At 45.5% G+C, this 60948-nt stretch overlaps 2 protein-coding genes across 2 annotated transcripts in view; both read left to right on the forward strand.

Annotated features, from left to right (window-relative positions):
• The window catches only part of pou2f2a (POU class 2 homeobox 2a), a 52107-nt gene extending 49721 nt beyond the window's left edge, over positions 1-2386 (forward strand). Inside the window, 2 exon segments of the mRNA XM_070984685.1 lie at positions 1-14; positions 1711-2386. The exon segment at positions 1-14 is cut by the window's left edge and continues 60 nt beyond it. Coding sequence (XP_070840786.1) covers positions 1-14; positions 1711-2072 — 376 coding nt within the window. The 3' untranslated portion in view covers positions 2073-2386.
• A 22737-nt stretch (positions 2387-25123) lies between these two features.
• On the forward strand, positions 25124-60419 carry erf (Ets2 repressor factor). Its single transcript, XM_070985051.1, has 5 exons — positions 25124-25828; positions 45668-45902; positions 51826-51938; positions 54634-55520; positions 55642-60419. Exons 1-5 carry the CDS (start codon positions 25807-25809, stop codon positions 56281-56283), a joined length of 1899 nt encoding a protein of 632 aa, XP_070841152.1. The 5' UTR covers positions 25124-25806; the 3' UTR covers positions 56284-60419.
• Positions 60420-60948: the final 529 nt, after the last annotated feature.

Raw genomic sequence — 60948 nt, forward strand, 5'->3', positions numbered from 1 at the left:
GGCTACCATGCAAGGTGTGTGTGTGTGTGTGTGTGTGTGTGTGTGTGTGTGTGTGTGTGTGTGTGTGTGTGTCGGCGCATGCAGGCCGTCCCCTCCAGTCCAGCCAGTCTTTCTAAAGACCACTTCCCATTTCACTCTTCATCCATTCTGTCCAAAATGAATTCCTTGCAGCCACACTCCTCCTCCTCCTCCTCCTCCTCCTCCTCCTCCTCCTCCTCCTCCTCCTCCTCTTCATCCTCCTCGGCGCAAACTTCTTGAATCGCCCAGTATGGTGAAAGATTCAATTTGATTCTCGTACAATAGGCCGCTATTATCACAAAGTCACAACAGCCCCTTATGGCAAAGCTTAGGAGGCCGAGTCAGCTTACAGTAAACAGTTGAACAGGCTCAATCCCCTCCCTCTCAGTATCAGGCCTGTTGGCTAAATAACCTGTTTCCACTCAAAATTCCCTTTTTTCAAAGAGATGATCTGCCGCCAAATCAATTAAGCATCACAAATAAGGTCCGTGGAGCTCGGCTTTGAATCCGTCATGTGGTCCATCTCCCTATAGCGCCAATTCAGACCTTCTTCTTTTCTCCGGCTCCGTCCGCCATGGTTCAGGGTCGGCCTCCTTCGGGCCATGTGTTGATGAGGAGGATACAGTCTGTTATGGAAACTGCAGCTCTGGCACTGCCGGCTCTGATGGAGTTACAGGCCGAAGGAGAGAAGAAAGAGGGGCCTCGGCTAAAAGAGGGGGCTGAAACGAAGCGTTGATGTGAAAGGATTTCCGCTCTGAACCCCTCACGGGCCACACGCACTGTCGGTGTTTACACTCGTGGCGCTGTGACGGATGAAAGCAGCGGCTGGAATTCAGACGTCGGCAGGTTATTCTGCCATGTTTGCTGCAGTTTTAGGGTATTATTCCTCATTACAGTGTAATCTAACGACGCCACAGCCCTGAAATACGACTTATAATATCTACAGTCAAGCTTTAAGGTCACCACTTGTTTTTCTATGAGCACTACGCCCCCTACTGGTCACTTCCACCCATTTTCACAAGCGTCCGACTCGTGCGTGGTCATGTAGAGTTTGCTGGTTGTGTGCATGTGTTGTAAACAATCATCTCCATCTTCCTCCTCGCTGAGTGTTCATCACCTCATGATGTAAATGTCTGAACTTGAAGATGCCGTGTGTGCAGCAGTGCTTCTCCCCGGCTGCCAGCTGGTGCACCGTAAACCTCAGTAAACCCAGAAATCAATGTTCCAGTGCGTGTGCTGGAATATTGATTTTTTTTTTTTTTTTTTGGTTTACTGTAAATAGACACACTCAATCCTGAAGGGTCAGTTCACCCAAATTACAAAAAAAAAACATATTTTCTTACTCGTAGTGATTTGTGTTCATGCAGATTTCTGCCTCCAGCCCAGAACAACGAAACTGAGCTTAGTCTGAGTTAGTCTGAGTGTGAACTGATCCTTTAATCTTTCATGAGTTTCTCTCAGTACAGCAGGTAAGACAGTGTCCATGAAGTGTCTTCACCCTGCAGTCTGTCCTCATCATCTTCATCACCGCCGTCCAGGTTTTAAATGTTTGCAGTTGCCGATGTGATGCGTTCACTGACGTCTTTTTCTTTCTGTCTTTTCTACATTTATCCTCACCCTCTGTTTTCTCTGTCCCTCCACCTTCTCCTTTCACGCTCCCACCCTCCTCTTCCTCTCTTCCGTCCTCACCAGCCCTGGCGGCCAGCGGCGGTCAGCTGCCCATCTCCAGCCTCGAGGGGGCAGCAGGTCACATGCTTCTGGGTGGACCCGGGGGTCCCCCGTCCCTCCGCCCGTCCCTCTTCCTCAACCGCCCCACCCTCCTTCCCATGGTGACCGGCTCCATGGCGACAGCTTCCACGCCTGCCATAGGATTGGTCAGCGGCGGGGGCGGCCCAAGGCCCGCCTTCTCCCAGTCTCCGCCCCCAGGCACCAGCGACCTCATGAGCCCGACCTCGTGCCCTGAGGAGTCCGTGTCTCCTTGTTCAAGCCCCGCCTCTTTCTGCTCCTTCAGCGAAGCCTCGCCACCACCCCTGGGAGGGGCCATGGCCGAGTGACCCCCCACCGACAGCCAAAGTATCCTATCAGAGGAGGACGAGGAGGAGGAAGAGGAGGAAGCAGAGCGTTCAAGGAGCTTTAAAAATCTAAATTTACAACCTCGCCTTTCAACCAAAGCCATCTCTCTGTCTGATCCAACTCTGATCCGTCTCTCTTTCTCCGCCTCCCCACTGAAGTCTTCTGAAGCCAAAAATATACACGGACGGATGAGGGGAGGAGGCGAGGAGAGAGGGAGGGTGGAGAGGATAGAGAGAACTGCCGAACGGAGGGGGGAAATTTGAAACCAAATAATGATCTACAGCTGGAGAGGTGGCATTGAGGAGTGTTTCTGCTCGGCGTCGGGAAACGAGCGCCGCGCTTTTATCGGCTGGAGAAAAAATAAACTCGCTGAGGGCAGGGATGAGAAGAGAAACTGTGTGTGAGAGACGGGAGGCAGAAACAAAAAGACTTGTTTAACGAGCTCGGAAGGTCGTGTAGTCGCAACCAAATGTAAAAAAGAAAAGATGCTAGAAGAGAAACACACACTGACAAAGATGAAAACCAAAATCTCCAAATACCAAAAACTGAAAACCAAAAAAGACAAAAAAACAACAAACGGAGAGAAAAGCTTTAGTTCAAAAAGACTTTTGCATCCTGATCTGTCCAGGATCCGTTCAGTACTCATCCCATTCGGTCCATTTCAGTCAGGATTCCCATCGCTCTCATCTCCACTTTACAAAACATCTATTTTTCTATTATTTTGTATTCATCGCTTTTTCTGCTATTTCTTGCCAAATATGTGAGTTTAATGTTTTACAGCTGACCCCACATGCAGGATATCTACCTCTTTACAGCTTTACAGTGAGCCGACCATACGTTACAACAGACGGTGTTTGTTTTAAGCAGCCTGGAGTGGCAGACGGGTGGGGTTTACTACTACAGCATCAGGTGAGATGCCAATCCATACACACTGTAGTGTAAAAATATCTTTGCGGTGAATGCCTGAGCTCTCTGGTGTTCATTAAATCCCACCAGGAGGCAAAGCCCACTCCTCTGCAGGTAAAGAGGACCACACGTGTTGGAAAATCCCTTTTGGCCCAAGTCAATTGGTTGTTTAGCTGTTAATGTAAGTTTACAAGATCCACAGTGATTTTTTTTTTTTTTTTTTTGCATCGTTTTCGGTTCAAAAAGAACGTTTTATCAGGATTTTCATTCCCGTCGTCATCTTCATCATCAGTATTCTCATCATTATCTGTAATGTTCAAACCGAGTTATACCCACTAAACAGTGCCCACACTGCCTTCAGAGAGGATGTACACACACGCTACGGGCAGATGTGGACAGTCTTGGGATTTTTTCAGCTTTATTTGCCATCTTTTATTTATTGCCACCCCGTACACACTCATCCCATCATCATGTCATCTTCCAGACTGCTCATCTACCACCAGACAGTCACTCTTGGATACCAAAGCATCGCCTCTGGCAGCGTTGTCTCTGGATTCGCCCGGGAGACGAGTGTCCAGACAAAACCTCAGCAGTGTCAAAGGAAAACACACACACACGCGCGCACACACACACACACACGCACACACACACACACACACACACTACAACCATAAGAAATAGTCCAAACCAAAAAAAAAAGAACAAAAGATGGAGGTGAAGCACCGGCGTTCCCCTTACTGCCCCCAAACCCCTGCCCTCCATCCCTCCCCCCATCTGCCCCTCTCCTTTGTCTCCAAAGATCAGATCAAAGGGCCAAAAGAAAAAGAGGAGAAGAAGAAGAGGAGAAGAAGAAGAGGGAGAAGCGGTCAGGAGCGGAGGAGCCAAAGGTGTGAAAGCTGCAGGGGGAAAGCAAGAAGAAGAAAGAGGAAGAGGAGCAGGAGGAGGTGCGCTCGAAGCGGCGGACCGAAAAACCAAAAAGTAACCCAAAACCAAAAGCTACTACTACTGCTACTAGTTATGTACTGTATGAGTGACTGAACCGTAACTAAACCAAATACAAACAAAGAGGGGGAGGACGAGGGGAGAAACGGGGGAGGGGGGTGAGGCCCTGTCTGTCCGTCCGTCTTTAGCTGTGATTGCTGTTCTTGTATCGACAGACAGAACGGTTCCCTCCCGCCCTCTGCCAGCGACCTCGGCTTTGTTCTCACTTTCTTTTTCCTGGATGGATAAAATATGGAATAACCTCAACAAACTGACTTTGAGAATATATATATTTTTGTTTTTGCTTTCCATAGTGTGTCTGTTAATGATGTATGGATTTGTCTCATTGCTTTCTACTTATTATGCTGTGGGAAGGAGGGGGGGTGGGGCGGGGGCGGCCAGGCGAGGCGAGGCGAGGCGGTGGGTCCCGGCGACGTGTCACCTACCTTCATATCTTCTTGTCTCTTCGGTTGTGCTCTGGGTTTTTAATCTTCGTTTCTGGTTGGAAATAGCTGTGAAAATGTAGCTTCCAAGACAAAAAAAGAAAAAAGGGTTTTTTTAGTTGATTCATGATGTTGTGAAAAAGCCAAAACTGAAAACCAAAAGCTAAACTTTTTAGACGTACGACCATACCAAATAGAACAACCAAACCAATGCACAAAGTGTGCGCGTGGCTCAGCCGGTGTGTGTGTGTGAGTGTGTGTGAGTGTGTGTGTGTGTGTGTGTGCGTGTGTATGAAGGTAATTCTCTTGCGTACAAACCAAACACCACTCGAAGCTTTAAAGCAGAACTGGTCGTTTTCAGCCCGGACTCGTCTTCACAGGCTTAAAAACATGCTTGAGGTTGGTGATCAGTCACCTGATCATCACATCAGGAGCCTGTCCATCAGCCGCCGCCTGACGGCTGATCCGGACAGCGGAGCGGCGTCGACCGATCCCTCTGATGGAGGACGGAGACGAGGCCCGGGTTGAAAACAGAGTTCAGCTTTAACAGAACAGGCGCTGAAGGCAACCGGTGATAAAGACGATATGGGGAGGGGAGCGGGGGGCGCTGACTGCGACGATTGAAGGCTGTTAACGTCCACTTTTAGAGGGAATGTATCCATTAGCTCTTCTAGGTTTTTGTAGGGGAAATAATCTATGTTGAACCGCTCTTACTTGTTGCTGATGTATAAAAAGGCTGGGACTATTATCCTTTGATGATGACGACCGAAGACGATGTCTTGATTTAAGAACCAAAAGCTTTAAAACTCTTTATCTCTCACGGGCTCTTTGTTGAAAAAAGTATTTGTATTTATTGTATGAGGGAGGTGTGTGCTTTTTCGGGGATGGGGAAAACGGTCCGTTTGTATTTTATGAACTTCTTTGTCTCACCTTGTTTATTTATTGATTCTTTATTTATGTATTTATTGGATTCTATTTATGTCTTTCTGGATCTTTGTACTAGTTTTTCAGGGGTTGTTGTGAGGCTTGTATCTGCAGAGAGGGGTGTTCTTGAGATCAAGACAAGAAGAGAAGATGCCAAACGAATGTTCCAAAGCAAAACCAAACCTAAAGACTGTTGTAACCTGAGACGGAGAGAGAAGGTGGCGGGAAACCGTGACGGAGGAAACGGCTGTTTGTAAGCCAGCTGACGTAGAACCGCGAGTGTGTCACTCTTTCAGAGTCTGTGACGTTTACTTCCCATAACGCTGATTTCAACAGAAGCTCTTAGGTTCGTCATTATGATCAGACGTAGCATGGAGAGCAGCTTTCATCCATGTTGGCGGGTTGCTCCAGCTCTGCTAAAGGTTAAAAAGGTTCAAACATCACTGAATTAAAACAGGTCACTCCACACAAACTAGCTCTTCAGTAGAGATATTTCCACCCACAGACTGCCAAGTAGCTTTTACGTAGCTAACAGAGCTAATGTTGGCTTGCTGGTATAAGACTTGTTTAAAAGACAAAGCTGACCTGAAAATTGATCAAAATGCTATAAGAAGTTATAGAAACTGGAAGATTTTCAGTTACATTTGACAAGAATAACACCTCGCCATGTTAATCCCGTCAGGCTAAATGACTAGCTAAGCAGCGTTGGTGACATTAGCATAACATAATCAATGAAGTATTTCTGATTCTGCACTGAATATGAATACAAACTATTTCTTTATGTGTGCAGAAATAAAACCCAGAAATGTACAAAGATTAGTAGTTAAGTTCAGTATACAGCTCGCCTACAGACGCTTAACTGTTATTTTTGGCCTTCATAGCTAATGATGCTAACAGTGACGTCCTGATTAGACAGATGTGTCCTCACAGCACGTCTCTAAAGTCTTTATCAGCCTGCGAAAGTCTTCACAACTGAAATGTTTCTCTTTTTGTGGTACAACTTGACTTGATGGATCGCTGAACTACAACTAGCTTGTAGTTTCGAAGAACTTTGGACTTAATGCGTGAAGTTAGTGCTAAAGTAGCGCACGCAACCAAGTCCAGGTGGACTGTGTGCCCTCAGTTATGGGACAGTAAACTAATCTGACCATGAAATACTGTTCATACACACTCCAAACTGGTCAAACTGGTCAGCGGCAGACGCCTTTCCCAGCTGCGTCCAGTGGATTTCCTCCGTTCACGTCTCAGCCTCTTTTCTCTGGAGAAGCTTTCTGATTCCCTCCGTCCCGCGTCAGGACGAGGGCTTTGACTCATACCTCTGATACTACTGAAAAACCAAATATACATTCAAGCTTTAATGACGAAAAAAAGAAAAAAAAACACGTGACTTGTCTGAACTCAGGAGCGAGGGATGTGAAACTGGCCCTAGTGAGTTAGTTTGACGACGAAGAAACAAAGATGTTCATTAGCGGTGGCGCTAACCTACAGATCGCAGCGCCACGTTGGCTCACGTCACTGTGTGGAGGTCGGTGCAGCGCCGAGGGCGTGGCTGTGTTTCGTAGAGAGGAAGGTGTGTGTGTATTCATCGCTGCTGTCGGAGGAGAACATCTGAACTCCAGCTTCTGTTTAACACACGTGCTCATTTATGTTTCCTCGACCCGCGGGCTGTTCAGAAATCCACCGCGGAGCCTCAAAACTGCCCGGACGTCAGAAAAAAACTCCAGAAAATCCAAATGAATTTTTCTGTTTCGTGCCCTCCGACAGCAGTGCGGCTCTGCCTGGATGTGTGCCTGTGTAGTCCGACTCGGCTGTGGCGGACAGAGAATAAAACCAAAGTTAAAACCGCCACAGCGAGACGCTACACTACAAACACAACACACACACACTCACAGTCGTTCCATGTGTATATAAGCATTCAGGATTCTTGTTCGGGACTGTAACTGCTCAAATTAAAGGTGTCAGCGCCTGTGGTTAATAGAAAAACACTGTCGAATAAGAGCACTTCAGGCCTTGACGGTTTTCTACTGTAGTTCTTCTGTGGCTGTGAATGTTAATTTTACTACTATGCTCAACTTTCCAAGTCACCGTGACGTAAGAGACTCTTTTTTTGGCCTTGAGAACACAAAAAGTAATACCTAATAACGGAGGGAACAAAAAGGAGAGAACAACGTCAGCCGATATCGTTTGCCCCGTGACACCTTTCATTTATTTAGGAGAAATTTAAAAGAAGCGTTTTCCTTTCTATTTTTTCTACAATGCAGCTTAAATCCAAAGGTTAAGAGGACAGCAAAGATAGATTTTACTGCTAAAGGAAAAACCTCAATAGTGAAAACCAAAGAGCTCCACTGTATCTTCTCACCTTGATTTCTTTTCTCCGCATTGTACGACGCCCGCGTTTTTACGAAGGCTGTAGACTCTAAAAGGATTCTTTAATATAGCCGAATGATGGTGACGGTGGAGATGAACTTAAAAGATGAGACAAACACTGCTCTGTAAGCTTTAGTATCTGTTTTTTGGGTCCTTTTTTCTGTTTTGAAGTACGCTTACAATACGCCGTTCTTTGACCTCGAGGCTCTCTCTGTCTGAGTTGATTCTATAACCTGATTCTGTTGGAAACGTTTGGGTTTGAAACTGTTCTCTACTGTCCCTTAACTCATCGCTATCTGTGTGCCTGTTGTTTTGGGGGCCAGGGAAACGGGGACAAAACAAACCTGTAAGTGTTAGGAATAAAGTGCGAATTTAGACCAAAGTCATCTCCCGTGTCTTTGTCCTGTTTTCGTTTATGTTTGTGCTGCATTCAAGAACGACAATGTGTAAACGTAAAGTACGTTAGTGGATTAGAAAATATAATTTAAGCTCAGAAAAGTACACTTTAACTGTTTCTGCTTAAAGTATGTTTGTCATAAACTTTTAAAAAGTCTGTAATCAACGTCGTTGGAGTCACCTGAGACCAGGTGTGAATGACGGCTGTGGAGTTGTCATGAGGGCATTTAAGGACGGTGTTGGAGATGGAGCGTCGGTGTTGCTGTAAACCTCCTCATCTGATGAGAGATGGTTTCTCTACTTGTACATCCCAGCCTCCCTCTCTTTGAAGCCGTCTGTCCTCCCTGTCCAAAACACATTTGCCATTTTGACTTTATGAGGCGATAATGTGTCAACTTTGTGTTTCTGCTGCCCCCAAGTGGCTAAAAATACTTAAATAACCACTATGAATTTCTGAAATTGGCGCTCTCAGAGAAACAGTGAATACTTGTAATTTTGCAGCATTTTGGCAAGAAAATAGTCAAACTTCAGAGAATTCAGAGGCACGTACTCAGAGAAGAACAAGCTGCTGTGTCTAAAACACTGAGGTGGACACAGAAGCTAAACCTTCAAAATATTTCCTATTAAATGGAAACTTTTAATAGTTTCTCTCCATGAGTGCTACAATAGTTTCTTTTCAGTGCCCAGACTCTATTTCAAAACATTCAATTAGACCAAATATTTTGTATTTTACCTGCAGAGTCGATATTTTCACACGATTTGAGTCGAGTGGAAGCTGAAACGTGTCGGCGTCTGTTGATGATGGACGTGCTCAGTGTACACGATTAATGAAGTTAGATCTTATCTTCCATTAAAACGATGAGACAGTCGAGCTCAGCCAGCAGAACGAGGTCAAACATCTAAACATTCATTCAATCCTGAATCTCCTCGTGCGTCTTCTTCTTTTCCTCCTTCCTTCCCTTCTGCAGCTTCTCACTTCGTTCCTCACAGTTCGGCTTTGTCGAGAGTTGCTGACTTTGCACACATGTACTTTTTCACATTCTTGCAGTTCCACGTGTTGAGGGGGGGCCATCAGGGAGGGAAACCCCTGAATCATTCAGGGGGCCCGGAGCTGGACAGGAGCCCTGAAACCTGTCGGGGATTATGGATATTTAATGTGTCAGTGTGTTGTTGAGCTCGGAGGTCTTCTGCCCAGAACCACCGCCGTCCCCCACGCTGCAGCAGCTGGGGCTTTCACTGTTTTTGTTGTTGTTTAGGGAGAGAAGATCGAACTTGTTTTCTTTCCAGAAACTACATCTCCTCAGCCAGTTTCTCCATGCCCCCTCCTCCTCCTCCTCCTCCTCTCCTTCGCCTCCTCATGAGTTGGATCCAGTGTGGTTAGCAGCTTTGTAATGTCACAGATCAGCCAAACCAAAATCCCCACGGCTCCTGCCATCGACGGTAAATCACACCAGTGCATCCACACACAGTCCAGATAGCTTCGAGGTAAAGATGGGAACTATTTCTCAGTTCCCTCTCCAGCAGAATGACTGGGCGCTGAGGCCCGAGGTCAGGTCTGTTGGTTCGTGGTCGCCCATTTGCAGCAGTAACATAGTAACCTGGAAAACGCCTGATGTCTGGTCTCGTGTTTATATTTCAGCTCACGCTGTCATTTCATTCCTAATATGACGGCTTTTCTTTTTATCTGCTCCCTCTCTCAGCGGCCGTAAACCTCAGACGTTTCACACAGTTTTTAGTCTGACTGTGTCGCAGTCGTGTGTGAAACGCTGTCTGCCATCGGCTGCCAGCTGTGGTGAAAGAAAGGGCCGATATGAGGCTTCTGTGAGAACTGATGATGTGAGGTTTTGACATCCAGCCGCCTCCCTCGCGAACTCATCTCATGAAATAATGATGCTGCTAGTGGTCCTGGGTGGTTCAGATCTGGGTGGCCTGGTCTGTGTGTGTGTGTGTGTGTGTGTGTGTGTGTGTGTGTGTGTGTGTGTGTGTGTGTGTGTGTGTGTGTGTGTGTGTGTGTGTGTGTGTGTGTGTGTGTGTGTGTGTGTGTGTGTGTGTGTGTGTGTGTGTGTGTGTGTTTCCAGGCAGTCCCGGCCTCTCTTCTGGGAACTAACATGTTGTAACCCACAGGTCCCTCAGGAGCAGCTTCGCCTGCTGCAAGCGAGAAACTCGGTGGGTCTGTAAAGCTCACAGAGCTAACTGCGTCTTCACCCTCTCATGCTCTGTAACCATGAATGAACCTCTGTGTTTGCACCTTCACACACTCTGCATGCCAGATGCGAATGAGGCAAATGTTTGGGAACCAAAGCGAGATGCCAGGTGTGAAGCAGCCGTGAAATCGGCAGCTTCAGTCAGACCACAGCGTCGACGCTGCAGGCCGGCGAGTGACGCAGAGACGACGGTAACTTGTTTCCTGATGTTGAGGATTCAGTTTAAGTCATGTGTCATCACATGTCAGCCAGAAACTTCAACAACTTTATGTTTTTGTGTTTTTTTTACTCCTAAAAGAGTACACAAAACTAAAATGATGAAATGAAAAACAACAACAACAACAAAATAGTGCTTTTATTTTTTTCAGCAAATAGATTTTGTTTTGTTTTCATAAAATCTTCCAAATTTTCTTCATTTTATTGGGGTTTATGTAATTTTTTCATATAGAGTTAAAGTTAACATTGATACAGATGGTTATTACCATCTTTCCAAAAACAACAAAATGAAATATTTTATTCTACATTGACCCTTACAGTTAGTTACAAGTCATAATAGAATTTGTCTTAATTTCCATTTCATCATTAATTTTTTGAGACTTCATGGCGTCTGTTTTAGACCAGCTGTGATGTTTTCTTTAAGTGTCATGAAGGATATTCAGTCCTGAATGAACTCCTCTCTGAAACGTGTCCTCTGTGGGAGGACGCTGCCGTATCTCAGTGTCCACTAGATGGCGCCCAGTCACTTCAAAAAGATCCTGAGGACTCCTGCGTCTCATGGACTTCAACGGGAACATGAAGAGGTTCCTTGTTGGTCTTTTTCAGCAAACTTACTCATCATTTTACTTAAGTGACCACGTAGAGCAGCAGAAACTAAGTTCTGAGCATATTTTTGTCTCAGTTTCTAATCATTTATGTGAATTCCCTCCAAACTCCACAGAGATGCATGTGAGACACAGTATCTGCCTGAAGAAGAGCCTGACACACATTTTTAAGTGCAGTATTTCCTTTGCTGTGCCGTCTGGGCCTGTTTTCCCTCCGTCTCATTCGAGTTTTGGAGTATAAATGAAGACGTAAATGAAATTAAGGAATACATGGAAAACTCGGTGAGAAGCCCGACGTACCGCAGAGACAATGGGAGGGTTGTTCCTTTCGCAGCAGGATTTCGGGACATTGCCAAGGCTCAGACAAACAAGCTATCTAATGTCAGGATTTGAAAACCATACATGTTTTAGCATGTTATCGTGTTACAGTCAGAAAAACAAAATCGCTCTCCATCTTCACCTGAAAGCTGAAAAAGCTAAAAAATAAAAAACAAACAAAAAAACACCCCTGAATGAAGTCCTTCTACCACGTTTCTGAAATGCTCTCCTCCAATCCAAGCAGCTCGTCAGCCTCTCAGAACTGCTGTTGAGTGTTTTACTGCCTCACTCTTTGTCAGTTTTTGATTAAAAGCATTCGTTCTTTTCCTTATTTGTTCATTTTAGTCAGTTTTTATATTTCACTTCAGCTGAAGGTCTTAACCCATCAGCAGCGGTGGAGGGAAGTACTCAGATTCTTCTTTACTGAAGCAAAGTACAAACACCACGCTGTGAAAGTACAAGTAAAAGCATTCAAATCATCATGTGAGTGTAAACAGTAGAGAATATCCAATGATGTACTAAATATACTCTCATGTATTTCAGTACTCGTGGTTCAGGTGGTGCTGATTTTGATTTTGTACGTATGATTAAATTAAATGATGGATTAGCAGAACTCAGAACCCCTTCAGACGTCTTGTTTTGTGCGTCTAAACATCAAAATTAATACATTTACGGTCATTTGAGACAAAGAACATCAGCACATTGTCGCACTGGTCGCTGAGCTGACTAATCAGCTCATTGATTACATGTATAAAATCTTAATTTATAAAGTAACTCGTCAGATAAAAGTGAACGTATACTTCTGTCTGACATGTAGTGAGGTAGAAGTATAACGTTTCAGGAAATTGAAATACCTCACTTGGTACTTCAGCACAGCACTGGAGTAAATGTACTCAGAGCGCGGTGGCCAATCAGAGCAGAGACTCGTTAAGCCGTCATCTACGCTGACTGTCAGCAGACTCTCGTCTGCTCGAACAAACAGAAATGAGTTTTTCCTTGTTTTGAGCTGGAGACTCACGTCGGAGCAGTTTGCTTGTTCTGTTGCGTTTTGCATGTAAATTGTGTCTCCACAGTTAAACTGTCTCTGCTGTCAAACCGGCACAAACGTGTCACACTGGTTTGAGTCATTTTCAGTAGATTTGAAAATTACTGTACAGCTTCCACAGAAAAGCCTCCGTGAGTCTGAGCTCTTGATTTGTTCTTATTTGTTTAGTTAGTGATGATATTTGCGGTGCTTCGTTTGGTGCTCTGACGGTTAGTGACTCCTCGGGACGTGTCTGGATGTTGACTCACATGCATAAAAAAGTAAAAATGTACTCCAGCTATTTAAAGTAGTGGTTCTGCACCACTGTCACTCATTCTGTCATTATGTCTGGTGTTATTCATCGTTAACACTGACGCCGCAATGTGTCCGCAGCATTTCACAGTTGCAGCTGGTCGAGGTGCCTACGGATAGGGCCCCTCCAGAGGGTCACGTCATAAATCTGAGGGGCCAAAGATGAAACCGTCTGAGAAGTTCAGAGGACAAATGTCTCACTGAACTGCTTATAGACCCTGTTGTTATAGCGCCAGAGGTCACAAAGGTCGGGTTAAAAGGTGAACTTTTAATGATGCATTATGATTTAACGTGTGTGTTTTTTAACGTAAAATCAGAAAAACATCTACAGCTGTCAACTTGGAAATTGAAATACTCCATTAAAGTACCTCAAAGTTGTACTTCAGTGCAGTATTTAAATGTTCTGAGCTACTTTCCGGCCCTGTCGGGGTGTACAGCTCAGTGTGGGAGCAGACTGGTTTGGTTAAAGTGTCAGGAGCTGCAGGATGATGCAGAATGATGCAGAAAGCGGTAAATTCCTGCTTCCTCTGCCTCCGTCTGAGCGCCTGTGGGCCTCCCGCTCGGGGTTTCCCCTCCTGACTGTCAGGATGGATGGATTTGCTGTGGACGGGCCTCCTTCCTGCCTCAGCTTGAGAGCACATGGCCGCACGCCTAAAATGTAAATGCACGAGCCAACGCGACACCACATCTGCTTCTGACGTTCGACTGTCTCTCTGAGGTTCTGTGATCCAGACACCTCCAGACACAACGTCCCCTGGAAACCGCCGTGATGCACACAGTCGCGCCGTAGCTATAGAAACACAACCGTGCGCCCGGGCCGTGTGGTAGGTGGCCGGCTGCTTGCGGTGGGCTGGATGGCTGGCTGATCGCCGCGGCCCTGGTGTGATGTCTGTTGCCATCGCGCTCTCGTCCCCAGCCAAAAAAGAGCGGGACTCTGGCGCACCGCTGAGCCTATAGGCCGCTCCCCGCCCAGCCAGCCCCACCGACCCAGCCAAACCTACACAAACACGGTGCCAGCCAATCTCAACCCAGCTCAGACAAACTCAGCCTCAATCCAAACCCGTCCAAGCGTAACTGTGTGCAGCCAAGCCCACCGCACTCCACCCTGCCCTAACCCAGCATTTGATATTTAATACTGGAGACATCATTCAGCCAGCGCGCTCCTCCAGAGCGACTGGTGACTGCAAACAGTGGAAGAAATCAGCCTAATGGTGGGTGGCAGGCTCGCCCTGTGGGCAGGGGAACGTCTTGCCACTAAAAGGTCAAAGACTTGATCTCATATCGACAGCTGATTTGTCTGTCACTCTGCTGTCAAAGTGTTTTCGCAAGACAATAAACCACCACCCGCTCGGTCTCGGTCGCTTTGGATAAGAGCTGCAGCCGGGAGCCAAAACCACAAGTTTAACAGAAGCGTAAAAGGCAAATAATTCAAATAGAAATAAGTAGAAAATGATGGAGAGGTTTTGTCTTTGAGGGGAAAACTAAGCAGCCAAACCTTCTCTGTGATGCAATTTTTCAGTTTTTATTTGAGGTCGTGGGACAGAACGTGTCCTGACTGCGGGACAGGCCGACAAAACAGGGTTCAAAAACATCTTCAACTGTTTTTATGCAAACAGAGACGGAAAAAAAAAAGAATCTGAGTCAGAGCCGCTTTAATCCCTCAGCGCAGTGACTATAATTTGTCTCTGAGACACGCAGGTAGAGACAAGTGTTGACATGCAGCAGGGCCTCACATGCAAGTATAGAACAAGACAGCAGACTATACATGTCAGTCCAAATATATACATTACATTCAAACAGTTAAGACACGGAGGACAGGAGGAAAGACGGCTGCTGAATGTCGGATCTGGACAGAGCGACGATGAAGAAGAGGAAGCATAGAGTGTGTGAGGAGAGGTCAGTGCAGGAAACCTGGCTCTGAACAGAGAGCTTGAATCGAGCTGAGAGCGGCGACCAGTAACACACTCCTGCGTCTGCAGCTTTGCATCCAAGCCACAGACTTTTAGATCAACACTCAACCAAATCTGAGCGGCTGCTGAGTATTTTCATTGGCCCGTCACTGAGTTAGTGCTACGTACGCCTCCGTATCTGCCATCAACAGACAGTCAAATCACATGAATGAAGTTCTGTGAGATGCTGGAGGGCAGAGAGCCTGTTAGCATCACTGCTAATGTGGGCTAGCAGCATTCCTGGGCATTAGCTTAAAACTGTGGAGACGTGTTGGACTGTTAGATGATCTAAGGTCGGATGGACTAACGTTAGCATGCAGCCACTTCCTGGCTGGTTACAGGATATGATGGAAAGGTGTAAATGAATTCTGGAAAATCAAGACACAGTAAAACACACTGGATGGAATCAAGCTTGTAATGTCTCTTGAACGGTGAACTGCAACAATTAGCATGATGGACGGGAACATGGCCGCCGTGTGGATGTGGTTTCGACTGAGGAAGCCTTTTGGTGCCTGATGAAGATTTCAGCGTCTGCCCGCTACTCTTCCTCTGACGACCCAGCTGTCTCTCCAGGACTGACAGAGAGAGAAAGCTGAAGTTTCTGTGCTTTCACTCTGAGTCAAAGCTCGTCCGCAGAAAGTCAGTTTGCTGCCAAATCAGCAGACAAAAGTACAATTCATCCTCGATGTCCCTCACAAAATAAACGTCCACAGAGCTTAGAAATCATAGGAAAAAACCTGGAGAATCATCTGTTTTGTGCAGTTATTTTTCTCTGTGTTTAGCACCTTTAAAACTGTCCTGACCCCGAGTCTGATCGAGCTCTGTGTTAATTTAACACAGTATGAAATATAACGCTGCCAGGAACTCAAACAGAAGACGAATGACAACATTTAGTGATGATCGCTCCAAATATTATTATAGAACAGTTCAAGGTTGTAAAAAATAGTGTTTTTCATTATTTATACACACAAATACAGCAGAGAAATGTAAGAAATTACAGTCTAGTTACATCTTTTTGTGCCTTTTTCACTGGATATCTGATTTGAATTTTACTCACAAGTTTGCGTTTGATTGTTGGGAAATTTTCCTGTGCTCACACATTTATTGGCTGCACCTTTATACGTGTAATAACTGATTTTTGGCCACCTGGTGCATTATCACCTTTTGAGCTGATACGGTGAACTTGTTCACAAACAGCTGCATATTGACATCAAGCAGATGCTGATATACGTTAGCATTCCTGTGATGTCGTGTTTGTGGCCTCCCAGTGACTGTGAATCCAACATTCACTCTGCTTTTAGCTCCCTTTTTGGTCTCCACCAACTCCTGAGATAAAAGCTTGGTGTTTAGCCGCTACATGCTGCGCTATGTTTACCGGTTAGTCGCTAATTCTGCCATTTGGCACCGGACAGGTAGCACAGACTGGTTGAATGAGGTGTTGAGAAGTTTCTGGAGACCAAAATGAGCTAAAGAGCTATATCCATCAGGCGGCCAAGAGCTAGCCTGCTAACACAGCTGAATGTTAAAGTGGGCTATTGTTTGCTAACACATTAGCCTCAGCAACTTTTCAGAACTGTGTGTCTTAATTTTTCTGCTTCGTAGCTAAGCAGCTTTATTTGCTGTACGTGCCCACCTGATCGACCTCAGAGAGTTCAAGCACGTTCCACAGGACCCTGCAGAAAGTAACTCTGGGAAATGCTGGCGATCACTTAGTAAAGTTGACCTACAGGCAGCAGATTGGGGGAACGTGACTGAATGCAGCCTTAATACACAAGCTTGCGGCCTTCCCTTGACTTACAGGCAGTGTTTCTATATCGGCGGCGTTGACGGAGCAGTCTGGGTATTTGGGGACTGTGTGATGGGAGGAAGCGGCGCATGGTGCCAAGAGGAATAGGAAGAGGGAGTTCCTCCAGAGATAGACAGAGGAGACTGTTAACACATAGACACTGAGCTCGATATAGACCCACACCGTTCCACACATACCTCGCGCTCACTCTGACTGTCTGACTCTCTAATCCCCCCTCCGCTCTCTCTGCCTCACTTTTTCTGCGTTTCCTCCTCTTTCTCCGTCGGCCCCCTCTCCTCCTCTCTCCGCCTGGCTTCTCTCCTCCACTGATTCCTCTCGTCTGTGTCGGGTTTCCCTTACTCATGTTCTTCTTCTTCTCTCTCTCCGTTACAGACTTGGCACGAGGCCGCAAATAGGTCAAATATAACTCTGGCATTCCTCTCTGCAGTCCCTCTTCCTCCTCGAGGACTGAATGTGCCCCCATCTCTCTCCACATTAAAGCTTTATTGAATGTGACTCTGCCATCTCGCTACTTGCACCTAATTAAATGCTCACTTTTTTCAAGTTCCCACCACTTGGCCACACGGCGAGCGTTTGAGGATCTCCAGCGCGATGCATTATGCAGAGCAGTAATTGGCGGCGGATCATTAGTGATAAAACTATGGAGTGAGTACAAAACATTCAAGAGCTTATCTGTCTGCCAATCAGGAGGAGAGTGCTTATAGGAAAGATTCCTGAGCACAAAGTAAGTTTAAAGCATTCATCCCTGATTTCAAGTGCACTCTTGTTTTAAAGTACTTCCACATGTACATGAAATTAAGACAAAATGCATCCACACTTGCATTTTCAAGCCGTTTTGTAGACACTGACAACGGGAAGAAGACTAATGGGTAAATATCCTCCTTTTCTGTCAGCAAACAGCACCGAGCATCACAGCAAACATCTGCCGAGGAGCGAGACAGACGGCTCTGTCCCCTCCTGCTCTCTGTGGTCGCAGATATGACCTAATGTCAGCATCTGCGCCGTGTGATGAGTGATTCACCTCGGGGTGGCGCCATGAATTTTGACATTGATGTTTGCAGGTCGATTCTTGATTTTAACAAACCGCCACAGATGATCAACTCAGGATGACTGATCATCTTATCACATGAGATGCTTGTCTATTGATCACTGCGCTTCAGTAGTCACACACTTCTTGGCCTGACTGTATGCAGATGGAGTTTCGAGGGGGCCGTCCTCCCCGAAATTCAAATGAGCCTGAAATGTCCCCTGTGACCTCCTGTAGCCTAATAACAAGCTGATGGAAAGAGCTCAGCCACCCCTCTTTCTTTCCTCTATACATTTGTTTTCCTTTTCAGAACCCCGCTCTCTCCTCCCCCTCAACCTCCCCCTCTTCAGACCTCTCTTGTCTTTCTCGCTTCTCTCTTCTCCTCCTCCTCCTCCTCCTCCTCCCCCGTTTCTTCCATGGCCTCATCCTCCTCTCTTTCCTCCATTTTTGTCCTCTCTCTCCTCCTCGACGCAAGAGCGTGTTAATCCCATTACACATGTGTGAATACCAGCTGGAGGAGAGCGGGAGCGAGAGACAGACAGAAAACAGAGGGAGAGAGGAGAGGGGGAGGAGAGGGGGAGGCAGAGGGGGAGAAGGGAACAGAGAGTGTTTGTGTCCGAGTGTGACTGACTGCATGCTCGACTCTGTCTGCTGGATGCAAAATCCCCTAATATAATGCACCGAGGTTTACAGTAACATCATGTAATGCATTATGACGAGGTGTAATGAAGGAGTGTTTCAGTTTTCAGACTTCACACCGACCCGAGAAAGAGTAGTATTTGTTTTGTCGAGGGCAGAGAGTCCTATTAGACACTTACAAGCTATTAAAAACTACAAATATTTATTTTTTGGACAAATGTTTAAGTGGCACAGTTGAGTAATGTTTAAAAAGTGAAACCCACAGAGCTTTATTTCAGGTTCAGCGGTGACTCCTGCACGACTAAAAATACCCCAAATGTCAGGATGAATTCGGAGAAAACGTGTTTAAAGAATAATATTTTGGCCCGCTTAAAAGCCTTTTCTGGGGCTTTGAACTGCATCTCACAGCCTCCATCAGCAGGCTGGACTTGGCTCAGTTGTACAAACACTAAGTAAATCCCTAGAAAAAGCTCATAAGTGCACCTCGAGTGAAAATGATCTCGTCCCAAGGTGAAGAATTATTTTCACAAAGTTGAGTTTTAATGTTTCACTCAGTGTAAACGCCACATAGCTGCACCCGCAGGCTGGAACAGCTTAATACAGATAAACGCAGGACATTTTATCTGCATGCACCGTCTCTGTTCACCTGATTTAAGTGCCTCCTTTTTACCTTTTGTGTGCTCCCTCCTCATGTTTTCAAGCTAAAACACATAAAGCACAGGCAGCTCAGCAAGGCCACGAGGAAAAACTCTTGTTGGATATGAGAAGCAGTTCTTTCCGCTCACATCCTGACTCAAAGGGTTTCCGACGTTGGATCACTGAAGTGTGATTAACATGTATTTGTGTCCCTTTTTGAGATGTTTGGGAAGATCCTTCAGATCCATTAGTTCAGTAAAAGTAGAATCAGAAACTGCTTTATTGGCCAAGTATGTGCATATAGAAGGAATCTGACACTGGTTTAAACACGGCAATTAATCAATGAACAAAAAGGACGAGAACAGACTGAACAGGAAGTTCAGTAGTGCAAAAAATATGAAAGAAATGTACAATCTGCATGTTGACAACAGTGTAAAAATACTCAGTAAAAGCCCTGCATTCAAAAAATAGAATATTAATTAGTTTATATATATATATATGATTATTACTGTATTGTTGATGCATCCATGCAGGGTGGAGATGATTTGAGCTGCTTTATATGTCATTTAACACTTTTTGTGAGTCCATCATGTTTTCCATGTAAATTATTTTACAGTAAAGTGACAGTAAAAAGACGACATTATATGCCTCTGAAGTGTAAAGAGTGTAAACTGGCTTAAAAGACTCAAGTACAAGTACCTTAAAGTTGTGCTTGAGTACAGTACTTGAGTCACGTTTTCCACCTCTGAAAACAGTCAAATAAAACAGTCAAATTGTTTAACCTCAGCCTGGATTTGGACTGGATTTGGATTTTCACTGTTCAAGCGCCCGGGATGTTTAACAGAGGGCGTCTCGAGCTGTTTAAAATGACATGTTCCATGTTTTAGCGGCTTGTTTTGGTTCCGACACGGCCCGGCTCCTCTTTGTGATTCAGAGCCAGTTGCTGGGATGTCGGGGAGGCGATGAGGCCGCGAGCTAGACGGTGCAGACAGGCCCAATGTGGCTCCTGAGGAGTTCAAGCGCCAAGAAAATAAACAAGCCTTTTGATCACAAAGGGCCCATTCACTCTCTCTCTGCCTCACTCTTTCTTTCTCTCTCTCCCCCTCCCCCTCCACTTATCCCTGATAGTTTCTCCTCAGCTCTCCTCTCCTGACCTCCGTTTTTTATCCCCCTTCCTTCTTTTAAAACCCCTCCACGTGTGTCTCTTCCCTCCGTTTTCAACTTTCTATTCCATCTAACCTCCACGTCCAAGTCTGTCCCCCTGCTTTGAAAGACAAGAGCAGCAGGGAGACAGACGTCCACAGACAGACAGACAGACAGACAGACAGACAGACAGACAGACAGACAGACAGACATCATCTGACCGGCCAGGGGGCAGACAGACAGACACAGAGACAGACAGAAACACAGACAAGGGCCTCCTTATTCCACAAACATACGGTCATGGTGCAGAGCGAAGGAACACAACATGGAAAATGTCTTCATCGCTCCGTCTCCGGCACGAAACACGAACAGAGACTCAGGAGAAAACTTTCCCCTCCGGCCACTCAGACATTTTCTGCTGTCACAAACACACCAGCTGCCTACATTTGACTCGACTACTGAGCGTGTGTGTGTGTTTTCTTATGCGTAGAGATGGAGCTGGTGTGAAAAGGCCTCTCCCGTTGCAGCTTTGACTGAGTGCCGCTCACTCTGGGTGTGGCTCGGTCACCATTTGCCCCCTCGGGCCTATTTTCCATTTTAAAAACATGCCACATTTCCTCGGATAGAAAACACCTCAAAACAAAGATGGAGCTTTTTGGTTGGGGCTTTGCTGATGGGGGAAAAACCGAAGATGAGCCTTAACTTGAGCCACATCGCAAAGCATGCATTTTGAATTCTGTCTGAATTTCATGCTTTATTTGCAATATAAAGGTACATTTCAGTGTTTTCTGGCCACACAAAATGAACCAAATGTGGGTCAATAAAGCACCAGGGCAATAATGGGTTAACTTCACTCAGTATTAGTGAGAAGAAGCCACTTAAAGAAATAGATTATTCTGGATTTTTATGGTACTGTTGGGTTGTTTAACCAACATATGGTCTGGTCGTGACATGCTATAATCTGCTCTAGCTCTTTAAAAGCTTATGTCACCATTTGTTACTGATTATAACTCCAGTATATACACATACACACAACCAAGCTAAGCTAAAACTTAAGTGTAAAATAAAACTAAAACCGCCCTCTGAATTGGGTAAACTCAGCCTGGTATTACTGACAGTCATTTCCACTGTGCAGTGACATTATCACCAAATTCCCCCCCGATCAGATGTGTTCAAACACCCTCATTCACCTTGTATTTCTTCATCATTTACCAATCAGTGGTGATTGATTGCTCCTGTTTACTGATTGCGGTCATTAGCACCTCAGTAATGAACTGATAGTGACTCTGGTGATCAATTAGTCCCAATCACTCCACCGGTTCACACATATGCAGCCGTCAGATCTCCCGCTGAGCTTTTGTTGCCTTTGCTTTCACATGCAGTCGCTGCTGGCATCCCCCCTCCTGGCCCGTCGTTACAGCAGACCCTCGCTCTGCGGCCCTCCTGCTCCACCAACAAACCATTACCCACTGCGGCGTTTCAGAGCTGGCTTCTCGACACGGAGCCGAGCCGGCGCAGACGCAGCTCTGGCTAAAGCTGTCGAGTCGTGAGTGAAGAAATTGGCTTAAAAAGCAGGAATTCACTGAAAGTTATTCAGCACAATGTTTCACCCTCATCACACGTTGCAGGACGAAGTCTTCCTGTGAAGCATAAGGCTTTCTGCTTAGGGTGACATTTTTCCCAAATCTGTGTTTTGTTGTTTTGGAATTGTCTTGTTTTGCAAACAAACACCTTGCAGTGCAGAGAGAACAGTGACCTGAAACTGATACAGAAGCCAAATCAAAAAGTACAGATTATTTTCAGTCTGAGTCAGACACAGTACAGTAGTTGCATAAGACATTCATTAGACACATTTTCCCTTTTGTTCGTGAACAGTGACATAGAGCCTGGTGATTATAGAGCCAATATTAATGAATATTAATGCTTAAACAGTGCTTTAGACTGAATTTAAGGCACCATTGAAGAAAATCCACTTTTTGGCAACAACGGAAACAATAAGCAGCCACTTCTAGATTAGGCAGACCTTTTATATAAAGTACAGAATCAGGTTTAATCCAGATTTGTGTCACAATGCTAATTCTCTAGATTATTTTGACCTAAACCTTTGAACAGTGACACTTTCAAACATCCGGCATCAACCAGCAGGCCTTACAGAGCGCTTCGAGCTGTTTTAGCTTTACTGAAGAGTTCTGATGATTGGCCACTTAGTCCCATCTTAATCCCACTTAATCCCATCTCTTAAATACATTTGAGAAGACTCAGAGGTTTTCAGATGAGTGTGTGCCAGAGGACGTACATCTGACTCTCAGGGCTTCAGACGGCTGACCAGCACATTCAAGAACTGACCTGTTTAAAAACGACTCTTTTTTTAAATGAGGTTTGATGAGAAAGTGTATTTTGACTCAGGTCTCGAGCCTAACAAAATCAGCAACTTGCATTATACTGTTAATCCCTCATCTTTTCCCTGTAAACTGGCTGGTTTCTCACAGATGCAGAGCAGAGTGATCAGGCATGATGCAAACTGGAAACATCCTTCTTTTTATCTCACAAACACGTCGTAGTCTCTGATGGCGTCATGCTGAGCAGATGAAGCCCAACAGGACCCTTCATGCTTCGTGTCCTCCAGGTGTTTGTCTTGACATGTCCTCAGGTGGAGCAAAAGGTCAGCAGCAGAGCAGAGAGGCTGGAAAAGTGACAACCCCACAAATGCATGAGCACTGGAGCTGAGACAAACAGTCTGCAGGCCTTTTGGACAGCACACCAGTTACTAATAACATTAACGATGAGTCCAGTGAGCCAGCATGCACGACCACATGATCAAATGATGAATTGAACAGTTTAGGAAGTACACTTGTTGGATGCTGGAGCCAGCAGCCAGCTAGCGTAGCTTAGCACAGAAACTGGAAACAAGGGGAAACAGCTAGCTTCCCTCTGCCGACCAGCACAAGCACATCATCAGGACGTCATATGAAATGAGATGCTACATTTTAGTTGGTGAGCTTCAGGCGATTTTAAAGAGCCAGGCTAGCAGTTTCCACCTGCTTCCAGTCTTTAAGCTAAGCTAAGCTAAGCAGCTGATGGCTGTGGCCTTGAATTAAACAGGCAGACAAATAATCAACAGATTAATAAATCATGAATACACACACACACACACACACACACACACACACACACACACACACACACTGGTGGACATGCTTGTAGGAAGAGAGGGACATCTGACGCTTTGTGGTGAAGGTGTAACGAAGCATCATATGGAGGCGAGCCGGAGGTGGAGGAGACCTTGGGTAAAGAGAGGAGGAAGTTAGGTAGGCGAGGAGTAAAGAAGAACTTGAGGAGCACTGGGAGGAGAGGAAAGAGGTGTAGGTGATGAAGAGAGTAGATGATGAAGTTAGAACAGTGAGGAGGATGAAGGGCCCATGCAGAGCAGAGGAGGAGGAGGAGGAGGAGGAGTGTAATGTATGGGGTAATGTAAGGAGGAGGAGGTTGGAGGTTTTTCGGTGGTGTTTTCTGTTGTATTGTTGACAGTATTGTGTGTGTGTGTGTGTGTGTGTGTGTGTGTGTGACAGTCGCATGAAATACTTCACCCACCTGCTGGCCTTCACCTCCCACATACTGCCACTCCACGTAAATGAGCAGAGCAGAGGAGGGATGGAGGGAGAAAACAGAGGGATGACTGATTGGGTGGAAAAAAAGGAGGAGGAAAGGAGCTACCTTCAGTCCACACACTTGTTCTCTCCACTTCATTTCCTTCCCTCCGCTCTTCAGCTCCCTGCTCTCCAGTTCAGGCTCTTGAGTAATTACTGCTCCTTTCTTTCAACTCCCTCTCTCCCCGCTGCCTCCTCGGAGCTGATGCAAAGGCTGGAGGGCCCTTCATTAGAAAGGAGCTGTGTGCGTGTGTGCGTGCGTGTGAGCCCATAATGCTAATAAGCGCCTGATAGGCTCCAGGCGATGTCTTCCTATAATTACAGTCTATGTAAATTTCAGTGTCTCACCGGCCACCGTCCATCCCCGCGGGACAACCTGTTGACTGGCCTTTCCCGCCGTCCCCGTGTCTGAGTGACGGATGGCGGCTCGCTGGCGCAGTTTGCAGGTAAACACGGTGCCTCTCATCACCCGCGGCGGTGACGGGTCTCCACAGCAACGCCGTGACGCGCTAACCGGGAGCGAGCGGGGCGACAAACTGGAGGCAGCGGCGGCGGCAGCGGCGGCCAGCAGCCAGCGACTGGTCCTCATCGAAGATCGTCTATTAAAAGGATGAGTCACTCAAACCAAAACAAAACAATTCATTGTTTCATTATCATTTATTGAACTGATTGGTCGTTACTGCCAGCATCAATGTTTGCACTAGTTCACAAACATCAAACTATCTGAAATGATGGTGGATTATTAAAATTAAGTTAATCAGTGGTCATTTTTAAAGCAGTAGCTGGTTCCAGTGACTGAATAGTCTTTGGTTTTCTTCATCTTGTCTAACTGCCTAAAAGCTGTTTCAAAGCTCTCTCTACACTGCGGGAATAAAAGTCTGTTGGCTGGACATATTCATATGTGAATGGTTCAAGTCTGTAAGTACTGGAAGCAAATAAAATACACATCATATGTTTGTTTTTAAGTGCAGGATGTAAACTTGCCCTTTGATTGCTAAAACCCCCAAATTATCTGGGAAATAAAAAACATGATCAAAAACCCTCACTCATCACAAATGGAAATATACACACAAAAAAAATTTGTTTCATGTGCAATTCAATCCAAAAGCCTATATTTGTTTTTTTTTTTGTTTTTTTTTAAGTCTTATTGTTTATTTCGTACCGAATTTGAATAAAATGGCTCTACACAGTAAAGTTACAATAAACGTGAACAGAAATATTGTATCTCAGTTGTGCTTGTTTTGTAAATATGCATAATTAAGTGTACATGGGTTACTATAAGTTTATGATTCTAATAGAATTATTAAATAGTAGCAATAATCTTTTCATCTTTGTACACTGTCTGATTTTGTTTTACTCCTTAAAGTTCTTGCCAGCTCACAGTTGGACTGAAAGGAAAACTAATCTTCTGGACACATAGACGATCTTTGGCAACAAGTGGGCGTTCAGTTCCTCTCCCCCTCCCTCCCTCCGTGGGTCAGCGTGGGCGGCCCCGTGTGGCAGGAGGAGAGCGAAACACGACACCCCGACAGAGAAAGGGGGGGTTGAGAGAACACGAAGTGAGTGAGTGGAAAAAGAAAAAGTCCGTGTCGGAGAAAGAGACGCAGAGAAAGGACAGAGTTGGCTTTGGCTTTTGTGTTCCTTTCAGAGGCGCCGCTGTTTTGACTGTCGGCGAGGATGATGATGTGGAGGAGGAATCGACCATGCGACATGGTTGCAACAAACGGGAAGAAAATTTAGACCCGTCGCATTCCGTTGCTCCAGCACCGACCAACGGCAGCACGACTCCTTCAAACTTCGACCTGCGCCATTCAGACCCGGGCGACTGGATTTCCCCCCAGAGGCTCGGGGCAACTTTTCGCATCAGAAGCCCCGTACTTAAAAACAAATATACCGGCACAAAAGTTTTCGAGCAAACGCCGATGTGTCGAGATACAGCACAGAAGACTAGGTGAAGTTAGCGGAGGGTTTTTTTTTACTTAAAAAGTCGAGCTCCCAATCGGGGCAGGTTCTTTCTAACGAGCCACTTGTGAGAACAACACCGGAGGAAGGAGTGGGGTGTCACTGCTAACTTCGCTAGCTAACTTGGCTAAAGGCTAGCTAACCACAGTGCAAAGTTACCAGTCGACGGGGAAAGTGACTGAAGCGGCACGCCGACGACGACAACGAAGATGAAAACCCCGGGAGAGTCGGGTAAGTCGACGGCCACACTTATTAAAGAAACTTTTCGGGCGCCGCTGTTGTTCTCTAGATGAAAACAACAGCGCGTAGCGGCGGTGGCTAGCTGGTTAGCACGCTAACAAACTCTCCGCTCCAGGGAAAGTGTGACAAAATTATGGCGCTAGGGTGGATCCATCCGAGTCGCTTGTTATTGTTTCAGCTAACCAAAAAAGTGAATCCCACTCACGACCACGTTGTTTTTCCACCTACAGTGGATCGATGGAACCAATAAGGGGTGTTTTTAACTTATTTCCACGGTATTTTTCTTAACATGAATGTGTGAAGCTAGCTGCTATGCTGGGCGATTTACAGTGGGAGCAGTAACTTAGCTTAATTTACCGGGTCAGTGGTAAAGAGTCAGGGTCAGGGCCAAAGTGCGCTGACCCCGACTGCGATAGCTTCGCATTTGAGATCGCCTCGATGCCTCAGCACAGGACGAGCTAAATTTAGTGGAACAAAAGCTTAATTTGCCTTTAATCAACACCACATGTAACAGCTAATGGGTGACTCCTCAGAGCCTTGAGAGTGCACCCACCGCCCACCACACTCCTTAAACCTGAAGAACAAAGGCAGGGAAAGGTCTTTTTAATTCATACTGCAGGGACATAACTTACAGAGAAGTGCAAGAAAAACGGCTAATTTGAGAAGAGAGACCAGGCATCTAGAGATGTATGGCTTGCATAGATTACTTTTCTGAATCAAGTGTGTTGAGTAGGGTTTAAGCCCAGTGAAACGTAAAGCTCACCCACATATATTTATTTAAAGGAAATGACTCCACAGTATCTTTTCATATTGTTGCTGTGTACATTTCATTTGTATGATTTGGGGATTACTTTTCCATTCGTCACCACGTCACAGCCTGCAGTGAAAGGTAGAAAATGGACTGAGGATCCAGGTGATTGGATTGGATCAGGAACGTAATGAACTGCTGTTGCAGTTGATAAGTTCGGTTGTCGCAGAGGTTATCAGACAAAGATAAAATGAAATCAGGAAACATAGTTCCCCTTCCCCTAAGTCCCCTTAGTTTACACAGTTAGCCTCCTGTGAGTGAAGCCATTTGACCTTTGACACACACGTTCATTGGATTTGGGTTTTATCAAGGGAGTTCACGGCTTTATAGATTTCAACCCAGATTTCTTTGATGATACAATTTCATTGTTATTGAATTGATAATGAGTTTCCACCCATAACTCATGATTTCTCCTCCTTTATGCATTTCGGCTCTCCTCGGCTCAGTTTCGTCCTGTATGGTAATCTTGGGCCGGCGAAAATCCAGAGCCCATAATGGATGTTTAAGTGGGGAATGCCACACCGCAACACAACCTCGTAATTAGAGATACTGTGTGTCTTTCAGATCTCTGTGCTGCCTCAGATAACTTTTTATATCTCAAAACAATTATGAGAAAACTCAACTTTTTTTCCCAGAGTTGGGCCTTTGGCCGTGTGTTCTGAGGCCATGTGGGTGTGTAAACATCTTATTCTGGTGGGAAATACAGCGCTGAAATGCTCGTAACCAAAGTTAGCTGTCAGATCTTTTGCTGATGCATTTCTTTTTGTTTTCAGGGTGCTCATTGGTGGCATAGCCCCAAAGTGCTTGAGTCATGAAACAAAACTTTGTGATCTTGAACACAGAGCTCATCACGCAGAAGATGCTTTGCAGGTATCGGGCAGCCAAGTCAAAGTTCTTGACTGTGGTGAATAGTTGGATTATTTTTGTTTCATGTGGTCAGATCATAACCTTTGCAAATAAAATTTCAGGATATTCTCAATATGCAAAAGTGGTAATTTAAGCACCACTCAGACTAACGTGTCATTGTGGCCTATTTCAGGCGTCTGAGCATTGTTTTCTCATGGCTTCCATTATCCAGAGGACCAGATTAGCAAGGGTATGCTGCACTTCCTTTTAGTTTTAAAAGTAGACAGCCTTGTTTTAGCCCTGTCCCATGCAGCAAGACAGCTCCTTTTGTCTATTTATAATGTACCTTCTGGTTTTGTGACGCTGTTCATCTTACAAACAGCTTAAATGAGCTTTTTAATGAAAGTCAGCTTGAATTGTTAGTTTTCAGTAGTTCCTGTTTTTTAGCCTTTATGATATGATTCATGCCAACTTCCCTTGTTACTTTCTTACAATGGTCACAACTCTAAAAGAAGTTGTGTAGCATTTGCAGTCACATCAGTAGGATGTGGGTCATTCTTACATTTTTGTATTTAGACTCATGCTAATGAAAAGGATCAAAGGGCCCCATTGAGTAACACTGATCTGTATCCACATTAGTTTATGCGTGGAGCTACACAGACCCTTTGTCTGTCCCTTTTGCATTTCCCTTGGTGCTGGAGCGTGTTGACCACTTTATGTATATATGGGTCACCCTCCGCTCTCTTCCTATCAGGAAGTCAGCAGTCTGGCCCCACCAGCTCCAATTTTCCACTTGTGTTACTCCTTATATCAACACAGGGCCACATGCGAGACGTCACAGCTGTAGACGGCCCAGACCGACGAGCCGGCACGCTTTGTTGCACTCTGTATGTGTGTGTGAGTGTGTGTGGAGTGAAAGGAGCCATACATGAGCAATTAGCTGGTGTTAAGTCTGGTAAGGGCTGGGCTGCTGTTTATGACTCTAAGCGTATTTATGTGTTTGTGGGTGTAAATGTGTGTGCACGCGCCATGCACACGCGCCTGCACGTGTGCACCCATATGTCTGTCACTGTGTGGCTCTACCTGACATTGATGTGGTCACAACAAAGTGAGTGTTTGACTTTTACCAGCGAGACCAAATTGCCCTTGAGGAAGACCATTTGGTCGCGGGCAGTTGCCTCAGCCTATTGTAATTACAGGAAGAACAACTAGACGTCTTTATACAGATTCAAATAGCTCTAATAACACTGGTTAGACCAAAGCTAATGAACCGAGGGCTCATTTTGTTAAGTAAAAAGACGCTGTTAGTTTCCTTTGGGAAGGACTCTGTTGTGTCACTGTCTCACCATTATACTGAATTATGCTGTTGGCACCAGCAGCACAATTACACTACAAGTTGAGACCAAGTTGTTTGTCTTAGGGAAACTTTCAGGGTAGGTGCTGGCGACTTAAGTGTACAGCGATGTGATTGTGCAGTCTCTGTGTTTTAGGGGTGATGCTGAGGCGTCATGTGCTGCTAGCCGGCTGCAGTTTGTGTAGTGTTTATGTCACTTGACATTAAAGAGGAATGGACGATTAGTTATAGTTACTTGTATTTTGTACTGATGTGCCTTACAGTGTGCAGGTCAAATATTTTTTATTTGTGGAAAAGCAAGTATATATCATTTGTGACAGTAACAGTCAGTCCATAAACATGAGAGCACAGGCCAGGGTCACGTCTCTCCAACAGGTAATGCATCATGACAGAATGCATTTAGGAGGAAAATGCCACAACCAAAAAGCTCTGAATGCCAATGTTGCTCACAGGATGTACCCTTTCCCTGGTTTTCCTCCCATTATGTGGTTACTGTGAGTGATCAGTCAGTGCAAAGGTTGACCCGATCACATTCCTGATTACAACTGAGCCGAGCCCGGGCAAGCAGACCCTGGAAAAAGTACTGCCGTGTGACGTCAGCATTTCTCTGGTGTGTTGTCAAGTGGCGACCCAGGTCAGTGTTGCTATGATCATCTCTCGATGTTACGGCAGCTCTCTTTTCCTGGAAGTGTGTGTGTACAGTGGCTTTAGTGACCCACACAAAGCTGAGAGAATAGACAACAGGTTGCACGAGCTGGGACATGCAGGCCAAACAAACACTGGGGCCTCACGCACAGGAAAGCCTGACAATCAGCCCGAGAGTTGAGTGTTGAGAGACACCAGCGCTTGCAAGTTTTATTTAGGGTTTAAGATGCTCAAGATCCCATTTGTGAATTGCTGTAATTGCGTCAGAGTTGCATTGTTAGCTGTTCTTCAAAAAGTGGTTTCAGTTTGGTGCTTTTGTTTTTTAGGATTTTGGATTTTTCCTGTCTCAACTGAGCTGATATGTGGTACACAGAAGTATTATGAAATCTGTATGCTCCAGTGTTTTAAAACAGACGTTGCTTTATGTCAGAGAGAAAATTTAGAAGAACCTGTTTGTTATTGTTGTGCAGCAGCTCAGATATAGACCATAAGGAATCATTAATTTGTAATGTTGCAATACACTAGTTATTTTGGATCATGTGGTAATTTTCATTTTTATACACACTGTACATCTACCTGACTCATACTGCAATTAGTCATCTCCTGCATTTCCCAGGATGACTTTTAACAATGCCCAAAGACAGCTGTGGGCTGTACATGCAGGTGGAAAAGCAATAACAATAGAGAAACCTTTTTCTGCTGGAGAATAAATGGGTGTTACACCCCTTACTCTAATTGGAATACATCTTGGGGCTGTACTGTATTATGGTCTATTGAGACTACTGTTGGAGCAGAAATTGTTCTCTCTGGCTCTTCGATGATGAATTTCTCTCTCTGTGGTTGTTGAACATCTGTATAAAGTGTTGGGTTTAGAGAGAAGCCCTTGCTCCTTGATAGAGAGGCTGACACCAAAGCCTGACAGCTATGTTGATATTTTAGGTGGAGGAATTGTATTTTATTGTGGGTTCACATTGTCAACATGTATACAAAAGGAGGACACACCACCAATAGCTGTTTTATGACTAATTAGACTATTTGAAGCTACATATTTCATGTGAAATGGTGTGGACATTGTGAAGCCAAGGTGTTCCTAAGCACTATCTTTCTGTGTAATTTCATGAGGAGGATTTCAGTTTTGGAGCTCTCAAAAAGCAGAAATGCAGGCCTGGCTTAGACAGAGTGCTGGTTACCTCCTTATCTGCGCACTGTCATTTGTAAAGGACAGACAGCGCCGCATTTTAGTCCAAAGAATGTCCTCACCAGCTCAGACGTGTTCGCAAACCTCTGCCTGCTCGGTATCTGAGAGTATTTATGATTGAGTGAATCTGTGTTGGCTCTGTGACCGTCGACCCCCAGTAGGGCAGATGAAAGGACAGAGCAGGCCAAGTGGAACCAGCGGCTCGCTTCACCGAGCAGATAAAGAAGGTTCTGCAGCAGGACAGATATCTCTCAAACACCTGACAGGATACCAGGTTTCCGGCTTCAGTGTTGTTCTTGAATCTTTTTAGTGACGCAGTGATGAACAAAGCTCAGCCCTGAACCATCTGCCCATCAGACTAATGGATTTATCGAGCTGGCCTTCTACGTGAAGCTTGCAAAGCCTTTGTTCATCAAAAATGCAGACTGTTTTTTTTTTTACACTGTTTGCCCTTGGAGCTCTTTTGGAGGTTTTTGAACCAAACCAAGGCTGAGAGAGACAGAAGGTGGAGAGGTAGGTTTGTGCTTTGTCTGGCTGTTTTGGCTGGAGTCATCCTCACTGACAGAGGTGTGGAGAGTTGTACTGGGTGTTATGGCTGCCATCCGTGGTACGATGCCCTGGTTGGTTTGGCGTCATTTATGGCCAGGTGGATGGGGCTCGGCCTTCACCGACACGTGAGTCGGCCTCCTGCTCCCTGAGGAAAGGATAAGGGGGCAGACTAGGTGTGGTCCTGTGTGGTTCTGTATAATACTGCCCACATTACCGCTGCCACTTCTAAAGTAGTTATGACCAAGATGCTGTCAGAGCAAAAATATCCACCAAATTCCATATGTTTCGAGGTAGTCTGTTTTAGCAAAGAGGAGTGCTTCGAGGTAGCCTGCCAGGGTATGTTCTGGCAATAAGAGAGACCTACAGGAGGTGGCAACATCTAGGTTATAATGTTTTTACAATGAAATGGGAGCATTGACACACTAAAATGCGACTCTGGCGTTCGTTGGCAATGAGTTGCTGCACTGGTGGAAAGTCTTCCGTAAGAAAAAAAAGTCAGTTGATTTAGAAACCAGTAAAATGCTGCAAAATAAGTTGGATTCACTTTTTTCAAAGGAGGCCACCGTAAGAGCCACTGAGCAGGAACCCATGCCAACAGGTTGCAGAGAGAAAAAGAGCACAGTTTGGGTTTTGTGGTTGTTTGGACTGGGTTGATCCAGCCCAGACTTTCCCTGCCTTTACACTTGTTGGCTTTGCACCTGCATTTTTATCCCACAGTGCTTGATTGAAAATTTGAAATGTCTCGCTTTAAGAAATGCCAAGCAGATTTTTATCCATACTCTCACAAATAGGAATCTTGGTACTCATCTAAATATTCGTTTCTTCAAACCACACTCTGCTGGATAGGTTGCTACCTAAAGCTTCATGAAAAGGCAGGAGAAATTCAAGCTAAGGGCATAATTGAAACCAAACTGTTGGAATATACTGCTTTTAAACCTCCAGAGACATTTTGTACAAGTGTGTCAGTGTCTTGAAGTTCAGTGTGGTTCAAAAGTAAGGACTGCCCACGCACCCTGGGACAGTAAAATTTCTAATTTTATTTAACGGGGCCAACACTGAGTCATGCTACATATGTTTTACATATGTTTGCCTGGTCTCCTCTGAATGTACCTTTGGTGTGTTTAATTCACTGACTCTGTAATCAGGCTAAACGATTGAAGAAGAGCGGTAAATACAGCTAGCCTCCTGCTGAAGGAACCCGATTTGTCGGTCATGCGCAAAAAAGGTCTTGAAGGGAGTTTTTAGAAGAATGCATGTGCATGACAAGTGGCTGCAGACTTCAGATTGAAAGGAAAGATCATTATGCGTAAAAGCGTCCTTGTATCCAAAGTCATTAAATCCAGAGCCAGCACACATTTCAGCTGGCGCTGAGCAGGGGCTGAAAGGAATATGTCTGATATTAAAGGGGACTGTTTCCTCCAGCTGATTTTAAGTGATTTTGACGTACGACAGAACGAGTCAGATCATTTTTACGACACTGGGAGTTTACTTCAACACTCACTTCTTATTATCAGAGGAGGCGCCTATTTCTCACCTGCAGGTTGGCGTACCAGGTATTAGCGGTCGACCGATTCATCTACACAGATAGGACGTTTCAGAAACAGCAGGACAACTGAAAACTGACACAATCAGCTTTTTCCAGCTCCAAACTATCAATAATATATCGGCCTTCCAGCATCCTCTATCAGCTGTGTATTAAACCTCCCATCAGATCTGTGCCACCTGAAGATGCTGTGTGCTCATTGCAGATTTCTTGCAGCAGTGTTTCGATGCACAGCCTGAAAATAGAGATGAATGATGTAATGCTTTGAGTAAATGAAGTCAGAGAGAGCCGGGGAAGGTTTTGCTGACTTTACTGGAAGTTGACATCTTGTTTTGGACACTCAGATTTAAGAAAACCTGCCTGGGTCTGTGAGGGAAAACGGCGAGTGGAGAAAGCGGTGTATGTTCCAGCCGTTGGTCTGTTGGGAACACTGGTTTTTCCTTTCTGTCTTTTATGGCCCTCACAGCTTGTCCTGTTACTCTGTGGCTCTGTGTGTGTGGTGTGTGTTTATGTTTGATGTTATTCTGTGTGTGTTTCATACCTAAAATACATGAAGCCTGTGTTAGCTAAAGGCTAACTGCCTAAGAAAAAATTTCACTAAATTGCACGCAGGCTGAACACACACTCACACCATCTGTCTTTCTCACACACATCTTTGGAGAACCCTTTTCTCCCCATAACAAAAATATACACTGCATTTTCTCCGCGTTGAGCTCAAACGCACACACGCAGAGTATAGCCAACAGGCTGCAGCACATGTCTCACCTCCAGGCAGATCAAAGAAGAAATGGGGGGGGGGGGGGAGGATGTGAGGACCTGGAGACGCTGTGGGGTTTGCAGGTTACAGTGTGATGGCAAAGTCTGTTTCAACCATCCTGCCATGTAACATTGTTGACCAGTTGTAGGTGAATGTGAGTTTGGTGGAACCTGATCCAGCCGCCGCAGTCCAAAACCAGTTGGTCCAAAACCACCATTTTCCCAACCAAAGATTTCAAATTTCATTTAATTTATTCACACCACCAGTAGACAGAGATGCAGACAATCATGAAAACAAGACGGAGCTCTGATGATGTGCATTGAATTTATGCGCGTACAAGATTAAGGTGAATTGTCACGAGATACAGAACGAAGTCCACAACAGGTAAATGCTCTTCTACTGCTCATAATAACTTATAGCAGAATGGTTACAGGAATGTAGGGTTTGAGTTTGTCTTGTTAGTCTCTTCAAAGGTAGGCCATAAATTACATCAGCGATAAGAATGGCACCATTTGATCAGGTCAGCACCATCAGTCAGCCATAAAGATAAGATTCCTTGTCTTCTTTATCAGCTCTGGCATACGTTCTTCATCATTACAGCAACTTAAAGCTGAATAAAAATCATCTTAAAGGTTTTAAAATGTTGGCTTAAGTGGGTCCTGTACGGAGCAGTTGATGCGGAGGTGGACTCGGACCTGGAGAGGTGCGAGTTCACTTCCAGGGCACTGCTGTTCAGGCTGCTGAGCTATGGCAACCCGTCACTCCACATCGCTGCACATCAATCGCATGTATGGGTTTCTGTTTGTGCGTGTGTGTGATGAAGTACTGATCACAGTGTGAAGATGAATTTCCCCTGAGGGGGATTAATAAAGGAATTCTTCTTCTTCTTCTTCTTATAGATATTTGCTTGAATGATTAGATGAACGAGCCAATTAAAACAAGTGATCTGAATGAGAAGGAATGCTGAATCATTAACACTGAAAGAGAATATTTCTTAACATGTTGAATTTATTAAGTAGAAGGCGCTGCCCTCCTTCGTTTGTTAGCCCACGAGAAGTAGATTTGCGACCCGTTCGCTGTCCCTGATGGCTGTTTGAGTCAGTGGCAGTGACGAATGACTCTGTCTTTATTGAAATGTGAAAGTCGCTGCAGTCCCTCAGACACTCACTCACTCACTCATCTCGCCCGCTCACAACATGCACACTTTATTAGGGGGCCTGGACCCCCCACATGCCATGAAAATGGGTGATGTCTGTCTTGCATTACCACACACACACACACACACACACACACAGACACACTCTTTTAATTTTCTCACTACAGCTAGCGAGTGTGGCATGCTCATTTGGGCTGCCATCTCCCTGCGGTGACGCCGTCGTGCCTCTGTCTTTAATGTTTTTACACAGGGAGCGAGCCACTCAGTCTAGAGACTGGAGGATCCAGCTTTAATGCAATAGACTGAGGAATTAAGACTGCGGCGGCTCTGCCAATGAGGAAAGGCTGACTAACGCACCCAGACATCACACATGTAGAAAAAGTCCCTTGCTGGCTGTTTTGCATTTTAATAATTTCACTCATCCAGATCGAATTACTGTCACTGTTGTGCTATAAGCTACAAGTGGTAAACTAACAACACCATGAGCCAATATTGAAGAGCGGCCGCTCAGAACCGCAGCGCTCTGGCAGTAATGACAAATATTCATGTTCGAGTTGAGAGAAAAATGTAGTTTCTTTGTACTCAGTGACAGCCTTCAACACTACAGAGCTAAGAGTTTGGAATTTATACAAGGTGTAACTGACGGCTGATGTTCAACAACAGTCTGCTCGGGTTTCTTTCAGTTCGACTCTCCAACAGTTCCCACAGAGAGCGAGGAAAAGGAAGTTACTGGGACATTTATTTTAATATCAGACATAATTAACAGTATTAGTTGACCAATAATGAAAGTATTGACCAATCTGCATTAAATACAATTTCTTCATCGATATCTTTATAGACTCTCCTAACGTGGGGCCACACGTTAGCCTACACGTCAGTGACAGATACAGATTTTAAATCAGCATATAAGGAAAAAGTTTGGATCGGTGTGTTGTGACTCTCCATACTGTAGTTCAGTTACTGCTGATTCTGTCGGCTTTCAGTACTTGACACCCGCTGTCTGTCCATCAGCCCTGAAAAAGGTTGTTGTCCTCTGTAGCTCTTGAAATTTCTCCTTTTATCCCCGTTCAAGGGCATTGAGGGTTTAAGGATAGAGCGCGTCATGTTTTACAAATGTATGACTTTGGACAATACAGTATAAATGAAATTGACTTCTAGCCAAGAGTGTTAATCACTTCACAAATATGCACATTCCTGTCTGATATTTGCTCTTGACAAACTCCGATTCTAATATGCTGCTGGTTTCACGACTTCAGCGTGTTAAGATGCGATTAAAACTTAAAAGAAAGGATTGGTTTGTTAATTCTTCACTCCCTCCTTGTTTGTTCACATCACAGTCACATCCCTGAACTGAACCTCTAGCATTGTCGCGCTCGTCGTCCCACTAGTTGTAATCAGCAGTGGAGCCTCTTTGTCTGTGTGGAAAGATGCTGAAAGGAAAGCGGCATTATGGGAAAGAGGGAGAGGGAGGCAAGAGGAGGAGATGAAATTTGATTGGCAGGGAGTACGAGAATGAGTCACTCACCCAGCTCCCTGGATGTGGAGCTACAGGCCTATTCTGGGCTGCGGTGACACGTGTATGTGTGTATGTATGTGGTTGCGTGCACGTACGCATGCACACGAGTGTGTACTTGGCTCAATCCAACATCTGAAGTCACCAAACTTTATGTGTGTGTGTGCATGTACGTGCATGCGTGCGTGCGTGTGTGTGTGTGTGTTGGAGGAAAATGAAAGTAGTCTGGTGACCAAACCACAACACAGAAGCCAGATTTAAACGCAGATATTTATCTTCTCTCCCTCCCGCTCTGAAGTCCCCTCCGCTACACCACCACCCTGTAAATCACTCTCTTCTCCATAGTGGCGTCTATCAGCTTCTGACAACTTCACTTATAAGTTGTGTTTGTGTGGCTTATTGCCGGTTGACAGTCAGGATAACAGCCTGGTATCAAGTTTGTCTATGGATCACTGGATTCAGAACATGTCCGTCAGACAGTGTTTTCTCATTATTTACAGTGATGCCGGACAGTACCGGACAGTTTATCCGATTAGGCCATTTAGTCCCCATTGAAAAGAGCCATTGAGATTAATTTAATCTGTTTGCTGTGGTGAAAAGTGAAAACTGGGACGGAGAGCGGCCATCCATCGGTCCCCGGCCTCGGCAGTCTGCATGTCGAAGTATGCTCAAGGAAGATACTGAACCCCAAAATGCTGTGCCATCAGCGTGTGTGAATGCTCGTAAGCAGGTGGTTTAGCTGCAGTGCGAATGTGTGTGAAAACGGGTGAATGCAGATTTTGAGTGGTCATCAGATGAGAAAAGCACTATATAATACAGTCCATGTACTTTGGTTCATGGTTACGTTTCCTCTTCCTCTTCCTCCAGAAACAAGGGCTTCAATATCTTCCTCAATGACGCTATGATGACGTCATTAATCGACAAAGCCGCTTCCAGACTGCGGAGCTGGCTGGTTTGTTGGGCTTAACGTTGGTTGACTTCACATGGCGTCAGCACGCCTTATTTCCTGTGGACAGACAGTGTGTCATAGAAATGTACAAATCAGGCGTGTGTTTGTGTGTGCACATGCATCAGTGCGCGTCTGCATAGAGACAATAGAGCCAAATCTCACTCTCTCCTGGCTTTATTTGTGTTAGGGTTACACACTCTCACACATTTGTGCGCGCGCACACACACACACACACACACACACACACACACACACACACACACACACACACACACACATTCTGTCCTGACAATAGGAAGCAAGCTTGAAATCTGCAGCGAGGCAGTCAGGTAGCCAGGAGCTCGTTACAGCTGAATGTTTTATAAGGTTGTCATTTTCTGGAGGGAGAGCATGCTCAGGCGGGTTTGAGAGCACGTGTACATGCCTGTATGTGTTCTTCTTCCTCACTGGTGCTGCAGATTAAGGAGATAAAAGTTTGAGCTCGGAGATCATCGCTGACGTGATTGTTTGTTTTGTTTCCCATCAACACAGCGGTGAAGATCCTTTCTTGCCTGCTTTCCTGCATTTAATCTGCCTTTTTGTCTTCCCTTTGTGGCCATCAGTGCTTTAATTAGATGCCTTAATGAGATCGAAAGGTGCACCCATTAAATGATACGGGCAAGTGACCGCAGTAACATTATTCTGACATCCTTGATGCTGCTGTATAACCATGGGAGCCCTGCTGAATGCAGCAGGAGCTTCCCCTCATGTTGCAGCATAATAAGTGAGTCTCTGCACACACACATAGAGACACACACACACCAAGCCAGGGTGGGCTGAATCACAGCCTTGGCCGCCTCCTAGGTGCTGCAGAGTTCTCCAGGACGTGACAGGTTTCTGTCTGGCGAGTTTCGGGCGGCCGCTGTGTCACAGATTAGAGTGACTTAGCTGTCTCAGTTGTAGCAGAGTTGGTTTATACACTTAAAGGCTTCGCTTTACAATCCCAGGCTTACTGCTGTGGCAAACGGTCAAACCCCCCGACTTTCTACTGTGTCTTAGCTCTTCTCTGCAGACTTGGAAACGCAACAGCGCAGTTGTCTGTGCTCTGAAACCGCTCATCCCAAATGGCGAGGCTTTGTTTCGTTTGGATTGCTCACAGTCTACGGGAAGCTTCGTTCACGTCGCGAGCTGTTTGGAAGATAGTCGGATAAAAGCTGCGTCGTCCCCAGGAGGCCAGTGATTTAAGCCATTATGTGACTTCACCGATGGCCACTTAAGGCTTCAGTGGCAAAAAGTAGCGTTCCCAGCACAAATTTAAGTCATTAAGTACAAACTCTCTCCTGGAAGATCATCTCGTAGAAGACATTTGAAGACTTTGGCCATTAAAACTCAACACACTTGACCCCCGCAGAGCGAATCCTGCGTCCACTCTTAAAATGATCATATTTAATCTTGATCATGCTTTCATGTACTGTTGGTATTTGAGCAGCTTGTCCTCTGGTCTCTGTCCTTATTCACTTCTGAGACCCTACATTGAAAACACTCATTGAACTCCTCTTGTTTCCATTATTTTTCTGCCGTTCTCTCTTTCTGTGAAGCTTTCTCTTTTCTCAGAGCGCTCGCTCAGTGTCTTTAGTCCTTGTTTGGGAAATGAGCATGTGGCACAAATTTGACCCTACATCTCTTCATCTCTATCTTTTTTTTTTTTTAGCAGACTCTTATTTCTGTCTGTATTTCTGCCTTTATCTCTCACCCCGACTCCCCTCCGTCCTCTCCCAGCCTGTCTCTGTCGGTCTGATCATCCGTCTGTCTGTAAGCCTTATGTAATGGAGGGATCATGTGAGGAGCGAGGTGAGGGTTCACGGCATGCACCTGCGGATGGCCATCCTCCTTTCCCTTTGATCTCTGCTGGATTCTGTTTCTTTCTTTCCTTCTTCACCTCCCTTCCACTTTTCTTCCTCCTCCCCTTCTGTACCTTTCCACCTGATTTCCTCCTCGTCCCGTCTGTTCCTCTGACTCCTCCCTGGCTTTAAGCCACTGGCTCCTGGAATCTAAACTCCATCCTTTAAGGGTAATTATGAGATCAGCTCAATGAGGAGCAGAAGGTTTTTAAACAGTAGTTTGAGGCTCAGGACTCCTCAATAAAGCAGCATTAGATTGTCTGTTGTGATCTCACTGTTGTAGACGGGTAGTTTACACAGCGAGACAAAAATGGAAACCCAGACAACCAAGTCTACACGTTCATCATCTTGATTTAAAATTGACCTTCATGAAAAAAATCACGGGTTAAGATTTTAATTTTGAGTTCTTACACAAGTTTTACATTTAAGTGTTCAAGCGAAGTTGGAAGCATTTCAGTTTTTTCCATCTGCTGTTTTATTTGTGTATTTTCCTCCAGAATTTGACTTTCTCACATGCCAGTGCTATTTATGCCCAACAGAGATTCCCCTTTTCCTGCTCTGTACCAATTTATTTCCTGCCTTTATGTGTTGTCCTGATCCCATCCGTGATAAACCCCGTCCAGATTTCAGTAGTCAGCCAGCCCCCGGCCGTTTAGCCTGGCCTGTTGCCTCTATGCGTTGCTCTCCATGCCCCTGAATCATTACCCTGCAGACAGACACACACCGACCTTTCCAATGGCTAAATATGGAGCCACCAAAGAATGGGAGGAAGGGAGGGAAAAATAAACGGGGGGATAGATGGATAGATGGAACAGTGTGTTAAAGAAACTTGCTGTGAGGAGAGCAAGAGACGTAGAAAAGGAGGCCATTCGTGTTTAGTCTCAGCGGCTGCAGGCGTTCTGGACAATACCCCAATGATGGCTATCGGTTATTATGAGCACTATTCCAACTGTGGTGACGTCAGAGTCCCTAAGAAAAGCAGACCTGCGTGTTAAACCCCCTCTCCCACTGGCTGCGGCTGCCCAGATCCTATGTTTCTCTTGGAAAGGACAACACAGGTGGCTTGGGACTGCAGGCTAATAGTAAATGAGTTTTTCTACCCTGTACTTTGCTATATATAGAATCCAATGAGGCCTGAAATGGTGTGTTTCACCTCTGCCTGACAATCAAAAATTCTTCCTGTCTGGAGTAGAGCTTGCCAGATAACACAAAGGGCTTTGTGTTCATTTATCTACTTTTGTCAGTTTTCCCTGACTAGTAGCTGTGAATCCACACCTCTTGTGCTATAGACCGATTTGATGTAACTGCAGTCTGCTGAAGCGCTGCCACTTTTACATGTTTGCATCATGTTGACTCTGAATCATTTTTTCTTGAAAACAGCTGGTGGACTGCCAAAACATTCACAGGTAAATCTTACATGTGCAAGTACATGGTCATAGACAGATTTGACAGTAATCCTTTGGCTTGCAGGGCATCGTGTACGTGAATACACATAACGCTACACCTCTATAATGTGTAGAAGCAAGTAGCTACAGAAACCCATAAGATCTACAGATTTCATGTAAAAAAACATCTTTGCTGCAGGAGAGCTTCTGCCTTATGTGTCAGAAATTGTCCATAGGCAGTGAGCTGCTTGCAGTGTAAACATATATGAAATTTAGGCTTAGCTAGACTGGTTTCCCTTCCTCTTCGCCTCAGGCCTGCGATTGCCAAACACTGTAGGTTTCTTCAAGTTATGATAGTTTGTATGCAGCAGCAAAGTTTGTTCAGTCTGACTGCTCTTTTGCCGTCCTTGTCCCGCTCCCGCCCTCTCTTGCTTTCCGTCTCAGCCTCCTCCTCTCTGTTAATCCCTGTTTTTACTCACATTACATTAACCGCCAGCTGTAGCAGATGCACCTCCAACTGGACCGTCGGCTGTGCATCTGTCACAGTGCCACGCCGTCAGCTGTGCCGTCTGATTGTCCCTATCTGTTTCTCTTGCTATCAACGTGTGAATAATTTCAGAAGACCATGACTGTGAGTGAGCTTTCAGGCTCAGGCTGATGCGAGTGGTGGTGAAAACCTGCTCCTCCAGCGCTTACACGACGGGGCAACGTTTCCGCTGCAAACACTGTGGCAGCACATCTGACGCTGCAGCGAGAGGTCTCTGCTGGTCAGGCAGCCCCAGACGGATCACACCCTTACGCTGTAGCTCTTGACCTGTGCCCAAAACCAAAAGTCTTTTGGCAACTTTCTGTAATTGAATCACATTTTGTCGTCTGTCGTGACTCCTCCATGTATTTTTAGAGCTAAAAGCTTTTGTTGCTAAGAGACAGTGTGTCTTAGGAGAGGCTGAGCAAGGGAGGGACAGAATGAAAGAGAAAGGAAAGGAAGACAGAAAGAGACGGCAGCGGTGTTGAGGGGGAGAAAGGCGGAATCTGTGAAAGCCGAACAGTGAACGAACAAGCTATGAGTCAGCAGGGACATCTGCAGCGCACACACACACACACACACACACACACACACACACACACACACACACACACACACACACACACACACACACACACACATGCAGTGGGCATGGTTGCTATTCCTGTGTTCTTTGTCTGTGTGCTCTGCGCACCCACGCATGAACCCACTTAACTCTCCCCGCTAACCTGTGTTGTGCGTCTGTGTGCTTCGTGTGTGAGATATTAGCTCGCCCACTTTGATTTAATCCGCTCCCGCTGTGAGTGTACATGTGCACACGAGTGTTTCTCTGCACCCCATCATACAGCAGCGTGGTGTGTCTGTGTCACAACGCCTAACCTGTCCCCGCTGACAAGAGCCTTCCTGTCTGCTCTATGAATCATATGCTTGTACCCCATTAGTAATCTGCCTTCAGATGGCTATTATCAACTACCACAGGCAGCTTGTCTGTCTTCTGGCTCACTCCCGGAGCGCCATAGGAGATCAGATAGCAGCATGTGGTTTATTAGTCATCAGGAACTGGTCTGTTTTTCAGGATATCTTCTTTTTTTGTTCCTTAATATGACTTTTGTAAGATTTTATGAGTGTGTTGAGAAGCGCTTGGTTGTGAAAGAGACGCCATATTTGCAGATCTGGAGAGTGAGCATTGCACACCGCTTTCTTTTTTCTGTTTTCTGATTGTCAGTGTAAAGTCTGTTTCTGATAAATTCCTGCGGTCGCAGAAGATCTTAAAATACGCAGCAGATATATTTAACACAAAGAGGCACGCCACTCCTTAATGGTCGCCTTTGTCACTTCGATTTCAGATGCACAGATATCTCAGTGTGCAGACGAGCATAATTTCTCCATTGTAGCTCATCGAAAGACACACACACTTTTTGTTTAGAAAATGCATTGGCAATCACAATTTTAGTTACTTAATTCCCTCATATGAAGAGTTGGGTCAATCAGACCTAACATCAGAAAGTGCCTCCTGCTCCAGGCTTTTTGGATATTTGTATGTATCTCTAAAATATTACCATGAATTGCAAGTGATCAGTGAATGAAAGCATCAGTGTTTTTCATCGGAGAATTGTGAAAAATGGAATGAAAGTTGAGGAAAGAAAGGATGCAACTCGGCTCAGCTGGAATTCTTGCAAAAGTTGGTGTCTGTTGGACAGTAAAACGTCACAGCTTGAATCTCTTAATTCTATCCTAAAGGGAGAAGCAGATTGCAGTTGCTCAACTCGCGTGTTTCTCCATTGTTCAGCCAGATGTTGATCGCAGGGGAGCTCGCAGCGATGTCAGAGGCGATGTGTCTGTGCAATACTTGGAGTTAGGCTGCTTGCTAACTTTAAACTCCTCTGACAACACGGACAGATTGTCATGCTCTGCAAACATGACTGCTGTACATTCGAAACTTGTGTTGAGGTCTTCGAGCGAATCAGAAAACCTCACTTTGAATTAAAAAATGTCACTATCCGCTTGTGCACAGACAGGCAAAGATGAACGCCTCTGCAGAGCGGAGATGTTTTGAAGGTATGGCAGCGGATGGAGCTGAGGTTGAAAAACACCACAATCTTATGATCGACTTTATGAATGAAGGTTAGAAACTTTGAACTATTTGGTGCAGCTCTGACAAAAACCACTCAGATATCCGCCTGCAGTCACTTGAGTTGTACTTGGCATGTTTTTCTAGTGTGGCAGCGCTGCAGTGCAAACACTGTGTTACATAGGAAAGTACATTTTTGTGGCTGTTTCCGTATGAGTGGCACTCTTATAGGTCTTAATGTACAAATTGTCATTTGTTGTGATAAGATTTTCCAACTTACTGTCAGTATTTCTATTACATCTGCCACTGCTTCCTCTTCCTCTATAGATTAATGATGTTTGCAGACACGTAGCTGCACTTTGCACACCTGATATCGGACTTTGGTTTCACCGTCTTTTTCCATGACTCTCTTTGACTCGGCTTACACCTGCTATTAAAGCGCGATCTGCATCTAGATAAAGGAAAGCACGTGTTATCCAGGCAGGCTGTGAGTAGGATTTGATTGAACATACCAACACATCGTGATTGAAACCAGCAGCTTGGCTGTTTGTAAATGCAGCTCATAACAGTTCAGTGACTTTTCTTTTCTTTTCGGAGAAGGCACCATCCATGTAGTTAGGTATGCCGTGACTCACTGTGGAGTTTGTCATCTACTCACCTTCACAAAAAGACAGCTAGGATCCGTTTCCACCAGCTGTTGCTCCCACTGTGAAGGAGTCACCGAGCATTCAAAGCAGCTATGAACACCGTTGACCTGGTGGCAGTTGTGTTGCTTCTGGCTAAAAAAAAAAAAAAAGTTGTAAAAACACCCTGCGTTGGAAAGTAAATATCAGGTACAGCGTATGATTTTTTATAAACTGACACCTGCCATTTTGGTTTAGTTTACTTTAGCTTTCCCTACCTATTCTTAAATGAGTTTAATCCCAATAAGCACACAGTGCAGACAGTGAGAGTATGTATTGTGTAAATGGAAAAGTCATAATTGAGTTAATTACCATCTGGGCACCATATCTACTTTTTACTTTACCTTTGGGATTTAGTTGCCAGGTGTGTCTTCTTTTTTCAGCCCTTTTACAACTTTTACAACCCTCTTTTTTCAGTTTTTATGTTGTGCTATCGGTTTTTCATCTGTTCTTTTGTTCTTTGTACGGTTGTTTTCGTGTGTTGTCTGCTTTTATGGAGCTGCCCCAAGGCGGTTTTCTATCAAATGTTGACAAGGCAATAAAGTGCTGAAAAAATGAAATAATTCCCCCGTTTCATATGTCAGATCAGTGAGCCTGTACGCAGATGCATTAGATGGCGTTTTGGGATCTGATCGCTGACAGCATGGTGCAGCTTTCCTTGCATTGTGTGCCGTCATTGCAGCTGGGGTCAATAGGCCACGGCAGTGTTACAGTCTGTCAGACTCACGCGTATCATTGTTAACAGTTCACTGTCACTGCTGTGCAGATATGACAGAGTTTGCAGAGTGTGGGAAACTGATTGTAACCTTGGTATTTAGGATAGTGTGTTTCTTTACAGTTACATAAAACACATACACAAAATTCAGCGTTGTTATATTGTGGCCATATGTTTCCCACCCTCAGCTTTCTGAGCCTGATTGCCAAGGCACATCTGGTCTTAATGAGGTGTGTGTGTGTGTGTGTGTGTGTGTGCACGCGAGAGTGTGTGTTTTGTGTGTCACTATGCCTTTGCTATTCAGCCTTTCAGCCTGGCCTTGTGTTGAAGTGCTGTTGAGTCTTTTACTGCCACCCACTGCTTTACAACTCGAAGCCTATACTTTTAACTGTTGGATAATAGTGTGTGTGTGTGCTTGTGTTGGTGTATGTTCTGATAGTAGTTATAAAACCATAGCTTATATTTTGTCTGCACGTATCTCAAGGCCTGTTAATCTGTTAAAACAGTGCTGATTTTCCAGCTTTGATGGTGATAACAGTGGAGCTTTGATTTGACTGCTGTCTGTGGGAACAGATTTAGCCGAAATGCTCGTGACCCGCTTTCCTGGAGGCTCTGGATCCACTTTGCACTAAAACTATAGACCAAAAGGTCTTCCGGATGTGGACGTACACGCTTCAGAGTTTCATCCTTGATTCTGTGATTCCCAATAGTCTCACGTCCATCCTCTCACATATGCCTCTCCCTGCTAAGTCAGGCTGTTTCTCTGTTTTCCTTTTGTGTTGTCTGTTCTTTTTAACTAAATTCTCCTTTGTCTTTGAAAAATTGGACCCTGTTTCCACACATTTTTTTTTGCCTTATGTTTATCTCCAGGGAGACAAAAACCAACCTTCCAACACAAAAAATGGATGCCAGTTGACTGCTTTTTTTTTTTTGCAAGATGCAATATGTCTTTGAGTACAAAGAAATTGTTCACATAGTATAAAGTGCTGATTATTATTAGCTGGAAGCACAAGCATTTTTCACCTTTTGTGTTGTTGACCCTGGTACCAAAACAGCGACAGTCAAATTACAATGAACAACTTCAGAAGAGGAAAATGGTTTATAACATGTAGTGCACCAAATTCTTGAGACAAACACGACACTAGTGTGGGCTGAAGAGCTGGAGTAAATCCAGATTTTTCTTGTTGTGTCTTCAAATTTGCCTCCGTGCGTGTTCACCCAGCTGATCACCCCTCTTCTCTCTTCTCTCCAGGGTTCGCCTTCCCGGATTGGGCCTATAAGCCCGAGTCGAGCCCGGGCTCCAGACAGATACAGCTGTGGCACTTCATCCTGGAGCTGCTGAGGAAAGAGGAGTACCACGATGTCATCGCCTGGCAGGGAGACTATGGAGAGTTTGTCATCAAGGACCCAGACGAAGTGGCCCGCTTGTGGGGAGCCAGGAAGTGTAAACCGCAGATGAACTACGACAAGCTCAGCCGAGCGCTAAGGTGAGACTGGAGTGGGTGAAAGATGGGAAAAATGACACCTTCTTCAAGTCAAGTCCAGATTATACACACATTATATATACATATATTGTACAAAGACATTTACATCTGAAAGCTGAAGTTCACTGAAACCCTGCATGTGTCACAGGAAAACTGCCAAACAGCCAAAACCGTCCATTCACCCAGCATTGTCCGTCAGTGACGGTCAGTCTGTATGGCCTTCTGAAGGCCACAGAGAGAAAAAACATATCAAGGCCACGTTTTCTACATCGAGTGCTTGTAATTCTATTTCATGCACACGAGGAACAATTCATTCCGCGTTATGATTTTTGCACATGAGACCGTCGTATGCTGAGAGCCAGCACAACAGACCGGCCTTGTTTATCGGAGCGTCGAGTAATGGGAGACGCTAATTCTGACGCACGATGAGTAAACAGTTTGAGTGAAGCATAGAGGATGTATTATGTGTGGCTCTGGTTGTGTCTGTGTTTTTCTTGCGTTTGGTTTATAAAACAAACAGCCGGCGGCGCTGCTGATGCGGCAGATTTTGAGCTTTAGTTTCCCCAGTAAACACAGCGACTTCTTCGGCCATCGCCGTTGCTCCTGCCCGCTGCTCCTCTTGGGGTCACTCCTCCTCCAGAGCCGCTCTTCGCTGCTGGACTTTCTCTGGGTTATACACAGTGGACGGGCTGGGTGTCCGCAGGGTGGCCTGCCCCCCCCCCCCCACACACACACACCAAGCTTGGAAACACAATAGATGCAGCCAGGACCGTTTGGTTTCTGCGGTGGCAGGGCTGCAGAGAGGAGACTCAACAGGGAAGATGGAGACTGCAGGTCCTCTGAGTGGCCTGGCAGGCTGGCCAATGTCGCCGCCTGCAGGTACCGGTCCAGGTCTGTGCCCGGAGCTGTGTCTGGATCCAGCCCGCCTAGAATGAGGCGAAGAGGCTCTCTAAGTTATTTTATTCCTCCACCCTCTGAAAAGTAAATCCAATACAAATTTCACCCTGCAGTAACGTTTCAGGTTTGTGATTGAAGCGAGTTGAGTGTAACTCAAAGTTGAAGTTGCTAACATTGATGAATATGCAAAGTGGACAGAAAGTAGCTGGTCCCAGTCTGAAAGATGTTACCCATCCTTAGTAAAGCTCCTCTGGACTGATGCTAATATTCAGCTTCACATTTAGGTCATGTGTTCGTGGGAGGTGTCACCACCACAGGAGTCAGATAATGGCAATAAAAACCCCCAGACGAGTCCGTCTCAAGTTTCAGGAACTGGAGTCGTGGTTTTGAACTCTGGGTGAACTGCGAAAAACTCAGTGAAGCATACAAGATTGATCTTAAAATAAATCCAATTTGTTAGCGGTAAGATAACATTACAGCCGTACACACAGTGTTTCCGTCCACACATCGTTCACACTCACCAGAAGTGGATCAGCATTTCTTTTTCAGATTATTGGAGCCTGAACTTCACAAGGTGTAAAAACAAGCTACGATGGCTTTTCAAAATTAGAAGAAGAATATAAGAAGGAGAAAAGTGGTGATGAGCTTTCAATCTTATTTCTTTGCCATGACCCGTTTTCCTTATTGAAGTTCTGCTGAGCTAAGAGACCAACAGATTATAGATGCGGTTTATTATGTTTATCTTCTTTTCAAGCTTCTGCTCTTCATTCAGTTATTATTCACAGGGACCTTTTTGAGCCACTTCAGCCTCACTTCCCTCGTTAGTGTGAAACGTTGATGACATTCAAGTTAGAGCTCACGTCTCTTATTTTTATCCCTCGTTTCTCAGACACGTTATCTAACTAGCTCCGGGGTACGTTTGAGCTTAATTACAACCGCGTCAGATGTGTGAGACGACAACAACAAAAAAAAAAATTGGCGTTTTGGGTGAATGTGCATCGCGCCGCGTGCTGAAACTTGAGGGTGACGGCAGATTTAGAAACGCACACCTTCACCCTCCACGGAGCACATGTGGGATGCTGCAGAGTTTTATTTAGCTGCCAGTCTGTTCTCCCATAATCACACACGCTGCTACTCATCAGTGTCGCCTCCTGTGTTGTAGGTTGGTGTGGGTTATAGTTTGCCATGGTGATGACTAGTTACACTGCATCATCACCACACACACACAAGCGCACACACACATACACTTTACACCTTGTTATATGTCAGCCCTCCTCCAGCCCATCTGTGCCTTGTTTGTTGCTTAAACCTTTTTTTATCTTCGCCTCATGTAACTGCATATTTAAAGACACCCAACCTTTTCTGAACTCGCACAGGAATTTATTTTAACACCTATTCCTTGATCAGAGTGTGATCGTGAGTTTAAAGGGTTAATGCATGATGCTGATGTAACACATTGATTTTGCGGTATTATTTATTTGTTTTTTTAGGTCATTTAACAGGGAAAATACAGATAAACATTGTTACATAAGGAGACAGATGAAGTGTGCAGAGGGCATCTTGCTGAGGCTGCTTAGGGATGATGAGAGGGTGATTTATTTCATTTTCATTCCATCAACCTTTCATTCAGCCATGCAGTTCCACCCGTTAACACACCCTTTCCAGAGTCCTAACACTGAACGCACATTTTATACCAATCAATAGAAGCGTTTCTTAAGTAAAACACAGACTGGTGAGAGTCTTTCTGCGATAACTGGGACGAATTTACTTTTAACTGAAGTAACATTTAATCAAAAGTGTCTTTTAAATCTCCATATTTCAGGTTTTCTTTGCTGCCGCTGGTGGAAGATCCTGGAGTCCTTGGCGTGACTCAGTTATTTGAAACATGTCAAACTTGTGACTAACACGCTGCAGAAACAGAGCGAAAGCTTAGATCTCCAAATTAAACATGGACGCTCAACGTCTCGTATCCTCGAGAGCGAGTCAAGGCCGCCGAGGTTTGACGGTAAATAAACAGTCAATTTGATGCAGGAGCAGTCACTTTCTCTCTGGTCTCACTTAGCATGTTGCATGAAGGAGCAGCTGGAGCCAGACTTTGTTGTGATGTCTTTTCTGTGGTTTGTAAACCTTTTATATGAATGGGGGCGCTCTTAATTAATCCTGAAGTCTCTGGAACAAAGTTCTCTGTCACATGTGAGGCCGCTGATTGATGATTCTCTGCGTCTTTGAAGCGAGCGTGCGTTAGTACACGCGTGTGTCTTCGCTCATGCATGTACAGCTCATGTGTTTAGAGACGTGTGTGTGTCTACGTGTGTGTCCAATACATAGAGGTTGAGTCTATACAGTCAAAGTCCTTTCTAGTTTATTTGAAGGAGGTTCAAAGAGCAGGAGGCCTGCAGCTTGCCTGGGCCCACTGTGTGAGACCGGCTGTCCCATATTGACTCCATGCTCGTTCGGTGTGTGTGTTCGTTCCTTTCACGTTCATGCGCCTGGTCTCTTCCCCAACTCGTTTAAAGTGCCGTCCATCTATCCACACGTCTGTGAACATTATGTCCCTGCAGCTTTGATGGCACACAAATGCTGCTGTGTACCTCCAGCAGTGTAGATAGTTTTGAACTCACTCCTCATGTTTTGCCTGTGTGCCTGCTTGAATGTACTTGGTAATTTCCACCTTTACAAAGTTCTCAAGTACCGAAGCACAAATTTAAAGACCTGCCATGTGCTCGAGTTTTTACCTTCAGCCGTCACGTCAGCCATATTTCAGAGGGAAGTAGCGCTCTGTCAAAGCCATTGTCCTCAGGTGACAAGTTAATCTTACTTTGCAAAATGAGACTTTAAATGTAAAAGCCGATAAGCCCAGAGATCGAGCATTGGCAGAGATTTAACGTCGATAATTAGTGTGTGTAGCACTTAAAGCATCTCAAACATTTAAATACTCCGACCTTATTAGATGACGAAGTTCACACGCTCTAAATGCAGGACGTTTCCCTTTTAATGGGGTATTGATATATGATATTGTACGTTTACTTAACTTTCTTACTGATTAGAGGACCCTCTCCACCGCTGTCACCCCCTGTACATTTGAGTTTATTTAAATTACTGAAAGCCACTCTGTGTGAACACTGGCCGTTTCGTCTAAGCTCTGTAGATTTATCATTACTTGCGCATGTTTTCTGCATGCATTGTATGTTTGTGTAGGTGTGTGTGCGCACGTGCACGTTTGATATGCGATAGCGTGGGTGCGCGTTGTAGCCGGCTCTATCAGAAGAGGCCCTTGACTTATTGAGTCATTGAGGGGCTGGACGAGTTCCTGGTTCACACAATCCTCTCCTGCTTTGTTCTGTTGTACCAAAACTCCTGTGACTCATACTCTGATCACACTGAAGCAGGCATGCAGCTGGGCACGGCCTCGTCATTACGACCAATATTATATCCACGGTTTTTTGACTGTCGCTACGAGTGTGACTGATTTTAGGAAAGCAATATTTTACTCTACTGTGGGACTCTTATTTACATCTCGTTTTGCAGATTCTTCCTAGAATTAGTTTCATCCCACTCGGAGAAAAAGTGTGATTTCATTGTTGGGTTGTTGTGTTTGTATGGACATTAATCACCTCACAGATACGTAATTCTCTGTTTGTAATTGCGTTTTATTACTGTACATTAGTAATGATTAACCACGTTTATGTGTGTTATGTCATGTTGTCTGTGTGGTCGTGTTGCATGGATGGAAGTTACAGTTATATGATTTTACATTTATTACTCTCTGCTGCTGGCGAGCAGCTTTATTATAACTCACTGACTGCAAGAGCCATGTTTACAACTTCATATTCAAGCAAATCTGTATTTTTATGTACAATTTTTGGCCGCTGAGCTCCCGTCTGCTCGATCCTACTGGAAAATGATCAATAACATATTACATTTCCCAGAATGAAGTGGCCACTCTGAACTGAATGAGACACCGTTTAGAAATTTTTATGTAAAGAAATATGAATGTGGTTTTGTCCTGAGGCTATCGGTGAGTCACAAGGAGCCATTTTATCTTTTAGATGAGCTGTCAGCAGCTCGCTATTCACTCCTCTACATCGCACTGTGTACTGACGATGACTAATGCACTCTTATTAATGGAGCCGCCTGGGTAAGACTAAATCAGAGCGGCTGTCTCACTTCCTCAGTGAGTTTGCATCGAGCCGTGTGCTCACATTGTGAGCAGCTTGTTTAATTATGTGCAAATGTAGAATTAGCATGCAGGTAGCGCTTTGTACAGTGACTTTGTGGTTTCTGATGTTTGGCTTCAGTCTCCTGTAATATTAAAATGTCTTGTATCTTTTGATGTACTGTAGCCAACTAGCAAACACCAGTTCAGGAACATTGAATATGAAAATCTCAGTGAGTTCAGTTGGAGTGGGAACATTTGGCAGTCTCACAATTCATTTCCACTCAGATCCTCTGCGTTAGATTCAATTCAGAACTGATTCCCAGTTCAAAACAATGATTGGTTCAATAAAATAAAGATGAATGACAAGATTATTCTGGTATGTGCGTGATGTACACTGTCCAGGTGTCCCGCTAGTTAATAACATTATTATGAAAAGCTGTTTTTGTGGGTCATTTCAGAGTTGTGGAGGATAATATTCACACATCTTATGTGAATCTTTTTTTCTTGTTTCAACCCAGCCTCAGAGTTCAGAGCTAACTGATGACCCGTCCACATGTTCTTTTTGTTCATTCTTATAATGACTCTTCATATCTTTTCATCCATTTTCACTGCTGTGCAAAACTGTTCGTGTTCTGTAATTACTTCTCACTGATGGGGAAACAAAGTGCAGATTTAATTGGCTGGTGATGACGAGTGACCCTGAACGCTGTGGTTCAACTCAGCTAGATTCCTAAGTGTCCGACTTAACACAGAGTTAATTCAGTTTGTTAGCACGGTGAATAACCGCTGGCTACGTGGCTAAAACAAAATGTAGCCAAAAAGTTTTCATTCGTGTTTCTGATGGTGTGATCTTCATCCTTCTCTCTTCAGATACTACTACAACAAGAGGATCCTCCACAAGACCAAAGGGAAGAGGTTCACCTACAAGTTCAACTTCAACAAACTAGTCCTGGTCAACTACCCTTTCATCGACATGGGCTCTGGTACGCACACGCTCACATTCATGTCCTAAATCTTTAAAAGTTGTGGTCAGCGCACCCTCAGGTGGTGTGAAGCGTCAGCAGAGCAGTGCTGCTGCAGCATCATGAGCACCGCTGCTAAAACTTCACACGATCGTTCATGTCCTCCACCGTGAGCTTCACCAGGGGCAGCTTTAGCCCCACCACACATGCAGAGCAGAGGAGGGAAAGGCGAAGTGAAGATAATGTTGTGTGTACTGGTTAAAACAGTCCCAGCAGTGAACGACACGTTAACGTGCTGATGGATTCTGTGTTTTTAGCTAGACTAGACCAGAGAATATTCATTTAAAACAGATCAGTGACGATGCTTCTCCCTCATCGTTCTCTGTGAAATTTGCTGGAAGTGATGTCATACAGCCCCGGTGTGTTTCATATGGTGTGAGCACTTTGCTTAAAATACCTTGCTGCCTTTTTAAATGCTACGTTGCTTGTCAGCAGCCAATCAGATGATAACAGGAGACAGTTTGGCCTTGTGCACCATGCTGTGATTAGTTTGGCAGTTTACGCACCAGTCCTAATTTTGTTTAATAAAAACTCAGCTGTTGCTCCTGGTGTTCTTCATCTTTGCTTTAGAAGAAAGAAATAATGGAAGCAGCAGGTGAACTCACTTTAAAACCAAAGAAACTGCTGTGTGGGGGATCGGATTTATGCTGAAGCGAAGACTGGTTCATGTGGATTTAGAAAAGTTACTGATAGATATTCCTCTGAGAGTCTGCATTGGTATGTAAAAGAAACTTTAAAGTGTTAAATTTGACAATGGGATTTGGTGTGGTGGTAGACTAAGTATCCAGCTGGGTAAGCAAACACCACCTGAGAGCAGTCAACCTCGGGAAACGCTGATCAGACAATGACGATGAAGAGTAGACGTCTCATTTAAGATCTCTCTTTTATAACTTCCAGGGTTTGAGTCGCTGTGTTAAACAAACACTTAACCACCAGGGCTTTTTCTTTTTGAAATTACGGAATGACAATAATTGAAAGACAACCTTTGGCGACTGAGATTTGTGGTTATTCTCAGTGAGAAGAATGAAATCACACTTGATTGCAAGGACCCTTTTCAAGGAGTCTAAGCTCTAGGACAGACAAAAAGTTCTTGGCCTTCAAATGTCTGAATTTGAGGTCCTTGAGTGTGCAGCTGTAAGAAAAAGGTACCTGTGAAGTTATATCAGCAAGAATAAGCGCTTAACACAACTGGTTTAGGTGCTCCTCTTTTAGATGCACTGCACTTACTTTATGTAGCATTAGAGCGAGCCGGTCATGATCTGATATTCTGCTCTGATTGAGAGTCAGAGAGCACAATCCACTGCATTTGAGAAAAGATCCACACACTGTATATAACTGAGACATTCTGATGTTATTGTCTGAGAGATTTTCCAGTCCGTGCGGTGGGAGACTTAGCAATTTACTCTCCGAAGATAAATCTTATCGGTGAAGACTTGGGGCAGTTTTGCGGGGCAGCCCTGGTCGCAATCTAAACACCGCATTTAATGTAATCGAATCATCATCACGTCAAGTATTTCCACCCTTGTTTTTGCAAAGAAAATCTCAATGCAATGCCGTTCTGGTACAAGTACAAATCATTTGGGTGTAGTGTGTGTGTGTGTGTCTGCCTGGTTACTGTGTGTGTGCGTGTGTGTGTTCTAAGACATCAGTGTGCCACGTCCCAGTTTATCCCTCTCCTCCCTCCTCTGAAGTCGTCTCTCGTTCTGGTCTCGGCCACCCAGTGTAAACACAGCCCATATGGAGCGTTGGATACTGGGTGACATAAGTGCAGCACGAAACTTTAATTATAGCCTCCGTGTGATGTGGCCCACACACTGATATGTTGTGATATGATGGTTTCATACGATGGTTTTACACACACACACACACACACACACACACACACACACACACACACGCACACACACATGCCCACGTCAATCTGGATTGATCTGCAAGCACAGACGCTCACAAACATACACACTGGATAAACACACACACGGTTTTTCTCCTCGTCGTCTCTGACACACATGGCTGTGAGATCTGGGCTTTTTAAACAGAGAGCGACCCACACACACACTCGGCGGCACTGGAAAAAACAGAGGAACCCAACCCATGTTTGTGATGGCAGTAAGAGCGACTTTTCCAATATTTAATTCTGGCACGTGCACGGATGCCAAGAATTTATTGCAGTGCCACAGTCTCCCTGGCAGGAGAGAGAGAGGGAGGAGGGGTTGAAAGAAGGGAATTTGTGGCTTTGTGTAACCCAGTGTTTTCTTTCTGTGTGCCTGTGACCCTCTGGGTAAAATAGTTGGAGTTATGGGAGACATGTGACCTACTCTCATTAGTTACTTTCCCCTTTCTCTTCTGTTTAAAGGGCTGGTTCGTCCAAAAATTGTTGACAAAATGAAAGTTATCACTGTGTGTGGCCATGCACTTTTGTTGGATGTTAATGGGATTTTCCTTTCTTTAAATGATCTACAAACACACAGTCAGCTGTTTTCATTAGACCCACATTCACCTGTAAAAACGGCTCTGACACTGTTCTATGGATAACGTCGTATGTAATGTACGTTTCCATGACTTTGAATGACGTCCAGTGCACCTCCTTTGTATTGTGGTGGATGCAGAGATCTCAGAGACTGAAACTCCTAACGCCGCCTTCTTTTCCTCGCAGGTCGGGGAGTCCCTCAGAGTGCCCCTCCAGTGCCGACCGGAGGCACCCACTTCCGTTTCCCCCCCTCCACGCCGTCAGAAGTCCTCTCATCCAGCGAGGAGCTGCGCAGCCCGGGCATGTTCAGCAGCGTGGCTCGCCGCATGGCCCGCGGCTCCGTGAGCGACTGCAGCGACGGCACCTCCACCAACTCGGAGCTGGAGGAGGCCGTGGGGGCCGATGAGAGAGGCGTGGGGCCTGACAGGGCTTTCAGGGGCCTGCTTCCTCCCCGCCTGGCTCATGAGTCTCTCTTCAGGGTCTACGGCGGGGCCCCGAACCCAGCAGGGCTCGCCAGACCTGCTCCCAGGGTCCACCCAGAGCCTCTGTCTCCATTCCCTGTCTCCCCTCTGCCTGGCCCCGGAGGTCTACTGGCCCCAACTCTGTCACCAGCCCTGTCCATGACCCCTACCCCGCACCTGTCCTACACTCCCTCCCCCTCCCTGTCCTCTCCCATGATGGGCTCCCACTTCTCCTTCAACCCGGAGGACATGAAGCACTACCTGCAGGCCCACACCCAGTCCGTCTACAACTACCACCTCAGCCCCCGAGCCTTCCTCCACTACCCCAACATCGTCATCCCTCAGCCCCACCGCCCCACCCTGGAGAAGCCAGCCGCCCACCACCTCCACGCCCCTCCCCTGCCGCTCTCTCATTCACTCAGCCAGCAGCCAGGAGGCGGGGAGGAGCAGCCGCAGCACCCGTCACCGTTCAAGTTCAAGCTGCAGCCGCCTCCACTCGGGCGCAAGCAGAGGGAGGCAGGGAGCTCATTGGCTGCTTCCTCTTCCTCCAGCCAGTCCTCCTCCTTCACTGGGTCTGTTCAGATAACCAGTGCAGGGCCTCCTAAGATCAAGGTGACTGCCAACACACACACACGCACACACGCACACTTCATCTTCTTCTTCTTCTTCTTGTGATAATATTTGACCAGATAGTCTTAAATTGAAATGTCATGTTGTTGTTCTTCCTCTCCAGGTGGAGCCCATATCAGACATCGAGTCAGAAGAAGAAGTGGAGGTGACTGATATCAGCGAGGAAGATGAGCTCAATCACAACGAAGAGGATGAGGAAAATGGCATCTTCACCCCGACAGCTCGCCACCACCACCATCAGCTCAACAACCATCATCAAGCTAACGGAAATGGGAGCAGCCTCTCCGCCCGTCCTCACAGTAACCCCGATGATGATCCTGACGAGGATGAGGAGGTCTTCAAGACTCCCGCCACTCCTCCGATTGGTAGCGGCAGCCTGGCCTTCCCCCTGATCGGCCTGAAGACTGAGCCGGGTCAGGCAGCTCCCATCAGCCCCGGAGGCACACGCTGTATCCCGCTCAAACTCCGCTTCAAACGCCGCTGGAGCGAAGACCAGAAGATGGAGGCAGATGGAGAGAGGGACGAGGCAGAGGACAAGAAAGTGAGGGCCGAGGGAGAGGAGGAGGTGGAGGGGAAGAGGGAGGACGTAGGTAGGAGAGTGGGGGAGGTGGAGAACGGGGGAGGAAGAGCAGGAGGAGGTGTTATTCTGGGGTTGATGCTGCCACCGCCTCCCACCCAGCGCAGAGCGAGCTCAGAGCTGCAGAGAGCTACAGCACAGCTGTCTCTGGAGAACAGTGGCTGCTGAGCGTCAGGTGCACACACACAGACAGACAGACAACACACACCTCTCAGAGTCTCGTCATCAAATTTTATAGTATCACGTAGACCATAAGGCCTTGCGGTTTGCTGCTAGCAGTGGTGAGCACAGCGGGTTTTGGTTTGACACAGCCGTGCGCTAACTGAAAGGTGGCCACAAACACACTGAAATGTTCTTTTATTCTGCATCTGAATGTGTTCGTGGATCATATGTAGGAAATTCTGTTCTGTGCAACGATTAAAGTAGCTGTTGGGCACTTTTTACTGACCTCACAGCCCCACATCTCCTTCAGTTCCCAAACAGAACAGATTTGCCCACAGATGATACATGTACAGGCTCATGAGGTGGTGAAGATGAGGATTAATGTGTGGTCATAGCCACCTCTCTGGTCTTGTCATGTTTTTGTGGAACAGCCTCCTATGCTCAGGACTGTCAGCAAGCAGCCGCTGGACCTTACGGCCTACTTTAAAGCATGAACACGTAGATGTACCTGTGTAGCCTCTAATGTACTGCAGGGCAGGACACCTTTGTGCCCCTGGTACCCTCTCGAACATGAACACAGCAGAGCACTTTTGCTGTGACTTAAACATTAAGAGATAACCAAACTCAGTCTGTGTGTTGGCGTCTGCCCGACAGAGAGGAAGTCTACTTTAATATCAGTTGCACATTCAATGCCTCCTCGCCCTCATGATGCCAGTTCGGCCATCAGTCTGCCAGGGATCACCTCACATCACACCTGTGCCCAGACGATGCCTCTGATGGTCTGTTTGTTTATCTGGTGCGGTGAAACGGATCACCTGAACGGGCACCGCGGCGGCCTGAGTCGCCCACATCTGGCTCCATACTTCCCCTCTCTCCTTAATCCTCATTCGTACTCACCGTAACAGACAGATCCTAATGTTACTAAAAAGACTTCTAACAGCGCTGACAGAGATTACAGAAGTGCCTCTCTGTCTGCGCCCGTCACCGTTCAGCCGTTTACGCCTTGGAGGCCAGCGAGAAGAAGAAACAACCTTAGACCTAGTTCGGATGGATCTTACAGGCTGAAGAGGGATATTTTTTCTTTTCGAGATGTGATTAGAAAGAACCCTCCAATCAGTCCTTTCTCCAGGAAATAACTCAGACACTATGAGACTGCATCAGGGTCAGACTGAGGGGTCTCTCCAGCCTCAGCTCGTTCACTACAGTGTATAAAGACGTGGAATGATTGTGGACTTGTACATCTTTGCGGACAGTCAAACTAAGCCTGAGCAGGAGAGGAGGATGTTGATGAACTGACTTTGGCCTCTCGACCTCTGAGCAGCATCATTAGACCTTTGTTGGTCGGCGTTTGGATTCGGTTTCCACTGTACAGAAAAACCCGCCTGAGTCCCCGAAGGAAGCGCCGGCTCTTTCTCCCCTCCCCTGTGGAGGAAATGAGGAAGCAGCTACCAGCGAGGCTGTAATTATAGACACGCTTGTTTCTGAACGTGTGTGTGGACCCAAAGCTGGTGTAAAAAAAAAAACAAAAAAAAAAAACAGGACACAGCGGGTGTCTCAGCTTTTCGTGTCCCTGCCCGACTTCGCACAATCTTTGAGGGGTTTGGAGGTTTGAGGGCATTCGTAGTGTTTTCTCTCTCAAACACACAGATCAACAGCTCTCTTCTGCATTCCCCCACTTCTTCGTTTTTCTCTTTAAAGACTGTGCCACATGCTTGTGCCTCATGAGGACATGGACAGTATTTTAGGGCATTTGCAGTGTTCTGAGGACTTTCTGTATTTCGGAGATAAGAGCCGAATCTGTTCATGTGATGTTTTGAGAAGCGACGATCGAAGCTGATTAGTCTAGAGGAGAACGGGAGCCGTGTAATGAATGTCGAGCACCAAGGTTAACTCAGGCAAACCTCCACTGAGATATTGAGAAACAGCTTATTTTTATGACGCTTTGTTCATTTAAAGAGAAAGGAGACATTTTGCCCATTTTAACGAACAAAACACAAATCAGATTGTGCCTTTTTTAAGCCAACATGAGTTTTATCAAGTACCCCCAGCAAAGTGTTTTATCACACCGTACCACCATGCCTTCTGCTTTTGTAAAAGAGAGATACAGAATAAGTAAATCTACACGTATATATTTTATTCAAATATATATTGAATTCAAATATTATATTTCAATATGGTCATTTGATACAAATCAGGAAAATCCTACTATTTTTAATGGTAAAGATATGTATATATTCTAATGGGCATATTACTACCAGTATAATTCAGCCTTGCCTTCTCACCCTTGCCTTCTCTTGACCGTTGAGCTGCAGTGACAAAGGCCACCGGTGTCAGAGTTTTATATTTATATTGTAAAAATAAAAGATTCAGTTATTGTGTTTTCAGGGGACGGAGGGTGTGGCGGGACAAGGCGAGAAGAGCGAGCAGCAACGTTTAATCAGACCTGGGTCCAATCGTGTTTACCTTGTTAGCGGGCGTGTTTGTTTTAAAATCCGTTGAGTGGCGGCCGGACGGGGTTGAGCTCGGTCACAGAAATCTAAATTAAATTCGCGAACCCTGCCCACCCGCCTGCAAGTGTTTGACCCCGGTCTGCTTAAAGAGCGTGGAGGCGCAGGTCGTGACGGGGAGCTGGTGACGGACTCGCGTGTTCGGAGCAGGCTGATTCTGATTGGACGACACGTGCGCAGCAGGCTTTCAGCTCGGTGTCACATCACAGCTGCTGATAGGACTGGACTTTGGTTTGAGCGTGGACTGTGGACTCAAGCAGCTTTGTGTGAACCAAGTGTGTATGGGCTGGTCTGAACCCTGCCCATACACACACACACACACACACACACACACACACACCATCCTGGTTAGAGTGAGGCTTTACTGTGGCTACAATAAAGGGAAACATGACATCACACGTGACATCAGACGCCCCCGCAGTCTCTGGAGTAGACGGCAAACCAAAGAAACTACACACTGCGACACACTTAAACACGCACGCGTGCACGCACACACACACAGGAAATGGCATCACAAACCTCAGAGCAGAGTGGAGAGAGAGGGACTTCCCATAATCTGACTCGCTCATTCTGCTGTGTGTACGTGCACTGCTGTGTGTGTGTGTGTGTGTGTGTGTGGGGAATGTGTGGTTTCTATGGTTGTGCCATACACACACACATAAAAAAAAAACAAAAAAAACTCAGAAAAGACAGTCTCTCGTCCAGATTGTCCAACCAGCTCCGGTCTCGTGTCTATCTGAAACACACTCATAAAAACTCGTCCGTCCGTCCGAGCTGGCGCATTGACATCGTCATCATTCCTCTTTCTAAAAGGGTCAAACGTCCCCGTCAGCCAGCAAAAAGCGTTTTCGTGAACTTTCAGGACGGACGCGGTTTGCGGGTGTCCCGTTGAGACAAACACAAACACGGCTGTGCCTGTCCCGTCGCACCTGTGCCGCCTTACCTGTCGTGGCTTCAAAAACAACACAACAGAATAACTGTTCCCCGCCGGCTGATAGCTTCACCCCTCGATGTCACCGACGTTGTTCTTACCATTTTCTTCGTATCTTTTCAGACGTATTACTGTTACTCTTGTAACTATTATATTATTAACATGACTGTTTTGATTATTTTGTACCCTCTTGCCATGGTCGGTCTCCTCCATGAATTCCTGGTTTTCTGTGAGTTTTTGTTCCAGTTTGCACTCTTTCCCATGAACTTCAACTAGTTGGCTTCAGTGCAGTCCTGTTTTTTTTGTTTTTTTTTTAAACTCACGCTGATTTTCTAACCATGTCACCATGGACAAGAGGAGGGTCACATAATCCCCACATGATATACAGCAGGGGAAGAAACAGTTCTTTTCATTTTTTGATGTTCTGTATATATATTTTTTCCATTTTGGAGGATCCTGTAAGAAAAAAGAGCTTTGTACTGTTTAACCATTGTATTATTTGAAATGCCTCCCCTGTCCTCGCTCTGGTCGCCTCCGTCTCTCCTCTCACGTCCACCTTGACGGTGAGCTGTCACTCCAGAGGAGGGACGGAGACTTTTTGTTTTTATCACGGATGAACCACCTGTACTTCTGTTCCTCTTCTATCTGTTCATCTTCATTTGTAATTAAACAATAATCAGGGGTCATTAAAAAAGGTAAAAATGGACGTCGGATCCTGTGTCTTTCTTTTGTTTGCTTCATTCAAGCTTCATTTGAGAGAAAATGATTAAACCAAGAACAAGAATGTGAATCCTTTCATCATGTCTCCTCTTAGTTTTGGTTACTTTTTTATTTTAAGGTGCACATTACAAGAAAAGATGATTCCAAAAATGTTGTAAAACATGAATAACAACAGATTTCAGTCATTCACAACTACGTGTTCCTGAGTCCATGTATGAATCTCCTTCATCCAATCATGTGTTCACAAAGTGGTGAACCTCGCTCCATCCTTGCTGTGAGTGAGTCTTTCCAGGATGCCCCTTTCATACCCAATCATGATCCTCTCACCTGTTACCAACGAGCCTGTTTACCTGTGGAACGATCCAAACAGGTGTTTCTGGAGCGTTCCACATCTTTCCCGGTCTTTGAAACGTGTTGCTGCATCAGGTTCAGAATAAGCAGATATTTACAGAAATCAGTGAAGCTAAGAAGACATTTAATCGTCCGCTGTAACAAATAAGGACTAATTAGCCC

The sequence above is a fragment of the Chaetodon trifascialis genome, chromosome 17, assembly GCF_039877785.1.
Source record: "Chaetodon trifascialis isolate fChaTrf1 chromosome 17, fChaTrf1.hap1, whole genome shotgun sequence".
NCBI lineage: Eukaryota > Metazoa > Chordata > Actinopteri > Chaetodontiformes > Chaetodontidae > Chaetodon > Chaetodon trifascialis.

What these genes read in the sequence shown, in the direction of transcription:
- erf (XM_070985051.1), top strand. Translation starts at nt 25,807, where the DNA reads ATGAAAACCCCGGGAGAGTCGG. An exon ending in AAGCTCAGCCGAGCGCTAAG is followed by an intron (nt 45,903 to 51,825) that starts GTGAGACTGGAG and finishes TTCTCTCTTCAG; the next exon opens with ATACTACTACAACAAGAGGA. An exon ending in TTTCATCGACATGGGCTCTG is followed by an intron (nt 51,939 to 54,633) that starts GTACGCACACGC and finishes TTTTCCTCGCAG; the next exon opens with GTCGGGGAGTCCCTCAGAGT.